General features: G+C 40.3%; 1 protein-coding gene across 2 annotated transcripts; it reads left to right on the forward strand.

Annotated features, from left to right (window-relative positions):
• The first annotated feature begins 12,020 nt into the window (after window positions 1–12,020).
• MAT2B (methionine adenosyltransferase 2B) lies at window positions 12,021–30,176 on the forward strand. 2 transcript variants are annotated; one of them, XM_005209700.5, is made up of 7 exons: window positions 12,021–12,186; window positions 19,569–19,763; window positions 22,361–22,475; window positions 22,676–22,828; window positions 25,674–25,867; window positions 26,724–26,837; window positions 29,018–30,144. In XM_005209700.5, exons 1-7 carry the CDS (start codon window positions 12,157–12,159, stop codon window positions 29,186–29,188), a joined length of 972 nt encoding a protein of 323 aa, XP_005209757.1. In that variant the 5' UTR covers window positions 12,021–12,156; the 3' UTR covers window positions 29,189–30,144. The 2 variants fall into 2 exon arrangements, with proteins under 2 accessions (XP_005209757.1, NP_001039991.1); NM_001046526.2 differs by lacking the exon at window positions 12,021–12,186 and adding an exon at window positions 14,679–14,798 and having other exon boundaries at window positions 29,018–30,176.
• The last annotated feature ends 41,913 nt before the right edge of the window (window positions 30,177–72,089 follow it).

Below are 72,089 nucleotides of genomic sequence, written 5' to 3' on the forward strand. Positions count from 1 at the left end.
TAGCCGCGATTTCTTGGTTGTGATTCCAAAGGTTAGTCAAGAAAAACAAAAATGGACAAGTAGGACTGCATCCAACTAAAAAAGTTTCTGCCTAACAAGTGTGGGCAAGGAAGTGTTACACACTGTTGGAAATTTAAAATGGTGCAACACTATGGAAAGTATGATGGAACTTTCTCAAAAAAAATTAAAAATGGAACTACCATGAAAGTCACTCAGTTGTGCCCGACTCTTTGTGACCCAATGGACAGTAGCCCACCAGGCTCCTCTGGAGCTGGATACTGCAGTGGGTTGTATCTTCCCGACCGAGGGATCAAACCCAAGTCTCCTGCATTGCAGGCAGACTTTACCGACTGAGCCACCAGGGAAGCCAATGTCCTGCAATCTCACTTATGTATATTTATCCCAAATAATTGAAATTGGAATCTCAAAGAGATACTTACACCTCCATGTTTATTGCATTGTTATTCACAATAGCTAAGATGTGGGAATGGATGAACAAAATGTGGTAATATACCTGTAGTGGAATATTATAAAGCCTTTAGAAAGAAGGAAATCCTGCCACGTGCAAAAAATGGATGAACCTTGAGAAGATTATGCCAAGTAAACGTAGCCAAACACCAGAGGACAGAAACTGCATGATTCCATTTAACATGAGGTATCTAAAATATCCAGAATCACTGAAGCAAAGAGTACAGTGGTGGTTGTCAGGGCCTGGGTGGCAGAGGAAATGTTGCTGTTCCGTCACTCAGTCGTGTCCGACTCTTTGCAGCCTCATGGACTGCAACATGCCAGGCTTCCCTGTCCTTCACCATCTCCCCAAGCTTGCTCACTCATGTCCATTGAGTCAATGATGCCATCCAACCATCCATCATGGAAATGAGGAAATGAGTTGCTAATTAACAGGCATAAAGTCTCAGTTGTGTAAGGTAAGTTCTAGAGACCTGCTCTACAACATCATACCTATAATTAAAATACTGTATTTTACACTTTAAAATTTTCTAGAGGGTAAATTTGTTAAATGTTCTTACCACACACACACACACACACAAGATGATGTGCCAAGATTATGCTAACAGATTGAAAACAGAAACTAGAGTGGCTGTATTAATATCAGACAAAATAGATTTCTTAGCAAAGAATATTACCAAGAATATGTTTCATGTGATAATGATAAATGAATCAGTTCATCAGGAGGCCAAAATAAACATTTATGTAGCCAATGATAGTCTGAAAATACATGAGTCAAAAAATTGATAGATTTACAACGAGAAATAGAAAAATCTAATTACATAGATATATCAATAGCCTCCCTCAAATTGTAGAACAAATAGAAAACTGGAAAGAATATAGAAGATTTAAAAAATATTCTGAACCAACTTGATCAAATTGGTGTTTACAGAAATCCCCTAACACGAGCAGAATATTTTGTAAGTGAGCACAAGAATTTGCCAAGATTGACTTTATACACTGGGTCATGAAAACAGTCTCTATAAATTTAAATGGATTCCAGTCATACCAAGGGTGTTGTCCATTGACAATGGAATTGAATTAGAAGTCAATAACATAAGTCTCTGGAAAATCCATAAATAGTTGGAAATCAATTATCACACTACTAAATGAGATATTGGTCAAAGAATAAATCTGAAAGGAAAATAGAAACTATTTTGAATAGATTGAAAATGAAGACACAATATATCAAAGCTTGTAGAATGCTGCTAAAGCAGATTTAGAGCAAAATTACCTCACTGGTGGCCTTTATTTCCAAAAAAGAAAGGTTTCAGATCAATGAACTCTTACTGTAGAAATAAGTAAAAGAGCAATTTAAAACCAAAATCAGTAGGGGGAAAAGAAGAATAAAGGTCAGAGGAGAAATCGGTAAGCTACAAAACAAAAGTAAAGATCAATGAAAAATATTTAATTGAAAACCAATAAAAGTGATAAACCTCTAGCTAATCAAGAATATAAAAATACATAAACTACCAGTATCAGCAGTAAGAAAGGTGACAATATTACTTTTGTGGGTGATGGATACATTCACTATCTTGATTATGGTGATGATTTTATCGGTATATATTGTACATATCCTTGTTGCTCTCGCCGTAACGAAGACCCAGCACAGCCAAAGTCAATAAATTAGTTTTTGAAAGTAGTTCATTTTGAAACAAGTTTTAATATTGAGATTATTTTCTCAATATTGGGCTACTGTTTTGTTTTGTTTTGTTTTCCTTTATCAAACTGGGCTACTGATTTTAAGTGGCTTTATTTATTTACCTGAAGACCTTTTTTGGAGGGTCTTTGGGGATTTTTTTTAGTTTTATCTTTTATTGATGTAAGACCTATTTATTTTTACATGCATTATTCTTAGTTTACATTTGTTCAAAGAAAACTAGTTTTCAACCTTTGAAAATCTGGAACTTTATTGGGGGGAATTGGGAGGTTCAGAATGTGTTTGTTTTTAATCATTAATGGAAGAAAATCCCTTAAGGGAAAAAAATATGCTAATGATTTCTTCCCTTTCAAAAATATGAGGACAATGGGACAGTTATTAGGAGGAATCTATGCTACCACTTTGGAGAAGGCAATGGCACCCCACTCCAATACTCTTGCCTGGAAAATCCCATGGACGGAGGAGCCTGGTGGACTATAGTCCATGGGGTTGCTAAGAGTTGGACACACTTTCACTTTTCACTTTCATGCACTGGAGAAGGAAATGGCAACCCACTCTGGTGTTCTTGCCTGGAGAATCCCCAGGCTGGGGGAGCCAGGTGGGCTGCCTTCTATGGGGTTGCACAGAGTCGGACATGACTGAAGTGACTTAGCAGTAGCAGCAGCATGCTACCACTTGTATGATGGTTTTAGACTGAGAACATCAAGTCCCAACACCTAACCCCATCCCAATTCCAGCATTATACAATCCTTCAAGTATGAAATAATTAACATCACCTTTATCTCACTGTATAAAATATAAAATTCCATTTATTAGCAGTTTTAACTGATATTTGGATCAGCTTCAAAGTGTATTCCGAAGGTGTTGCTAACACCACTGCAGAGGGCCTATAATTTCTGAGAGGTAACTTTTTTTTCTTTTGTCTTTTGGCTGTGCTGGATCTTTGTTGCTGAGGGGGTTTTCTCCAGTTGCAGTGCACAGGCTTCTGATTGCTGTGGCTTCTCTTGTGAAGCACGGTCTCAGGCGAGAGAGCTTCAGTAGCTGTGGCACACAGGCTCAGTAGTTGTGGTGCCTGGGCCCACTTGCCCTGAGGCATGTGGGATCTTCCCTGACCAGGCATCAAACCTCTGCCCTCACATTTCCAGGCTAGTTCTTAACCACTGGACCATCAGGGAAGTACTATCAGGGTTTCTTAAATCTGCTAGAGGCTATAGAAATAACCAAGACAATGCCTAACTTCAAAGTTACAGTATAGCAAGAAAGACAGTCAAGCATAAATGTAAAATTACAAACTGATTTAACTACTCTGAAGAAAAAGGAACACTGCTTAAATAGTATAAGGATAAACAGAGGTACAGAATATAGTAAAGAATAGCAGGAGTTACACCAACTACATGGGTGAGTGGCCAATGAGGTGTTCCATAAAGTTGTTAATAATAATAACAATAATAATAACAGTAGTAGCCGTAGTAGTGGAGAAGGCAATGGCAACCCACTGGAAAATCTCATGGGTGGAGGAGCCTGGTGGGCTGTAGGCCATGGCGTTACTAAGAGTCAGGCATGACTGACCAACTTCACTTTCACTTTTCACTTTTATGCATTGGAGAAGGAAATGGCAACCCACTCCAGTGTTCTTGCCTGGAGAATCCCAGGGACAGAGGAGCCTAGTGGGCTGCCATCTATGGGGTCATACAGAGTCGGACACGACTGAAGCGACTTAGCAGCAGCAGCAGCCGTAGTAGTAGTCCTGGCTTTCTGCAAACAAAGACTATCTAAGGGGAAATTTTTAGGCCTTTTAGAATTCAGCTGTGGTAAGAAGAGGTGGCAAGAATACGCAGAAGAACTATACAAAAAAGATCTTCACGACCCAGATAATCACGATGGTGTGATCACTCATCTAGAGCCAGACATCCTGGAATGTGAAGTTAACTGGGTCTTAGAAAGCATCACTACGAACAAAGCTAGTGGAGGTGATGGAATTCCAGTTGAGCTCTTTCAAATCCTGAAAGATGATGCTGTGAAAGTGCTGCACTCAATATGCCAGCACATTTGGAAAACTCAGCAGTGGCCACAAGACTGGAAAAGGTCAGTTTTCATTCCAATCCCAAAGAAAGGCAATGCCAAAGAATGCTCAAACTACCGCACAATGGCACTCATCTCACATGCTAGAAAAGTAATGCTCAAAATTCTCCAAGCCAGGCTTCAGTAATACGTGAACCGTGAACTTCCTGATGTTCAAGCTGGTTTTAGAAAAGGCAGAGGAACCAGAGATCAAATTGCCAACATCTGCTGGATCATGGAAAAAGCAAGAGAGTTCCAGAAAAACATCTATTTCTGCTTTATTGACTATGCCAAAGCCTTTGACTGTGGATCACAATAAACTGTGGAAAATTCTGAAAGAGATGGGAATTTTCAGACCACCTGACCTGCCTCTTGAGAAACCTATATGCAGGTCAGGAAGCAACAGTTACAACTGGACATGGAACAACAGACTGGTTCCAAATAGGAAAAGGAGTATGTCAAGGCTGTATATTGTCACCCTGCTTATTTAACTTCTATGCAGAGTACATCATGAGAAATGCTGGACTGGAAGAAACACAAGTGGAATCAAGATTGCCAGGAGAAATATCTATAGCCTCAGATACACAGATGACACCACCATTATGGCAGAAAGTGAAGAGGAACTCAAAAGCCTCTTCATGAAAGTCAAAGTGGAGAGTGAAAAAGTTGGCTTAAAGCTCAACATTCAGAAAACGAAGATCATGGCATCCGGTCTCATCACTTCAGGGCAAATAGATGGGGAAACAGTGGAAACAGTGTCAGACTTTATTTTGGGGGGCTCCAAAATCACTGCAGATGGTGACTGCAGCCATGAAATTAAAAGACACTCCTTGGAAGGAAAGTTATGACCAACCTAGACAGCATATTCAAAAGCAGACATTACTTTGCCAACAAAGGTCTGTCTAGTCAAGGCTATGGTTTTTCCTGTGGTCATGTATGGATGTGAGACTTGGACTGTGAAGAAGGCTGAGCGCCAACGAATTGATGCCTTTGAACTGTGGTGTTGGAGAAGACTCTTGAGAGGCCCTTGGACTGCAAGGAGATCCAACCAGTCCATTCTGAAGGAGATCAGCCCTGGGATTTCTTTGGAAGGAATGATGCTAAAGCTGAAACTCCAGTACTTTGGCCACCTCATGGGAAGAGTTGACTCATTGGAAAAGACTCTGATTCTGGGAGGGATTGGGGTCACGAGGAGAAGGGGACGACAGAGGATGAGATGGCTGGATGGCATCACTGACTCGATGGCTGTGAGTCTGAGTGAACTCTGGGAATTGGTGATGGACAGCGAGGCCTGGCGTGCTGCGATTCATGGGGTCGCAAAGAGTCTGACATGACTGAGCGACTGAACTGAACTGAACTGATGATTGGTTTGCATACCCAGGGAGTACCAGGCTAGAGTGTGTTGGAGGTGTGGATAAGGTCTCTTTAGAAGGAATGGCCTATCACTTCAGTTCAGTTCAGGCACTCAGTTGTGTCCGACTCTTTGCCACCCCATGAACTGCAACATGCCAGGCCTCCCTGTCCATCACCAACTCCCGGAGTTCACTCAAACTCATGTCCATCGAGTCAGTGATGCCATCCAGCCATCTCATCCTCTGTCGTCCCCTTCTCCTCCTGCCCCCAATCCCTCCCAGCATCAGAGTCTTTTCCAATGAGTCAACTCTTCGCATGAGGTGGCCAAAGTATTGGAGTTTGAGCTTTAGCATCATTCCTTCCAAAGAACACCCAGGGCTGATCTCCTTTAGAATGGACTATACTTTGGCCTATTCCTTAAGCCTCTAAGCTTTTGCCTCAAGGTTTTTACCAAGGTTTTACCAAGCTTTGGCCTCCCAGGGAACTTACAGGGCTGAGTCTGTGAGTGCTGAGGACTACAGGTAAAAATCCAAGTGCTGAGAAGCTTGGGCCCTGTCTCCTCCACTCAGGCCTTATATCTCTGTAACAGCCCTTAGGGCTTCCCTGGTGGCTTAGAGGGTAAAGCTTCTGCCTGCAATGTGGGAGACTTAGGTTCGATCCCTGAGTCGGGAAGATCTGGAGAAGGAAATGGTAACCCACTCTAGTACTCTTACCTGGAAAATCCCATGGACAGAGGAGCCTGGGAGGCTGCAGTCCATGGGGTCACTGAGTCAGACACAATTGAGTGACTTCACTCTTCCTTTAGTAGCCCACCATAATCACAGAAAACTAGCCAATCTGATCACATGGACCACAGCCTTGTCTAACTCAATGAAACTAAGCCATGCCATGTGGGGCCACCCAAGATGGGAGGGTCATGGTGGAGAGGTCTGACAGAATGTGGTCCACTGGAGAAGGGAATGGCAAACCACTTCAGTTTTCTTGCCTTGAGAACCCCATGTACAGTATGAAAAGGCAAAATCATAGGATACTGAAAGGGGAACTCCCCGGGTCAGTAGGTGCCCACTATGCTGCTGCAGATCAGTGGAGAAGTAACTCCAGAAAGAATGAAGGGATGCAGCTAAAGCAAAAACAATACCCAGCTGTGGATGTGACTGGTGATAGAAGCAAGGTCTGATGCTGTAAAGACCAGAATTGTATAGGAACCTGGAATGTCAGGTCCATGAATCAAGACAAATTGGAAGTGGTCAAACAAGAGATGGCAAGAGTGAATGTCGACATTCTAGGAATCAGCGACCTGAAATGGACTGGAATGGGTGAATTTAACTCAGATGACCATTATATCTACTACTGCGGGCAGGAATCCCTCAGAAGAAATGGAGTGGCCATCATGGTCAACAAAAGAGTCCGAAATGCAGTACTTGGATGCAATCTCAAAAATGACAGAATGATCTCTGTTCGTTTACAAGGCAAACCTTTCAATATCACGGTAATCCAAGCCTATGCCCCAACAAGTAATGCTGAAGAAGCTGAAGTTGAACGGTTCTATGAAGATCTACAAGACCTTTTAGAACTAACACCCAAAAAATATGTCCTTTTCATTATAGGGGACTGGAATGCAAAAGTAGAAAGTCAAGAAACACCTGGAGTAACAGGCAAATTTGGCCTTGGTATACTGAATGAAGCAGGGAAAAGGCTAAGGGTTTTGCCAAGAGAATGCACTGGTCATAACAAACACCCTCTTCCAACAACACAAGGGAAAACTCTACATATGGACATCACCAGATGGTCAACACCGAAATCAGATTGATTATATCCGTTGCAGCCAAGATGGAGAAGCTCTATACAGTCAGCAAGAACAAGACCAGGAGCTGACTGTGGCTCAGATCATGAACTCCTTATTGCCAAATTCAGACTTAAATTGAAGAAAGTGGGAAAATCACTAGACCATTCAGGTATGACCTAAATCAAATCCCTTATGATTATACAGTGGAAGTGAGAAATAGATTGAAGGGACTAGATCTGATAGACAGAGTGCCTGATGAACTATGAACGGAGGTTCGTGACATTGTACAGGAGACAGAGATCAAAACCATCGCGTGGAAAAGAAATGCAAAAAAAGCAAAATGGCTGTCTTGGGAGGCCTTACAAATAGCTGTGAAAAGAAGAGAAGCAAAAAGCAAAAGAGAAAAGGAAAGATATAAGCATCTGAATGCAGAGTTCCAAAGAATAGCAAGGAGAGATAAGAAAGCCTTCCTCAGTGATCAATGCAAAGAAATAAGAGGAAAACAACAGAATGGGAAGGACTAGAAATCTCGGCAAGAAAATTAGAGATACCAAGGGAACGTTTCATGCAAAAATGGGCTCAATAAAGGATAGAAATGGCATGGACCTAACAGAAGCAGAAGATGTTAAGAAGAGGTGGCAAGAATACACAGAAGAACTGTACAAAAAAGAGTTTCATGACCCAGATAATCACGATGGTGTGATCATTCACCTAGAGCCAGACATCCTGGAATGTGAAGTTAACTGGGTCTTAGAAAGCATCACTACGAACAAAGCTAGTGGAGGTGATGGAATTCCAGTTGAGCTCTTTCAAATCCTGAAAGATGATGCTGTGAAAGTGCTGCACTCAATATGCCAGCACATTTGGAAAACTCAGCAGTGGCCACAGGACTGGAAAAGGTCAGTTTTTACTCCAATCCCAAAGAAAGGCAATGCCAAAGAATGCTCAAACTACCACACAATTGCACTCATCTCACATGTTAGTAAAGTAATGCTCAAAATTCTCCAAGCCAGGCTTCAGCAATACGTGAACCGTGAACTTCCTGATGTTCAAGCTGGTTTTAGAAAAGGCAGAGGAACCAGAGATCAAATTGCCAACATCCGCTGGCTCATCCAAAAAGCCAGGGAGTTCCAGAAAAACATCCATTTCTGCTTTATTGACTATGCCAAAGCCTTTGACTGTGTGGCTCACAATAAACTGTGGAAAATTCTGAAAGAGATGGGAATACCAGACCACCTGACCTGCCTCTTGAGAAACCTATATGCAGGTCAGGAAGCAACAGTTAGAACTGGACATGGAACAACAGACTGGTTCCAAATAGGAAAAGGAGTACGTCAAGGCTGTATATTGTCACCCTGTTTATTTAACTTCTATGCAGAGTACATCATGAGAAACGCTGGGCTGGAAGAAGCACAATCTGGAATCAAGATTGCAGGGAGAAATATCAATAACCTCAGATATGCAGATGACACCACCCTTATGGCAAAAAGTGAAGAGGAACTAAAAAGCCTCTTGAGGAAAGTGAAAGAGGAAATTGAAAAAGTTGGCTTAAAGCTCAACATTCAGAAAACGAAGATCATGGCATCTGGTCCCATCGCTTCATGGCAAACAGATGGGGAAACAGTGGAAATAGTGTCAGACTTTATTTTGGGGGGCTCCAAAATCACTCTAGATGGTGACTGCAGCCATGAAATTAAAAGACGCTTACTCCTTGGAAGGAAAGGTATGACCATCCCAGATAGCATATTCAAAAGGAGAAACATTACTTTGCCAACAAAGGTCTGTCTAGTCAAAGCTATGGTTTTTCCTGTGGTCATGTATGGATGTGAGACTTGGACTGTGAAGAAAGCTGAGCGCGGAAGAATTGATGCTTTTGAACTGTGGTGTTGGAGAAGACTCTTGAGAGTCCCTTGGACTTCAAGGAGGTCCAACCAGTCCATTCTAAAGATGGGCCCCGGGTGTTTTCTGGAAGGAATGATGCTAAAGGTGAAACTCCAGTACTTTGGCCACCTCATGTGAAGAGTTGACTCATTGGAAAACACTCTGATGCTGGGAGGGATTGGGGGCAGGAGGAGAAGGGGATGACAGAGGATGAGATGGCTGGATGGCATCACTGACTCAATGGATGTGAGTTTGAGTGAACTCCGGGAGTTGGTGATGGACAGGGAGGCCTGGCATGCTCAATTCATTGGGTCCCAGAGTCGGACACGACTGAGCGACTGAACTGAACTGAACTGATATCCCACCAGGAATGAATGAAAGTTCTAATTGCTCAAAATGCTTGTTAAAGTATAATGTTAGGGAAATTAAAACGGAATTACTTTTGTTCAGGCTTCAGAAGTCAGGGAGCAGGCCTCTGACCAATTTCTGACCTTGCCTGACCTCTGTCTGGATTCCAGTTGGCCTGCGAGTACACCAATTGTTACCAGCTAGTCTAGGGGCAATTTAGATAAGAAAGGGAATAGATACTGAAATTTCTTAAGCCCCTGAGAGCTTGGCCAAAGGCCCCTCCCCACCCCCCACAAGAAGTCTTATGACTCACAAGGTGAAACAAATACCATTGTAAAAGTTAAAAAAAAGAGCTGCATTTTTGCATATAAACTGATGATAGTTTACAGCCTGGGATTATTAGGGAGAGCATGCAGAAGCTGCAATTTGAAGTCTCACCCACAGGGTGCACACACCACCCAGGACCCTTTTCCCAACTGGAACTCCAGATTGCTGTTATTTGGGGACTTCCTGGTGCTGTTCAAGTCTGAATATACGTTGTCTTCCCAATTTGGTGATATGTAAGCTGTTACTTCTATTGTTTCTATTTCTCTTCTTTTAATAACTATTTATTGAAATTATGTATATTGGATTGTATACTGACTGTATTATAGCTGAATACTGTGCTTCCCTGGTGGCGCAGAAAGTAAAGATTCTGCCTGCAATGAAGGAGACCCAGGTTCGATCCCTGGGTTCGGATGATCCCCCGGGAGAAAGGAATGGCTACTAATTGCAGTATTCTTACCTGGAAAATTCCATGGACAGAGAAGCTTGGTGGGCTACAGTCCAAAGAGTCAGATATGACTGAGCGCTTCTTTCACTTCTCATTGAAATTAAGTCAGATAATCTATTAAATAATAAGATTGTTTATTGTGTGTGTAATGAGTGGTTTCTTTTATTAGTGAATCCTTGGAACCTAAAAGGAAAGTAAAACTTTCTACAAATGTTATCTGTAGTTTGTAAAGCGTCTGTTCGAAACTTATGTCCATTTAAAAAATGATTTTTAAAATACTTTGAGTTGGAGTTTAAGTATTCTGAATGTAAGTACTTTTAGATAAATGTATCAAGATCATTTTCCCCAGTCTGTTTTACTTGTTTTCTTAATTTTGTCTTCTGATTAACAGAAGTTTTAAATTTTGATGAACTTTCAGTTCAGTTCAGTCGCTCAGTCATGTCCAACTCTTTGCAACCCCATGAACTGCAGCACACCAGGCCTCCCTGTCCACCACCAACTCCCGGAGCCTACCATTGAAAAGGTGATGCCATCCAACCATCTCATCCTCTGTTGTACCCTTCTCCTCCTGCCCTCAATCTTTCCCAGCATCAGGGTCTTTTCAAATGAGTCAGCTCTTTGCATCAGGTGGCCGAAGTATTGGATGAACTTTAATTCATCACTTTTTAAAAATTGTATATTCTTCATCACTTACAGACCGTCTACATGCCTCATACTGTTTACCAGGTGCTTTATAGGAGTGGAATATAAAAAGTCATGTTTTTCTAAAGCTCTACATGAATGGCAATTTTTAAAAAAGCTTTTAATGAATTTTTACAATATTGCTTCTGGTTTTTATGTTTTGGTCTTTTGACCAGAGAGGCATGTAGGATCTTAGCTACATGCTAAAGTGTAGCTAAGAACTCTCAACCCCTCCTTTGGAAATCGGAAGTCTTAACCACTGGTGGATCACCCAGGAAGTACCTGAATGGCAATTCTTTTTGTTGGTTGTTGTTAAATTGTTAAAAGGCCTTAATCCAGAATAGTGGTTCAAAATTTAACAGAGTATATTCAATACCCTTTAAACTTTAAAAATAGGATTGCCAGGCTTCACTTGATTTTGTTTCATAGATTTTTCGGTGCTGGTAGGTCTGGGAATCACGGAAACAGGAGTCCTTAAAGCTCAGCCAAATTTAAATTACTCCACCCACCATTTCCTCAAACGGGACAGGACATATTAATGGAAATAACCTGTTGGTTTTTAACATCTGCGTATTGTTACCACAAGTGCCTTTTACCGGTCCTTTGAAATAATTAATTAGAAACCACTGGAGAACTTTACCAAACGGATTCTGTTGTAATCAGACATAACTCAATAAACTATTTCAGAATAGGAATCAATTGCATGGCCTGCGTGCTTTCCAACTGCTGGCTCTTGCTTTTCTTTCACAAGAGAAAATTGCAACAAGTCTTCACAGGAAGCTTTTTGTGGTTGTATCTATATTTCTTTCTAAGTTGGTTCTCCTAATGGTTTTGATAATGGACCTTATTTGGCTGGCAGTACAACATGAAACTTCTCATTGGGTATTTTCAAGACTGCCACGGGGAATCAGCTGCCAGTTTACTGCAATGTGGAATGCTGCACGAGATTCTGGGATCCGACTCAAAATGCTAATTTCAAAGGTCGAGTGAAGCTGTGGCTCACGTTTTCGCGTGCCTACGCTCTCTGCAGGCAGAACAAAGACCCGGTCCGAGGAGGCAGAGGCTGAAACCCATCTCAAATCTTTTTCCTCAGATAATTTTGGAATCATGCCTGAAATGCCAGAGAACATGGAACAGGTAAGAGTGAGCTATTCAAGAAAAGCAGTCTGGAGTTTTATAGAGTTTCTTTACAAGAATCCCAGTGAACGTCTGGGAACGTAAAAGCCGAAAAGGGTGTGTTTTAAAAAAAAAGTCTTTCATTTAAGACTTATAACTTTGGGACTTGGAATAATTAAACAGCTTTAATTATTGACCCTGTATGGAGAGCTCAGCTAAGTCTCAATCGACAAAAATAACCCAAAACAGCAGTTTCACTTAACCAGATTAAAATGCATTCATGTAGGTGAAGGTTCTATAGAAATAACGCTTTTATCTATAGTTGGGTGCTCCAGGCTTTCTTTGTCTTGGCAAGAAATGAACCTGCTAACCTAACTTTTATCTCTAGATTGCTCTATTTAAATTTATAGACTTAGCCACCACACGAACTTGGATATTGTCTGTATAACAATGGCGTTTTTATTCATGTAGAAACTTCCATTTTTAAAAAGGATGATTAAAACCCATGTACGAAGATGTGCCCCTAGAACCATACCCAAGTTTTATCTGGCAAATATTAAACCAGATCCTCAAATGTAGGCAAGTAAACTCTTTTTGTTCCTCACTCCAGATAAGGCTGCTCTGAGAATCAAAATGCTAATTGCATATGCAAGTCCTTAAATCGTCTTCGAGTAGGACAGAATTTTTTTTTTTCTGGAAAGATTAGATTGCATTACCGTTGCAACTAGAAACTTCACAAAAATTACTTTTAAAAAACGATCAAGAGGATCTTGAATCTGCTCCCCCAACACCCACACCATTTCTTTGTTGTTTGCAAATTATGCATGGTTTCGCGTTGGAGCTTTTCTCTCAAGGACTCTAAATAATGCTAAATTGATTAACAGCCTGGAGTAAAACAAAAATAGAAAAGTGTGAAGGCTCAGTCTCTCTTGTTTCAGTTCAAAAGAAACTTTATTCTTACAGTAATTAGGAAATGAGTTCTTTTGGGGGGTTGAGTAGGAAAGAAAGTCACCGGACTCAGAAGTGGAAAAAAATTTTTTAAAGGCTGCTTAATGTTGAGCTCTAAGATTAAACCAAAAAAGGTGTATGAAAATATGTTTTAGAAAGACCCAAGCAGTAATCACGTTTGTGGGCGACTTTTAAGGTTTTGGTATCCTGCGTGTCTGGACAAGAACAGTACAGATTTACGTTCAAATTTGACAAAACCTATGAGATCCATGCTCGGGTTTTTTGCGAGTAAATTTCACAGGCATCCCGGCTTTTCGGGTTTGAACTGGAAATCAGTTGCAGTTGCCTAATAGGGCCGTTTTTGATCTGTCACTTGAAAAAAGCGTAATCCAGGTGGTAGACGGTTCAGCATGACTCTCTACTAGTTCTTTTACTTTTCTTGGTAGTGGAGGTTCGCCTCGCGTAGCTTGACGCTGCAACCTGTAAGGCGGTGCTTCTCAAAGGCTGATCTTGACTCCGGTTAAAGTTCACTAATGTAGGGTCCCAATCATTGTTTAGTCGCAAAGTTGTGTCTGACTCTGCGACCCCATGGACTGTAGCCCGCCAGGCTCCTACAATAACTCATTCAGCAATTACTGATAAAATCCGAGAATCCTTGCTTTGAAGGGGCAACCAAATAATTCGTCCCCCAGCCCCCTACGTGTTTTTATTTTTAACTAGTTAAGAGTTTGACACGTTCGGAATTTCACGCGTACAACTTTCTGGCATGCCAGAAAGACAAATGGGTTCTTTAAGTGTTAATGACGCAGATATCAATACTTATTATTTTTATTTCAGTCTTTCAATCTCTCAAGAAAAACTTAATGCTCTAGAGATACAGACGCGTTGTGCCGCCTCCTCTCCCCGCTTCACTCTTCCCACCAAGACTTTAAAGTGTTTCATCCCGTTTTATGGGGCTTCCCTTGTAGTTCAGTTGGTAAAGAATCCGCCCACAATGCAGGAGATCCGGGTTCGATCCCTGGGTTGGGAAGATCCCCTGGAGAAGGAAAGGGCAACCCACTCCAGTGTTCTTGCCTGGAGAATCCCATGGACTGTAGACTGCCAGGCTCTTCTGTCCGTGGAATCGCAAGAGTGGAACACGACTTAGCGACTACACCACCACCTCCATCCCGCTTTATGTATCACGTGCCCAGTTGATTCTTAGACACCGCACACAGTCTGAGCAATCCAATTCACTCCTTACCTAGTCGAGAAGGAAGAACACACAAAATATTCTTGACCCCCGCCCCCCGTGTCCCCCTCCCGTCCCCTGCCGGCCTCTAAACAAAACTCGTATTCCCAGTTTAAGACCAGGGCCTTTGTTTTGTGTATCCCTTTAAGAGTTGGCGCGTGGGCTGGGAGCGTCCCGAACGCGCCCGCCTCCTTTCAGGGGCGTCGGCGGAGCGTGGCCAATCAGGAAGCGCGGTCTTGGCGGCGGAAGCCGGAAGCGGTGAAAGGGGGCTGGCCCGGACCTAGGGTAGGCGGGCCGAAGGGGTTGGAGCTGCGGCCCGCCGCGATCCCGGGCTGAAGGAAGTGGCGGTCGCTGCGGCGGCGGCGGCGACGACAGCGCAAAGACGGCGGGCATGGTGGGCCGGGAGAAAGAGCTCTCTATCCACTTTGTTCCCGGGGACTGCCGGTTGGTGGAGGTGAGGGAGTCGCCCCGGGTCTTGCGGGGTGGGGAGACGTCTCGTGGTAACCAAGTGCGCTGAGCGGGAAGTCTGGTGGCGGGGGCTCGAGTGGTTTTCCAGACGCATCCTCCCAGAGTCGGAGGCCCCAGGAGACTAGGGCGGCGCCGCCGAGTTTGTTTACCTCGGTGCACACTCCTCTGTGTTTTGTTTCTCAGCCACTGCGACAGGAAATGATTAGGTCGGGTTTCACTTTCTAGCCTCCCGTCTCTCCTCTCAGGAATGAAGAGGGGTTTTCCGAGCTGTTTTGACTTTTTCTAAATTTCGTTTTTATCCTTTGTTCATATCTTTTGATCTTAACTGTTCGTATCTCTGAGGAAAAAAAGGAGCCATGTGGCTTTTCAGAAGTAGTAACAGGATTGGAGATAAGACCTGAACTCTTAGTTTATGCATGGCACTGTTGTGCACTTTATATGCATTATTTGTTTTGTTCCATTTTACAGATATTTGAGACTAAGAGAGCAGGTCTTTGGTCCAAGTTCATTCAGTAAGATTGCAGCTGGGATTCAAGTACAATCTCTTTGACTGTCTCAAGCTTTGAACCACTGCAGAGATTGCATAAATCTCCATAAACCCCAATCTCTATTTCATCCCAGGCCCCTCAGTATTCATCAGTCCATAGGATATTTAGCCCTGGGGATAAGAAGAATGTTCACGCCAAAATCAGTATATCTTAAGGATTTAAGAGAAGGTGTAAGTGATGGCTGTTGTTGAGAATGCAAAATTTTTACACCTTCAAAATATAGCATATTTAGTGTTTTCAAGTCATTTTGGGATTTGGGGAGTAAAGTTAGAATGGATGGGCTGTTTGATCTTCTGTTTCGCTCCTGTGTATCCCCTCACAATGCTGAGTCCCTAAAGTTGCATATTGCTTGTTTATGTATGTGTGTATGTGCACTGGGCATGCATGTGTGTGTATATAAAGGTTAATCAGTTTTAACAGTGAGTTCAGTAGACAAATGAAAATGCGTTTTCCTTCATTCAAATTACACAACCAAAGGCTTGACACGTATTTGCTTCTCTCAGAACCTGTAGTAGTGGGACTGTTCTATAGTTTATGTCACAGGAATAAACTGTGGTGGTTCCTGTTCATATTACTGGCTGTGGGGTACAATAGAGTGACAGTGGGAGTTTAGACCAGTGTCACCTAGGTATTTTAAAAAGCTTCTCAAAGTCCAGGAGTGTCTACTCAAAGATCTATCTCTAGGGGAATGTTGTGAGAATCAAATAAATCAATGTGAAACTTTGCCAAATTGAAGAGGTTCTGAAAATAGCAAAGTATAATTATCACTAAAACTTAAGAAGATCCTACTTTAGATATTTGTGATATTTCACTCTTGACTTTCTCTAGGACATTTTTAGTAGAAGTTAATCCAAGTGTGCTAAAGTAGAAACCACTGTCCCAGAGTACTGTTTTGGATCATTTTGGAAGAGCCTTTTATTGTCCTGTACCTTAGAATTGGCTGTTATTTGATTTGATGGCATAATAAGAGCTATGACTCTTCATTTATTTATATGTACTTACTTTTTCAAACATTTTGTTTTGTGTGTGTGTGTATGTATAAATCTGGTCACCTGGTGTTACTGAATTCTGTAAATCTGTGAGTTGGTGGGAGAAGAGGCAGATGCAAATTAAAGTCATGTTTAATATACTTGACTAATAAGAATAAAAACTGAAAAATAGACTTTTCAGGAAGACAGAATATCTTCAGGTCTTAATTATGCTTGTTAACTACGCAGCTTTTTGTTCCTCATTTAGAGTTCCTCAAGGTGTTGGACATTCCTGTGTTTGGCAGAAGTAAAGTAATTTATAGAGTAATGAGCCGAAATTATTTTCAGAGGAATATTTCCCTGGTTTTAAAAGAATCAAGACTGTGCTTTAAGATGCTTCAGGTGGAGTTCTGTTATAGAGACTCAAAAATAGAGATATTTTGTTTTGACTTCTGTTAATTTCAGAGTGATGTGTATTTTATTTGCCAACCACCAAAAAACTTGTAATCTGAATGAAAACTTCTTGTTTTGGCTTCTGTACTGTGACAGAACATGCTGATTGAGTCTCCAAAGAGAACTGTATGAAAAGAAGAAAAGTTACTTTAAACAAGACTTCTTTCAGTTTATTCGGATATCTTCTATGGGAAGGGTAATATGGAAAATGTTAGAATTATAGGATTGTAAAGCTGTAAGAGCCTTAATCATCTGTCCAAATGCATACTTTTACCAGCAAGTTACATTAGTAGAGTTGGAGTAACTTCTTAATGCCACAGTTTGTGGCAGAGAAGATAAAATTTAGTCATCAAGAAACCAAGTATAAGTTCAAAGGATTGAGACAAAACTCAGCATGCATTTGACTAGACGATAGATGGAAGCAAAAGGAGACCAGTTGTGTTTCCAACCTTTTTCCTTTTACTGTGGGCAAAACCTGTGACATCTTTAGATTTAAGGTTCCTCGCTTTGGAAAACTCTCACATGAGAATTTGCAAGAAGAGGATTGTGCAGAATCTCTTTGTTTCAGAAAATGCTTGCACTTCAGTTCTCTGCTCTTTTAATATAGAAAATTATTGCACACTGACATCTTACCACTAGGTAACTATTGAACTATTTTCTTCCAGGGAGCTTACAAATTATCCCAGGCTGTACAGAGTTTGTATCTTCTCCATGCAACCACCCATACTATTTTAAAGTGAAGAATCTTATATTCCTTAAAGACCCTCGCTGTGTTTGTAACTTAATACTATATATTTCATCAAATCTAAGATGCACTCAATTGTGAGATTATCTGGACTCTTAAGATGCACTGAAAAGGCAAAAAGACTGCCAAACACATTTGTAAGATGCATCTTTATTTCCTTCATTTAACAGATGATAAATGAAGAAAAAATGTGCTTCACTCACCAGTGAAGTACACAGAGATCTTATTTTACTGTTCAGTAATTTCGTGGTTACTACAAGCATGATGTTTGGTCTTTGACTTCTTTTTCTAGTTTTCCTTTTTAAGGGGAAAAGGGTAACGAGGTTGTTGCTTCTGGAAGGGTAAATGGCAGTTTGTTTTTATTTGTTTGAGTCAGAGCTATCTTTAGGAAGGTCTTGGATGTTCCTGGAATTCTCAAGTTCAGTTTCCAAATCACCAGCATCAGCACCACCTGGAAACTTGTTAGAAATGCCGATTATCAGGCCTCATTCCAAATCTACTGGATCTGAAAGCCTTCCAGTTGATTCCTGTCCTAGGCATTTGCCTGTGAACCACTGATCCAAGAACCACTGTCTATTCCTTTCCTTCTTTAGAGTGACATGAGAATCTCAGAAGAAACCAACTCATAGGACTTTATAATATTTTCCCAGGGATCTTTATGGTATTTATCCTGTGCAAATTGTTTTCTGATTGTGTCTCTACTAAACCTGGCCTGTTTTAACCTCTTTAACAATTGCAGTCTTTGCAGGGCTGTTTTCTTGCCAAAAATTCAAAGAAAATATTTTGCTGGCTTAAATCTTTGTTTGCATAGATTGTTTGACTTAGAGCCAAGTTTTGCAAGAGAGAGCCTAGATGAATTTTTCTTCAGCTTCTAAAACATCTTGAAATGTGGTGAACTAAGGAAGAAATATCTTTAAAAACTTAGCCTTCATTCTGTTTCTGATTTCTGTTTCAGCCCTTTCATTTCTGGTTTTTCCTTTGATAGACATACTTGATTTAGGTGGCCTTTTTTTTTTTTCTTCTTTTTCTTTTTCAAGTATAGTCTGTTAAATTAGCTGTCTTGAGGGCTGGGGAAAAAGATCTTTGGGTATTGTGTGTATACTTAAGGTTTTTGACAGCTCAGAATTAAGTGACTAAACCAACATTTCAAATTTAAAAGGCTTCAAGTTGATACGCTAATAAAAACTGTTTTTTGTTTTGAATAGTGTTTTCTTAATTCAAATGTCTGTGAGGATATTTGGCGTTAACCTGTCTTGGGAAGAAGGGAAATTTCTATGTATAGATAATTGGAATTGTTTCCTAAATAGTAGTTTTTTTTTTTATCTCAGTGTGTGAGGAATTTTTCCTTTTTCACAATAGTAACATAGATCAGTTTAAAATATTTATTTTTTTTTATCCTCTACTTATATTTTATTAGTTTTAACTGGTCTATATAGGTAAATTTAGAGTCAGTGTAGGAATATTTACAATTTTAGTTAGAATGTTAGTTCTATAAGGACCAAATTTATTTTTCTTCCACATAAATTTCTATGAAATATGAAATTCTCTAATTTGGACATATCCCAATAATGAGGTTTAAAAGAAAACTTGAGATTAAAAATTGAAGAGCAAAACTGTCGGTTTGGAAACATGTTCACAGAATAACCCTAATATTTAATCAGGGCAGAAATAAGTAAGCTTTAAACTGCATTTTTATAAATAGAAGAACATAAAGTTGATGGTTATTACTACTTTGGACATCATTGATCCTAAAAATTAAGTTTTTCCATTATTACTGTTAGGAAATCTAAATCTGTTTGACTAGGTGATTCCTTGCAGTATCATCTTAGGTTCCTTTTCTTGGGAAGGATTATTAAAACTTTCTCTTAAGTGACATACTTACTGATGCAGTTTGATCTTCGTTCTAACTTAAGAGTTATACATATGGGACGTGAAGCAGACAACTCAGACTTGAAATGTTTAGTTGAATGAAGATGGTGGCTAATTTTGTTGAGAGGCTATTTTCAAATTAATTACTTCTTTTCTCCTCTTTCACATTTTAGGAGGAAGTTAACATCCCCAACAGGCGGGTTCTCATTACTGGTGCCACTGGGCTTCTTGGCAGAGCTGTGTACAAAGAATTTCAGCAGAATAATTGGCATGCCGTTGGCTGTGGTTTTAGAAGAGCAAGACCAAAATTTGAGCAGGTCAATCTCTTGGATTCTAATGCAGTTCATCACATCATTTATGATTTTCAGGTATGGTTTATTTTAAAGCATAAGTAAACTATTAAGGGGCTTTCCTGGTAGCTCAGCTGGTAAGGAAGAAACTATTAAGAATTGTCTCAGTTCAGTCACTCAGTCATGTCCAACTCTTTGCGACCCCGTGGACTGCAGCATGCCAGGCTTCGCTGTCCATCAGCAACTCCCAGAGCCTACTCAGACTCACGTGCATTGAGTTGGTGATGCCATCCAAACATCTCATCCTCTGTCATCTCCTTCTCCTCCTGCCATCAATCTTTCCCAGCATCAGAGTCTTTTCCAGTGAGTTGGTTCTTCGCGTCAGGTGGCCAAAGTATTGGAGTTTCAGCTTCAGCATCAGTCCTTCCAATGAACGTTCAGGACTGATTTCCTTTAGAATTGACTGGTTTAATCTTATAGTCCAAGGGACTCTCAAGAGTCTTCTCCATCACCACAGTTCAGAAGCATTAATTCTTCGGTGCTCAGCTTTCTTGATAGTCCAACTCTCACATCCATACATGACCACTGGAAAAACCATAGCCTTGACTAGATGGACCTTTGTTGGCAAAGCAATGTCTGTACTCTTCAGTGTGCTGTCTAGGTTCTTCATAGCATTTCTTCCAAGGAGCAAGCGTCTTTTAATTTCATGGCTGCAGTCACTATCTGCAGTGATTCTGTCTGGGTGATATAAAAATTGTTGTTCTCAAGGAAGTTATAGTACTTAAGCTCTAACCTATTAAGCAACAATAGTATACAGTGCACATTTTTTCTTTTTTTGAGGGGGTGGAAAAGTATGTCATCCTTAGAAAAATTAGGTTGAGATATAGGTTAACAAAAGGCAGAAAATTAAGCATTTTGTAAAAAGCTTCTGTTTGAGAATTACTCTTCTAAGTACCACTTTCTGTGCAAATCCTTTTCTTGTTTTGAGGGTAAAAATATTTGCTTCTGTATTTTTTATTTTTAACTGGAGGATAATTGCTTTACAATGTTGTGTTGGTTTCTGCGGTAAAACTACACAGATGAGCCGTGTGTGTGTGTATGTGTGTGTATGTATGTGTTTATCCCCTCCCTCTTGAGCCACCCGCCCCATTTCTACTTCTTAAGGTTGTCACAGAGCGGTGCTCCCTATGTTAAATATAGCAGCTTCCCATTAGTTAGCTATTTTATACATGGTGGTATATCTGTCATTGCTACTCTCTCAATTTTGTCCCACCCTCTCCTTCCACTACAAATCCTTTTGAAAATAGTATCTGTTAACCTTACAACACTGCAAAATAGTTGTTCTCATATCTGTTTTTGTTGTTTAGTTGCCGACTTAGTGACCCCCATTGCCTGCAGCACATCTGAAGGACAGGCTTCCCTGTCCTTCACTATCTCCCAGAATTGGCTCAGACTCATGTCCATTGAGTCGGTGATGCTATCCAACCATCTCATGCTCTCTTGCCCCCTTTTCCTCCTGCCCTCAGTCTTTCCCAGAATCAGGGTCTTTTCCAGTGAGTCCGCTGTTTGCATTAGGTGGCCAGAATAGTGGAGCTTCAGCTTCAGCATCTACTCTATATTCAAGGTTGATTTCCTTTAGGATTGACTGGTTTGATCCCCTTGCAGTCCAAGGGACTCATTTCCATTTTAGAAATCACAAAGGCTCAGAGAAGTTAAACAACTCGTTGGCCATGGTCGCAGAAAAGTTATAGAAAGAATTAGGTTTTGTTACAGCTCTTGAGGTGAAATCGGAAATTCAAGTTCTTTCTAAAAATACGACCCAAAGAACATTGCATCAGAATCACTTGGAAAACTTGTTCTTATGTCTCACTCCCCAAAATTTTCATTCAGTAAGCCTATGGTAGAGCCTAGGACTGCACATTTTAAGAACCATCCTAGTTTATGCACATGTAAGTTTGAAAGCAACTTTCAGATCATGCTTCTTCAAGCAGTTTCTGAGGAGAAGGAAGTTTCGTGTTTGGGCACATGAGCCCTTTTGATTACTGGTCTTCCCAAAACTTAACTCTGACTCAGCTCCTCTGGGAAGTAGATGCCCGGTCTCTACCAAGGACCTTCATGTTATACAGTATTGAAACGGTCTCTTTACATACCCATTTTTTCCATTAGATTGTGAAATCCTTGATCCTCACACACTGCTTAGCATACTTAACTGGCAATATAAGTTTTTATGGATGCTTAATTTTCTTTAAATGATGAAGTTAAGAGATTAGAATTTATGAATTTAATTTGCAATTGCTATTCCTCTCCCTTTCCCACAGACTTAACTAAATATTTAGGTCATATGAATTACATAAATGATTGCCCTTTTCTCCCGCTCAGATGAGGGGATGAAGCTTATTTTGATTTAGAAGCCTGGTTGTTGCCCCAGAGTTTTGTCTGATTTTGCCTAGGGATTGCTCGATTGCTCTTTCCTTCTCAGGGCCTATGTATATTTTTAAGGAAGTTTGAACGTTGAAAAAGGGAAGTGTGACAAAACCACATTAAAAATTAGATTCTTTAGTTGAAGGAATGTTTTAATAAACATGTTTCTACGAATTAACTTACTGTTGGAAGGCTATAGTTCTTCTGTTTTTATTCCTTTTTGGGCTAAAAACACATCAATGCTTAACTTCTAGCCCCATGTCATCGTACACTGTGCAGCAGAGAGAAGGCCAGATGTTGTAGAAAATCACCCAGATGCTGCTTCTCAACTTAATGTGGATGCTTCTGGGAATTTAGCAAAGGAAGCAGGTAATGAAGACTTTATAAAATCTTCATAAAAATTAAGTGATCGCTGAGTGTGCAAATATTAAAATTTTGTAGATGGCTTATAAGAAATTTGTTATACTTTTGATGAATAAGCTGTTACAAATTCCAGTAAAGCATCAGGTTGTATAGTAATTTAATAGATTATTTTCTCTCTCTCTCTCTCTTTTTTTTTTTTTTGGTAGCTGCAATTGGAGCATTTCTAATCTACATTAGCTCTGATTATGTTTTTGATGGAACAAACCCACCTTATAGAGAGGAAGACATACCAAATCCCCTAAATCTATATGGCAAAACAAAATTAGAAGGAGAAAAGGCCGTCCTGGAGAACAATTTAGGTAAGACACATCTCTTTAGTTAGTTCCCTGACTCTTTTTGAGGATTCCTTTTTGTTTAAGATTTGTGTGTATGCGCGTCTGTATCTTAATTTTTTAAATACTTATTTAGTGGTTTTTCTTTACTTGGCTGTGCCGGGTCTTAGTTGTGATGTATGGACTTAGTTGCTCTGTGGCATGTGGGATCTTACTTCCTGGACCTGGGATTGAACCCACATCTCCTGCATTGGAAGGCGGATTCTTAACCACTGGACCACCAGGGAAGAAGTTCCTGTTGTTGTTTTTTTTTTGTTTTGTTTTAGTCAAGGAGCATAAATCCATTGGAGAAAAACTAGGGAATGTAGTTAACAAGAAAAACAAGAATTTTTGAAATCCTGGAGAGTTTATGAATCCTTTCAGACCATTTCCAGTATCAGTGTGTACGTGAATACCATTATAGATAGAAAGTAAATCAGATTTTTGTAATCTTCCAAAAAAAAAAAAAAAAAGATCAGTATCATTTTTCTTAGATTGCAGTATTCTGTCATTTGGATGGTTAATTTTTTTCCTGTGTTTGTATATCCACAGTCATTTGTATGGTTTTTCTTTTTTCCTGTGTGTTTGCCTGTTACCCCAGGTGTTTCTTGACTTCCTACTTTTGCATTCCAGTCCCCTATAATGAAAAGGTTTGTATATATACACACACACATTTATGTGTTAATTATAAAAGAAATAACCTCCTTAAATTTTTTTTTTTTTAATCTAAAACTGTAGAGTTCTCTTTGAGTGCTTCCTCAGAGAAGCACTAAATGTGGTTATGGAAGTGTTTTTTGTGGATTTCTAAACATCTGTGCATATTGTTTTATAAACTGATTTTTCTCCCCCCACATACATGCATTTCAGTTCTTATGGAGCCATCTCTAGGATATCTTTTTCATATCAGTGGCTGCATAATACCTGATTTAATGATCCTTTGCACTGAAACTATTGCCTTAGACTGTACTACATCCTTGAGAAACATCCCCTACTATACATACCATATACAGACTAGGTTTTTTATTATTATTAATATAAATTATCCTTTGGAAATCATCTTTGAATATATATTAGTATACAGCTGACCCTTGTACAGCTTGGGGATTAGTGTTGCCAACCCATGCGTATTTGGAAATCCATGTGTAACTTTAGATTCCAGAAACTTAATTGCTCACAGCCTACTCTTGACAGAGGGTCTTCCCTGGTGGCTCAGTGGTGAAGAACCCTCCTGCCAAAACAGGAGATGCAGGTTTGATCCCTGGGTCAGGAAGTTCCCTGGGAGTAGGAACTGTCAACCCATTCCAGTATTCTTGCCTGGGAAATCCTGTGGATGGAGGAACCTGGTGGGCTGCAGTCCATGGGGTCGCAAAAAAGTCAGACACAACTTAGCAGCTAAACAGCAGCTCTTGACCCAAGCCTTACTAAAACAGAGAGTCAATTTACACATATTTTGTGTGTTATATGTATTATATACTATTCCTAAAGTAATCTTGAGAGAATAAAACATTAAAAAATCATAAGAGAAAATACAGTATTGTATCAACACTGTAAGTTTACCTCATTTGTTTACAAGATGAATCGTCCGTCAGTAACTACACTAGTGTTGTTTTAGATGGTACAAAACACTATACGTGTCATGTATTATAAGACCACACATCAAAAATGCAGATAATCTAAGAAGAAATTCATATTTATTTACAGGTATGATTCAGGAATTAGTAAGGAAGAAGCAGTAAATGGTAGCTTAGTGTAATCAGTAACGATTGCTTCATGGTAGCCTTGGCCATACACTAGTGAATGAATCATTATAAAACTATTGGCATAGGTATTACAGGCATTCATCATACAGCTAAATACTGTTAATTTTTTTTTTTTTTTTAAACCACTTACCTGTGATGATAGACTGATACAGAGTTTTTCTAGTTACAAGAGAGATGAGGCATACTGTATGGTAATGTAACTCTTTGAAAATGAAGTTATGAAACATTAAGAGAACACATTAACCTTATGTTAGCCATCACTCACCTTATGCCTATGTAAGGATAGGGTATCCACTTCAGTACATCTTATCCATGATATTTTGCATGAAAAAAAGTTGCGTATAAATGGAACCACACTGTTCAAACCTGTGTTATTCATAAGTCATCTGCCCAGCTCTTTAGTAAGTTAATTTAAAATAGTTTTCATTGAATTTCAATTAGTGTAAATTTTCTAGTCTATTATAACTCCTTAGTATTGACCCACATAAAATACCTTATAATTCCTTAGTCAGTGATTTCAAGGACTATGTGGTGAACACTCATATACACTTTATACAGATTTCACCAGTTGTTAACGTTTTGCCATATGTTTTACACGTACACTGTTTTTTTTCCTGAACTCATAGAGAATTAGTTGAATTTCACCCCAAAGTACTTCACCATGTATCTTCAAGAAGGATGTTCTTCACATAATTACAATGCAGTTATTACACTTAGGAAATTTAGCATTAATGCAATACACAATCTATGTAGGAATTTTGTCCCCAAAATGTCCTTTATTGCATTTATTTTTTTAATTTAGGAATAATCAGGGATCACTTGTTGAAATTCTCATGATCAGTTTTATTTTTAATGGCCACAGTAATGAAATTATATAATTATAAAAATATCCTACATGACAGAGACATTTAAAAATATTCTAGATCACATTTGTTTAAATAGGTGAGCTGTGTCATTCTGGTATATTGCATGTGTTCTGTGATAATGTATTTTAAATCTACACACTCTGATCTTACAGCAAGATTTAAGAACCAGTGAGCTTTGAAATATTATCTGCTTTTATTACTCTCTAGGAGCTGCTGTTTTGAGAATTCCTGTTCTGTATGGAGAAGTTGAAAGGCTTGAGGAAAGTGCTGTGACTATTATGTTTGATAAAGTGCAGTTCAGCAACAAGTCCGCAAACATGGACCACTGGCAGCAACGGTTCCCCACGCACGTCAAAGATGTGGCCACCGTGTGTCGTCAGTTAGCAGAGAAGAGGATGCTGGTGAGAATCGCAGTGCTTTTTTAAACATTTAGAAGGACACCAAGCAAAAGTACTTGGATAGTAGCTGTATTTATGAATAATAAAAATTTTATGCTATTATATTTGATTTTTTTTCTCAAATACTATAGACTCCATTTGTCATTCTCTCACTGCAAGATAACTGAAAACTTGTATTTTTCTTTGCCTGATGTCTTGTAAGAAGCCTGTTTTAAGTACCGAGTAATGTCTATTTAAGATCTAGGTAGTGGCACAGAAGAACCTTAATTGTTTCAGCCACTGTAAGAATAACTTATAATTATTCTTTTAGATATTTGAAAAATAGCTCATTTTAAGTGTTTGTAAAAGTTAGAGCTAAATAGAATATCTACAGAAAGGAAAGTTAGAGACTGAGTTATTTTAGAATATTTATAGTAGCGTGACTTTTTTTTAATGCATCAAAATTTGTGTATTTTTAAAAAATATGTACCATGACAATAAGGATGTTATGACTAATTAACTCATCTTGAAAAATGGTTCTGTTAAGTATTGGTGTTAGCTTCTTAGGATCATTGAAAATGCTAGTTGAATTGGTCTGTGTTTCATAAAAATCTGTAATCATTTTAGGGTTTCCACTAAATCAGAGCCACTAACAATTTATTTTAAAACAATTCTTAAGGCTAAATTCTAAAATTGATTTCCATTTTTAACTGGGGAGATTTATAGGAATTTGATTTTAGATATCTTACGTAGAGCATTCCAGAAAGGTACGATACATTATATTTCCTGGACCTGTTTAAGTTAGTTGTCGTGTCACAGTTGCTATTCCACTCAACTCAGAAAGTTTGAAACCAGTTTGAACTATTTGTGTCCTTGTCAGGATCCATCAATTAAGGGAACCTTTCACTGGTCTGGCAACGAACAGATGACTAAGTATGAAATGGCGTGTGCAATTGCAGATGCCTTCAACCTCCCCAGCAGCCACTTAAGACCGGTAAGTACATGGCATTTAGAACCTTACTTGGGAATTCCCTGGCAGTCCAGTGGTTGAGACTTGGCACTTTCACCGCTGAGGCCCAGATTCAATCCTCGGCCAGGTAACTAAGATCCCTCAAGCTGTACTCAGCCGAAACAAACAAACAGGTAACCTTCTTACTTCTTGGAAGTCCAGGTCCATCACTGTTGTGTTCTATGGATAACATTTTTCTTGTTGTTTAAAAGTATTCAGTTCAGTTCAGTTCTCTGTTGTGTCCGACTCTTTGCGACCCCATGAATCGCAGCATGCCAGGCCTCCCTGTCCATCACCAACTTCTGCAGTTCAGTCAAACTCATGTCCATTGAGTCGGTGATGCCATCCAGCCATCTCATCCTCTTTCGTCCCCTTCTCCTCCTGCCCCCAATCCCTCCCAGCATCAAAGTCTTTTCCAATGAGTCAGCTCTTCACATGAGGTGGCCAAAGTACTGGAGTTTCAGCTTTAGCATCATTCCTTTCAAAGAAATCCCAGGGCTGATCTCCTTCAGAATGGACTGGTTGGATCTCCTTGCAGTCCAAGGAACTCTCAAGAGTCTTCTCCAACACCACAGTTCAAAAGCATCAATTTTTCGGCACTCAGCTTTCTTCACAGGCCAACTCTCACATCCATACATGACCACTGGAAAAACGATAGCCTTGACTAGACGGACCTTTCTTGGCAAAGTAATGTGTAAAGTAATGTGTAAAGTAAAGCTTTTGAATATGCTATCTAGGTTGGTCATAACTTTCCTTCCAAGGAGTAAGTGTCTTTTAATTTCATGGCTGCAGTCACCATCTGCAGTGGTTTTGGAGCCCCCCAAAATAAAGTCTGACACTGTTTCCACTGTTTCCCCATCTATTTGCCATGAAGTGATGGGACCAGATGCCATGATCTTCGTTTACTGAATGTTGAGCTTTAAGCCAACTTTTTCACTCTCCTCTTTCACTTTCATCAAGAGGCTTTTTAGTTCCTCTTCACTGTCTGCTGTGAGGGTGGTGTCATCTGCATATCTGAGGTTATTGATATTTCTCCTGGCAATCTTGATTCCAGCTTGTGCTTCTTCCAGCCCAGCGTTTCTCATGATGTACTCTGCATAGAAGTTAAATAAGCAGGGTGACAATATACAGCCTTGACATACTCCTTTTCCTATTTGGAACCAGTCTGTTGTTCCATTTCCCGTTCTAACTGTTGCTTCCTGACCTGCATATAGGTTTCTCAAGAGGCAGGTCAGATGGTCTGGTATTCCCATCTCTTGAAGAATTTTCCACAGTTTATTGTCACCCACACAGTCAAAGGCTTTGGCATAGTCAATAAAGCAGAAATAGATGTTTTTCTGGAACTCTCTTGCTTTTTGGATGAGCCAGCGGATGTTGGCAATTTGATCTCTGGTTCCTCTGCCTTTTCTAAAACCAGCTTGAACATCTGGAAGTTTACGGTTCACATACTGCTGAAGCCTGGCTTGGAGAATTTTGAGCATTACTTTACTAGCGTGTGAGATGAGTGCAATTGTGCGGTAGTTTGAGCATTCTTTGGCATTGCCTTTCTTTGGGATTGGAGTGAAAACTGACCTTTTCCAGTCCTGTGGCCACTGCTGAATTTTCCAAATGTGCTGGCATATTGAGTGCAGCACTTTCACAGCATCATCTTTCAGGATTTGAAAGAGCTCAACTGGAATTCCATCACCTCCACTAGCTTTGTTCGTAATGATGCTTTCTAAGGCCCACTTGACTTCACATTCCAGGATGTCTGGCTCTAAGTGAGTGATCACACCATCGTGAGTATCTGAGTCGTGAAGGTCTTTTTTGTACAGTTCTTCTGTGTATTCTTGCCACCTCTTCTTAATATCTTCTGCTTCTATTAGGTCCATACCATCTCTGTCCTTTATCGAGCCCATCTTTGCATGAAATCTAATCAAAGTGAACTTTGCTTGTATGTTGGCAGCTTCCATTGTTAAATTTCTCTAAATTGCCATGTGTAAAGGAGCCCATGTGTATTGGTGAAGTTTATAGAAAAAGTGCTTTCTTGATTGTGGCAGATGCTTTATTTATTTTTCTAGGGATCAAATCATATTCCTTGCACTGAGGGCAAAGGGAAATAGAGAATGTAAAACCTCATCAATGAGCTTCTCATTTATTTTTTATTTTGTGTGTTTGTTTTAAAGATAACTGACAGTCCTGTCGTAGGAGCACAACGTCCGAGAAATGCTCAGCTTGATTGCTCTAGATTGGAGACCTTGGGCATTGGCCAGCGAACACCATTTCGAATTGGAATCAAAGAGTCACTCTGGCCTTTCCTGATTGACAAGAGATGGAGACAGACGGTCTTTCATTAGTGTATGTGTGGTGGTGGGGGTGGTGGTAGTGTTTTTTAAAACGAGAAGTCAAGAAGTCATGGCACTTTTTAAAGAAAAAAGGAAATAGTTTTGTATGAGTGCTCTTCGATTGTGACTCATGATCTTTCAGGTAAATGATGCTCTTGCACAAGTGAAATTGTCTAGGGAAATTTAAGGGCAATAATGCCTCGTTTGAAGTAATGATTTTCTCATTTTGTTCTGCCTCAATTTGCTGTGTGAATATAGTAAATTATGATTTTCAAGTATTTGAGAGCCAGGATGAAACACATCTGCTGTAGACTTTTTTTGGGGGGGCAGGGGGAAGAAATGCATTGTTCATTCCTATAAATAACCTACATTTTCAGGACTTTTACAACTGTTGATCCTTTAATGTTTTAAATTGTGTTAAATGGCATACAAATCATTGGTGTTCATTGTTTGCTTTGCTTGAGTTCAGATCAAAATGTTTGAAGAAAGAAACTTTATTTTTGCAACCTAAGTGTAGTTTTTATGCTTGAGATATTTCAACATGTTATGTATATTGAAACTCCTGCAGCTTGATACCTCCTGCTTTTGTAGCAGTGAACAGTGAATGTTTGAGAGAGAGAGAATGTGTGTATGTGAATGTATTTTTTAAATATATATGAAACTGTCCTTTTCACTCCATGTCACTAAGTGATATTTCATATGTGCAGTTATACTAATAGTAATGGGCCTTGTAAGTCTTTTGACATTCATGAATAATAATAAATATGTACTGCTGGCATGGTAATGCTTAATTTTCTCGTATTTATTTCTCTTTTTTGAAATGTAAGGACCAGATATCTAAACTGTTTTGTTGCTGTAATTTTTAAAATTTCCTTCTTATCCTGTAAAATTACCTTATCTGATGCAGAATATAGTTAATGTACATTAAAATACAAAGCACAGTAATAAAATGAGCCCTGGTGAATCTACCACGTGAAATCTAAATGTTACAGACACTGTATTTACTTGTACCCACTGATTTTTCATAATGAAAAGTAAATAACTATACTCTTGTAATATATTTACAAAGAGTGTTCCTTTTGAAGAATGCAGAGTATGTGAATGTGTTTTCTGTACCAGGTAATAGTCAGGTTACTTTGACCTCAACAGTATTTTTGGTCCTTAATAAGGAAGCAGAAAGAAAGAATAACAAGTGAGCCTTGGCTTCTATTCAGAGTTCAGTACAAATCCAGTTTTCAGATTTTCTGGTTTCACTTGTGAAGTATTCTTTCCCTAGATTATAGTCTTATTTCATTGGACAAAAACTATTTATTTCTAATTTACTTAGAATTTGGGGTTTAGAGGGGATCAGGTCTGGGTGATTTGGTTAAAGCCTCAGTTCCCAAACGATGTTATGTTATATTAGGAACTAGGGAAATTTTACTGCAATGAGTGCTATGATGTACCCACTGAAATAGAGTTTCTGAAACTGATGACCTGCTGATGTAGTTATAAATGTTCTTCAGGTCCTTCTGAAGTAACCAGCCTGGGACTTGTATTTGGCAACCACTGAAGTACTCTGGGTTTGTTTTTTTTCCTTAGTTACACTTCACTTCACATAGTACTCAATTCAGATTTTCACATTAAAAAAAAGTTTTCTTCTCTAGCTGGACCTGATACCCTTTAAACCCCAAATTTTTTATCAGTGGAAGAAATCAATGTAGTTCAGATCTGGCATGTTACTCTCTATATATGTTCATACTCTCAGCATCCCTTTTTTATTTAGATAGCAAAATACATATTTTACTAAGTTTTTTTGTGTGTTGCTTTTTTCATTTAAAATGCCTTGGGATTTATATAGTTACAAAGAATCCTTTTTTTCCCCTATTCAGTTTGAAATTTCAGTCTCAGAAAAGTTGCCATAATGCCACACAGAATGCCTGCAGTTCCCTTCCTATATTCCCCAACTCTCAGCATTTAGCCATATTTTTCCTGTCATTTATTCTTTCTTTTTTTTTTTTTTTTAACACATGCACACATGATGTATGTGTTTTTTTCCTGGGCCATTTAAGAGTAAGTTGGAGTCATGGTGCCTAATCACCTACTTAGGATCTAAACTTAAGTGTGTTTTTTAAAGATAAGAATACATGTCCACATAACTATAATAGAAGCATCGAAGTCAAGAAGATAACATCAGTACGATGATCTCCTCTAATCCATAGACCCTATTCACATTTCATCAGTTGTCCTAGTGATGTCCTTTCTAAGTCTATCCAATCTAGGATTACGTGTGGCATTTCTTACTTGCTTTAGCTTTAGTCTGGAATAGTTCCTTAGTCTTTTTTCCTGTTCATAAAGACTTGACATTTTTGACATCTCTACATAAAGAAATCAATGACTCACATCAGTGCCTCCAGTTCTAGTGTTGCTCCACAGGGTTTATTTAGCTTCTGTCTTCTCATAGGTACTTTTTTGACAATGAGAAACATAGCTCCCATTAGTTTCAACATTTGCTCAAGTCATTTATAAGAGCCATTCTTGGATCACACCGAGTCCCCTCCTGTTCCCCTCACCACACAGATCTCCGTGAGCCGGTTGAGTATCCCTGACCCCTGGGCCATGACCTTGATGCCAGTGACCATGTGGGCCACTGCACCTGGTCAAGGACCTCATCCCAGCCCAAGAGGCACTATCAGCATCCCCCACAATTCAGTGTGTACCAGACTACCAAAGAAGGAGCCAGGTAGTCTTTTATGGCTGCATTTATTCCCTTTTATCAGTGACTGAATCAGTTTATTTAATCAGTTTCTTACTGATGTGCTTTTGAGTGTGTGGGGACTTTATAGTCTTCTGCCCTTTTTTTTTTTTTTTTATTGAAATGTGTTTGATTTACAGTGTTGTGTCAGTCTCTGCTGCACAGCAGGGTGACTTAGTTGTTTGTATGGAACGTTACAGCAGGCTTTCGTGAGCCCAGTGCCTACAATTCCAGTTCCCTAGTTTGTTACAGAACTCACAAAACATTACCTTTTGAAATGTAAACTGGACTTGGAGGCTTCAAATTTAATATGAGATGCTAAAACTTATCTAGGAAGATTTGGACTTGTTGAAGAGCAGGAAGTAGTTTCTTTTTCTTCTTATACTGTATCAGCCCCAGACTTTACGTGCTGAGTATGTAGTAAATTGTTGGATAGTTGGAACGAATAATGAGGGTTATTGACTGCAGAACTCATCTTCTGTAGTTATAATTTTCGTTGAAACCAGAGGATAGGATAGTGCAAGTCGCTCAGTTGTGTCCGACTCTTTGTGACCCCATGGACTATACAGTCCTTGGAATTCTCTGAGTCAGAATACTGGAATGGATAGCCTTTCCCTTCTCTAGGGGATCTTCCCAAGCCAGGGATCAAACCCAGGTCTTCCACATTGCAGGCAGATTCTTTACCCGCTGAGCCACAAGGGAAGCCCAAGAATACTGGAGTGGGTAGACTGTCCCTTCTCCAGCAGATCTTCCTGACCCAGGAATTGAACCGGGGCCTTTTGCATTGCAGGCAAATTCTTTACCAACTGAGCTATCAAGGAATCCCGTGGGCAAGGATGGATGATTGGAGAAAAAAAAAAAAAAAACTGCTGTATGAGCTAAGACCGCATGGGATGGCACCTTTGTCTATCTGATGTATTTACATGTCTCTCAGCAGCATGAGGGATAGTCATGTGCTCGATCTGTTTTCTTCTCTATTAGAGAAGCTTAGCTTTGTTAAGCTGTCTGATCATGATTGAGAGTGAGACACTGAAAGGACAATTGGAACTGCTGAATATCTGTGTAGGAGGACTGTCATGTGCATTGTAGGATGATTGATAGTACCTTTGACCTCTACTCACTAGACACCAGCCACACAGGTGTGATCAAAAATGCTTCCAGACATCACCGGGTATTCTTTGGGAGCAAGGTCATCCCAAAGGAGAACAACTATTCTAGGGCCATGTGAGTGCTTCCACTGGTAGATGGGGGTGGGGGTGTGGCTCCCATTGTCATTATTTTCAAGTTTTTTCTCTTGGGCAGGTCAGATTCCTCAGAAAAGGGTCTTTCAGTCCCCTACTTGGAGGGCAAAGGCCTGGCTGCCAGTGGTCTGGTGACTAGTAAGAGAGAAGCCTGAGATCTGTACTATTAAACCATTTCAGGGGGAGTGTATCAAAGTGAAAGTTTCATCACAAAACATATGTTGCCAGAAGGAGCAGAGCACTACACACACCTGTTGAGGTCCTTTAATGGACCGGAACCTGGTGGTCCAGAGTCGACCGATTAGAAAGTAAAGGAGAGAGAGAGGCTGTATTCCTTGGTTTACGAAGAAAGCCAGTAAAGCCCCTGGCACCGGGCTTGCTCTGTTCACGAAGGCCTCAGGCGCCCTCTCCATGGGGTGAAGGTGCAGAGCACCTTCTCGAGAGGGTCTTAGAAACCCGGGCAGGAAAGTGAACTCAGAGAGCCTCTGCACTCCAGGGGATCAGCCTGAAAAAGAGAGAGGGAGAGAGAAAGACACGGGGACCAGAGCTCTGATAGAGCAAAGGTGTTTTAATCAACATGGTGTGGGCATATATACTGTCTTACAAAGTAGTTATTTTCAGCAGAGGTAAAGATTAAAATTCCAGACTTACAAAACATAGGCGATCCATATTAGAGAGTTGTAAACAATCACTTTTACTGTATGGTTCACAAGAAGGAAGAGGGTACTTACCACCATATAGAAACACTAATGAAGGAAATGCCTGGATTCCTCAGCCCCCGGGAGAGGCTTGCCTCTCCTCTTAATTCCTGAGTATTCAGGAATTAATAAGGAACAGAGAATTCCTGACAGATCCAAAACAGCACACAGGATTTAACAGATTCTGTTAAATGCTTCCTTACATACATCACTGTGATGCCTTTAACCTCCCTTGAGATGCTGAAGATAGAAAGGGTCAGAAGGTGATCTGTCTGGGGCGGGTGGTACCCACCGCATCCAGGGATTCCCATACCATCCCCTTCCTGCTGGATTTAATACAGCTTAGAGATTCCATAATTAGTAGCATAGAGAACTGCTGTTAGAGCCAAGTTTGCCTTTTATGTAACAGTCTTTCTTAACAGTGTGCAGTTCATCCAGTAGAGACCTAGACCCAAGATGTTGAACTCCTTGCTAGATTATGTTAGAGTTTCCACACAGGTCAAAGTCCTGAAGTTAGCATTCCGCTTTCATTATATTCACTTTGGACTTAAGTTGGGTGCCTCCCTCTTCACCCCTCCCATCTCACCTCCAGTACTCCACTCCAGAAGTCACCTGTGTTAAGACTATCCAGAGGACAGACGTGCTGAAATCGAGGTGTTGGGAAGGGGATCTGGGAATCTAGTTTTGCATTTTTCTCTACCGTCTTCCGTGCCTTTCACCCAAGATTGGGAACTCCGGTTCTGAGTCTTTGGAGGGTTTTCAGAATAAATTGCTTTGGTTCTCAGCTCTTGCAACCATTGGCTACATTTCAGCTCTGGGGGGTGGTGGGGGTGGGAGTGGGGTTGGTTGAATCCTTTATCATAGTTTCCTTGGTTTCCAGCTTCCAAAATTTTGTTACTTTTGTTTCATTTTGGTTCTTCCTGTCCTTGTTATTTTGTGTCTTTATATATTGAACTAGGGTTTTGGGAGGAAACAAAATTTCATACCTGTATTCTATCTACCATTTTAAAATGGAACATCCTACTTTTGTTGATTTTGTAGACTTAGATGGTGAATCTCCTCCTGACCATCTTTATGAGCTGAAGGCTCCTGGTTTTCTTTAATTCTGTGCCTTCCATAACAGTTCTTGTGATCTTTTGGCTCATGTGAATTGCTGTTCTTTTATTTCTTTGGGAAAGTTAATACACTGGAACATACTATCTTAGAAAAGGACATCCATTGGTTAATACAAGTGAAAGCACCAAAGTAACCTTTTAATTTTGGCTATTAATATTGCCTGCACTCACCTGGAAAAAGTGATTTTTATTTTCCTATCATTTTGGAGTATCTTTTATTTTTTTGGAGTATCTTTTATTTGAAAAGATTTAAATATTCCTTGAGCTCCTGTGAACTTCTTATATTATAGACTGCCAAGGCTAAGCTTTAAAATTGAGAACAATCAATTCTGTGATTCCTGCCAAGTGCAGTTCTTGAGAGATGATAAAGGGTCAGCACGGTATATTAACATTGTTGATCTAAAACAAAGCTAATATTTTTATCCAATACCCTGATGTTCTTAAGTTAGTAATGTCAGCTTTCTTAAAGGACACTAGAGTCTTTTATATTTTCCATTTGTGAGATATAATTTAATTTTACCTAAGCCAGCGGTATTTCCATTGCACAGGGTGGTACTCACTAAATGATAATACGATAATACAAATCATATTAATCTTATGTTACAAAAATGATCTGGTTACCAAAATAGAGTACCGTGCTTTAGACAGCATATTGTTTTTCTGGGTGCTTTTAACAAATGACTACCAATATAGTGCCTTAAACAACTCAAATGTATTATTTCATAATTGTATAGTTAACTCTGACACAGGTCTTACTGGGTTGAAATCAAAATGTCTCCAGACTTCATTCCTTTCCAGAGGCTCTGTGAATAAGTTTTCCTGCTCATTTGGGTTGCTTGTAAATTCAGTTTCTGGCATCTGTGGGAATGAAGTCCCCATTTTGTTGCTAGTTATAAACTGAAGGCTGTTCCCAACTTACAGAGGCCACCACTTTCCTTGGCTCCTGCCCCCTCCTTCTGTCTTCAAAGCCAGCAGCAGTGGGTTGAGTCCTCAGGTCAAATCTTTCTAACCCTTCTGTCTCATCTCTTGAACCACAGTTGGGAAAAGTTCTCCAGTTTTAAGGATGCATCTGAGTAGATGAGGTATCTCTCAGTGATCCATATACAATCTCCCCATCTCAAGGTCAGTAGCCTTCATCACATCTACAAAGTCTATAATGCCTTATAAGGTTCCAGGTGTCAAGGTGTGGACATCTTTAGGAACCATAATCTGCCAACCATATATATTAGATAATAGTTCCGTAACTAAAAATGGAATTATTTAGAATTGGCAGCTTGAAAACTCAAGGTAAAACGGTTCTAAAAGAGTGTTCCATCATTTGCTTTAATTGTTAAGTGATGGTTTGCAGAAACACAACCAGCTTTTGACACAGTTTCTTCTCCTCCCCAAATTTGGTTATATTTTATTTAATCTTTACTTAGGATTCTTCAGAATTGGAGAAGGCAATGACACCCCACTCCAGTACACTTGCCTGGAAAATCCTATGGACAGAGGGGCCTGGTAGGCTGCAGTCCATGGAGTCGGTAGGAGTCGGACATGACTGAGCGACTTGTTTCACTTTTCACTTTCATGCTTTGGAGAAGGAAATGGCAACCCACTCCAGTATTCTTGCGTGGAGAATCCCAGGGACTGGGGAGCCTGGTGGGTTGCCGTCTATGGGGTTGCACAGAATCGGACATGACTGAAGCAACTTAGCAGCAGCAGCAGCTTTTGTTGGTGTCTTCATGTATTACTATAAGGAAGACAATTTTCCTATTGGGGTAAATTCTCAGATTTTCTTAAATTGTCTTGTTCTAAAACTTGTAAACTAATTTTATAAAACCAAGGAATGTTTCACTAATTTCCAAAAAATTATTTAAAATTTTGAGTTTTCAAAGTCATTAATAACCTTTATTTATATATATGTATACACCCACACATATATATGGTGACTTACGAGAAGAGTAAGATACAGAGTTGAAGCAAATATACTAAATTTCAGTGTATTTGTATTGTTTGGATCGTTTAATATTGGTTAATAAAGTTCTTTCAGAATCTCTAAAAAAAAAAAAAGACTATACTTTGGTCCATTTGTAAATAAGGACTACATCTACCCCACCCCCAAGGTGACAAGACATTGGAATGGAGCAGATAAAAATGGGGCATCTTCTTCCTACTATTCTTAGACATTGCTGTTTAAATGGAAACCAAGTTAAAATAGAGATACTGAATAGCGTAAGAGGCAATTGTTGCCTTTCTTTGCTATCTCTTACACATAAACTTCAGTGTGCAATCCTTAGGCAGACTGGCAATACTGCCTACTGTCTTTTATCATCCTCCAAAAAGCTGGTGATTATCTTGGAAGGGCTTCAAAAGCAATTAAGAAAATCCCTTATGTCAAGTTACATTTCAGACAGGACAAATTAGATGTATGGGGAAATGTCCTGATAAAGTACTCGAGAAATAATGAATCTTTGTACAGTTTGTAATTGCTCCTACAGAAAATTTACAACTTGAATGAGGCTGTTAACCTGAGACTGGAAGCTCAGAGATGTTTTGTTTTGTTTTGTTTTTCCTATTAAAAATGCAAATACCTCATGAAAATGAGCCCAGAGCATTTTTAAATGTCCAAACTGTAATTCAAAACATTATTTATTACATCTTTGTCCTGGCTTTTTACTCCATCAATAAGCTGCTTTATAAATGCTGATTTTTAAACCAGCAGCTCTGCGACAAAAAAATGGCCAATTGGACTCACTAATGTGGTGCGGGCCCTTGAGGCTCGGCTCCAGAATGAAGTGTGAGGGTCAGCATCGATGCCGCAAGAGAATGGGGGTGGATGTTGACTCAAGACATTGATTTGTTTGACTGTTCATGAGATTATTGTATTTGGTTTCAACTTTATGCATTAAAGATAGGTGATCTTCAATCTGCATAACCCCATCCCTGTGGCTACAGAATAGTACATGCTCCTGGGATGGCTCATCATGAGTTGGTGGGGACAGAGGTTGGTAGGTTGGGTGCTGGAGGCTGGGGATACTCTGTCAAAAATAGGAATCATCCAGATAGAGCACTTTATTATCACAATGCTGGGAAATTCAAATACAATTTCCTTCCCTCATGAACTGCTCTTCCCCACTGAGTAAAGTGCTTTTCTTCCAGACTACTTGGATTTTATCTCCCCTTCCCTAACTTTTGAAGTATGGGTGTACCCACTGCTAATTTTCCTTCTGTGATAAGCATTAGCAAGTGGGAAGTTATTAGAGGGTTGTTATACAATATTCATAGACCACTTTTATTTGCGAAAGCATTTGAAGATTTCTTAAATATGAGCCGTTTCCAAATAATCTTGGGCTCATTTTTCATCTTCTTGATCCAGATCCCATGGAAGCAAACCAATCATGAAGCTCTGCAAAAAGTCATTGGAAGCCCCAGGCTCAGAACCCAGCTGTGGAGCATGAACTATTAGGTTCTGTGCTGCTGGAAGCTTTGCGTAGCTGAACCATGGGGACTGAAGCTCATTTAGAAATCCAAGTTGGTGCTTTGTTTCCAGAAGGCTTTGCCTGAGCTGAGGAAGGTAGACTAAACCTCTCATAGAAGTGCAAATTATATAGAGTTGACTGTTTTACATGATTGCTTTTGAGATAGTTCAACAAAGTGATGCTTTTTCTGTTGAAAGACTAGAAAATAATAAGAGCAAAGCCGATGAAAAACTGCAGAATATTCCTATCCACAGGACAAGTCTGATTTCCCAGTTCGTCTTCATTAATGTTCGTTCTATCCGTTGTCATCCATCCATGTTCGCTCTTGGTGAGCTGCTCCCCACTCTTACCCTCAGATACAGTTGCAGGTCATAACTGAGATCTCTGCACTATTTGTCTTGCCTTGATCTACCCTCCTCTGATTTATAGCTTTGTCATACTCCTTTCTATTTCCCATTAAAGTATGTTTGTCCTGATTCTCTCAAGTCAGAAGCTAACATACTAAATACACAAAGTACATTTTCTAAGTGTTTTACTTACATAAATCCACCTACCCTCAAAATGACCCTCATGGGTAGTTACTATTCCTGTGCACATTTTACAAATGGAGGTAAGGGAGACAGTGAAGATAAGTGTTGTTCAGTCGCTCAGTCATGTCTGACTCTTTTGAGACCCCTTGGACTGCAACACTTCAGGCTTCCCTGTCCTCTACCATATCCAGGAGTTTGCAGAAACTCATGTCCATTGAGTGGATGATGCCATCCAACCATCTTGTCCTCTGTCATCACCTTCTCCTCCTGCCTTCAATCTTTCCCAGCATCAGGGTCTTTTCTAATGAGTCAGTTCTTCACATCAGGTGGCCAAAGTATTGGAGTTTCAGCTTCAGCATCAGTCCTTCCAATGAATATTCAGGACTGATTTCCTTTAGGATTGACTAATTTGATTTCCTTGTAGTCCAAGGGACTCTCAAGAGTCTTCTCCAGCACCACAGTTTGAAGGCATTAATTCTTTGGTGCTCATCTTTTTTTTTATTGTCCAGCTCTCACATCTTTATGTGACTACTGGAAAAACCATAGTTTTGACTATACAAACCTTTGTAGGCAAAGTAGTGTCTCTGCTTTTTAATATGCTGTCTAGGTTGGTCATCGCTTTTCTTCCAAGGAGCAAATGTCTTTTAATTTCATGGCTGCAGTTACCATCTTCAGTGATTTTGGAGCCCCCAAAATAAAGTCTGTCACTGTTTCTATTGTTTCCCCATCTATTTGCCATGAAGTGATGGGACTGGATGTCTTGATCTTCGTCTTTTGAATGTTGAGTTTTAAGCCAACTTTTTCACTCTTCTCTTTCATCAAGAGGCTAATAATTCCTTTTCACTTTCTCCCTTAAGTGTGATGTCTTCTGCATATGTGAAGATATTGATATTTCTCCCCACAGTCTTGATTCCAGCTTGTGATTCATCCAGCCTGGCATTTCATATGATGTACTCTGCATATAAGTTAAATAAGCAGGGTGACAATATACAACCTTGACATACTCCTTTCCCAATTTTGAATCAGTCCTTTGTTCCATGTCCAGTTCTCACTGTTGCTTCTTGACCTGCATAAAGGCTTCTCAGGAAGTGGGTAAGATGATCTGGTATTTCCATCTCTTTAAGAATTTTCCACAGTTTGTTGTGATCCACACAGTCAAAGTCTTTAGTGTAGTCAATGAACCAGATGTTTTTCTGGAATTCTCTAGCTTTTTCTGTGATCTAACAGATGTTGGCATTTTGATCTCTGGTTCCTCTGCCTTTTGTAAATCTAACTTGTATATCTGGAAATTCTTGGTTCACATACTGTTAAAGCCTAGCTTGAAGGATTTTGAGCATTACTTGGCTTGCGTGTGAAATGAGTGCAGTTGTGCGGTAGTTTGAACATTCTTTGGCATTGCCCCTCTTTAGGATTGGAATGAAAACTAAGTGATAGGCATGTTAAGTCTCACAGATGGTGAGTGACGGCATCAGGATTCATGTCCAAGTGATCTGGTCCCAGAGATCATGCTGTTCATCTTTACTTTTGATTGGCCATCAGATTTCGGGAAGCTAATTGTCACTTTAGGTCAGTTCCTGAATGTAGAGTCTGACATTGCAATGGCTGTTTCATTTGGGACAAGTTAACTAACTTCTCTGAGCTTTAGTTTCCACAGCAGTAAAATAGGGATATTTGTGTAAAGGAAACAGAAATAACTCCTATAAACGTTCATAGCTCTGGTAGGTCCTTGGAGAAATTTAAAGTGTTAGCTAACCCTTTTGTCTTCCTTAATGTTCTCTTCTTAATGCTGTAATTTGCAGATGAAATCAGCTGATTTCTGACGTTGATGGGTGAGAGGGTAACAGACAGGAAGGCCAGGGGTCTCCAAAGGGAGAAAATAGCCTGCAAGTGTCAGACATTTTTATCTCTCTTAAGTGGCAGGAAGAAAGAAACTGTCGATATTTTTTCCTTCTCTATACAAATTTAAAAGGAGGTTTCTCTTAAAATACTGTGTTGCCATAATGACACCTGGTTTCCCTGAAGTTAACTATTCTCAAACCTAGAGATAACCAATGCATTTCTCTTATGGAAATGTTTGTCTTAAGCCATGCTAATGTACTATGCATTTACTCCAAACTCTGTCTTCAAATTGGTTCTGCCTCTTGGCTCAGAACCTACTTGACAAACCAGTATGTTATATTCAGATATTGTTCCCCTAATCTTTGTAAACGAAACTATTTGTATGGTGATCTGCCCTTCTTCAAGATTCAAGTTAATCTTTTTATGGCCCAGGATGAGCCATTTGGTGCCAAGATTATCCCAAAATGCATCTTACGGGTGAGGGGCCTGGTGCCATTCTGAGTTTTAAGACATTCCTTTCTTTCATTAACAGACTGCTAATGACTGTATAACATCCAGCTGAAGACTAGCAGGGAGGTACTCTTTCTGCCTCCTTCTGATGCCTATGTCAGAAGCTTTCTCTATCTCCTTTATACTTTAATAAAACTTTATTACACAAAATTCTGAGTGATCAAGCCTCGTCTCTGGCCCCGGATTGAATTCTTCTCCTCCGGGGGCCAAGAATCCCAGCGTCTTTGCGTGATTCAACAACAGCCTTTCATCGGGAAAGTGGTTTATCACATTGCCTCTTGAAGTAGTGTCAAGCATTGTGACTTTTCAGATTGGCAGACTTTTCAACACTTCAATCCACGTAAGCATGGACTAAGTCTTCTCTGAACTTGTATCAAGTCACATAGTCTCAGATGTACTTGCTCTCAATGTGGAACTTTTATATTTCACTTTACATGTACTCATGGCTGTGATCTTCAGGAAATGTTTTGAATGAAGAAATGAAGTGGAGCAGCAACCACCTGCTTGTGTGTTTGTATCATTTCATGAAGAGCTGGTGGGCTGGTCCGGTGCTCCAAGAATGGCAATGACCCATGGAAAATGCTTCAGTGGCCATCAGCATATTCCCTGGCCACAGGGCCAGCTGTTTCTAACCACACACTGTGTGGTGGGAAGTTCCCTTTCCAAGTTCCTTTCCTGGGAACCACACGGGCTATTAATTTTATAATGACAAACAGAACTGCAGATGTCTGTGTGCAAGACTGGGTTGCAGGATAAGCAACCAGGATAAGCAGGATAAGCTTATCCCAGTTTCTGGGGATGAAATGGAAAGTTATCTTTTCTATTACATGGATAACTATAGTCAGTAGAATGCACAGCTCTTACCAAGTTTTAGTTATTTATACGAGATAAGAATATGAAAACTTGATTGTATTGTATTTGAGTACCTCCTCAAAGAAGCCCTCACATTACTTTCATCTTCCTTTTGATGAATCTTTGCCTCTGTCCTCCATCTTAACTTAGCTTCACCAGATGTAAATCTGAGCATGTTAACACACAGCCTTTTATTGAGTGTCTTGTAAGTGTAACTTCCTGTGCACATGGGAATATAAGGGAGAACAGAGCATGAGCCTTCTCCTAAGGGATCGTGAAACCTAGTAAGAGCTAAGAAACAAACGTGAAAATGCCACAAACATATTAAAATTTTTAGAACAGCTACTCGAAAATTACCAATTATTCAGATATCCTTCCAGAGATAGGCTGTGCCTAGATTGAGCATATAGTCATACATGTACTCCTTTCTTACAAGTAACAGTTAAAAGCATGCTATTTGTTGTTCAGTCCTCAGATCAGAAAAATCCCCTGGAGGAGAAAATGGCAACCCACTCCACTGTTGTTGCCTGTAAAATCAAATGGACAGAGGAACCTGGTGGGTTCCAGTCCATGGGATCCCAAAGAATTGGACACGACTGAGTGAGCACATACCTACTGGTACATTCCTTGCTTGTTTACACTGGATGGTGTGTTTTGTAGGTCATTTCATAGCGGTACATATATATGTACTCCATTATTTTTAAGAGCTTCATAGGGTTCCATTAAATGGAAACCAGTGATTTTCTATAATCACCTTACTGTTTTAATGCCAAATAGGTACATCAAACTTGATCACTCTCCTTAATCTTGAATTTAAATGAATTTTAATTGATTTTTGAAAATATTCTCTTGGGGGGAGTACTTTAGACTTAGCAGTTTGGAACATCGCTGAAACAAATGTCTTAGATTATTTCTCAAGACTCTTGAAGGGGATGACATACTTACTTGAATTTGTATTCTGGCTTGTTTAAAAAAGCAGCCTCTCATTAATCACCATCATATAAACATAACAAACAAATGCTAAGAAAGTATTAAAGGTCTTCTGAATACAGAGAGACTGTTACATTTAATAAAGTGGTACCCTCATTTGTCATGGCCCCAATAATGGATATAATCAATTCCCACCCCACTTCTCTTCCCACATTTGAAACTGAGGCTTTGGCTTTCTCATTTTAGGTTTTCTTGTTTGTGTGTGTGTGTGGTTTTTATTTTTTTATTTTTTTGGAAAGAATGCTTAGGATGGCAGCTACTCTCTTAGTAGATTTTGAACTATACAATATGGTCACATTAATTACTGTACAGCAGATCTCTGCAACTTACTCATCTTGTACAACTGAGACTTTGTGTGCATTGATTAACAGTTCCCCATTTCCCTCTCTCCTTAACCCCTGGCCACTACCATTCTATTAATACTCTCTGCTCGCATGAGCTCGACTATTTTAGTTAACTTCATTTAAGTGAAATTGTGCAGTAGTTGTCCTATGACTGGCATATTTTAACCTAGCTATTCTTAAGATTCTTCTGTATCATACTGCAGGATTTCCTTCTTTTTTTTAATGTGCACTATTTTTAAAGTTTATTGAATTTGTTACAATATTGCTTCTGTTTTATGTTTTGGTTTTTTGGCCACAAGGCATGTGGGATCTTAGTTCCCTGATCAGGGATAAACTCTGCACCCCCTGCATTGAAAGTCGAAATCTTAACCACTGGACCGCCAGGGAAGCCCCAGGATTCCCTTCTTTTTAAAGACCGAATAATATTCCATTGTATGATATACCTCATTTTCTTTATCCATTACCTGTTGATGGATATTTGGGTTGTTTCCATGTCTTGGCTGTTGTGAATAATGATTCAATGAACATAGGAGTGCAGATTTTTTTTGAGATTCTGATTTCTATTTTTTTTTTTTTTTTGCTAAATACCCCAAAGTGGGATTACGGGATCATACAATAATTATATTTTTAATTTTTTGAGAAACCTCCGTACTGTTTTCCATAGTAATTATACCCTTTAACATTCCTATCAACAGTGTTTTAATTTTTGCACATCCTCACCACTTGTTATCTTCTACTTTTCTGCTAATGGACATTGTAACAGGTGTGAGATGGTCTCATGGTGGTTTTGATTTGCATTTCCCTGATAATTAGTGACATTGAACATCTTTTCATATACCTGTTAGCCATTCGTATGTCTTCTTAACTCATCGAGCTTTTCTACCATTATTTTCTATGGTAGAAATATTTTCTACCATTCTATGGATTGCCTTTTCACTCTGGCTTTCCATTCTCGTTTCATTTTCCTCACTCTAGTTTCTGGTCTTGTTTTTTTGTTTGCTTGTTTTAAGGCAACAAAAAAAGAGATGCTCAGCAAATTTTGTTAACTGTAACTTTAATATTTTTAATACAACAGTAGCTGATGCTCAATGTTTTGGACATTCTGAAGTGCCTTGTATGACCTAAGTTGTGCTAATATGCCTTCTCCATGGGACTTGCACTGTGACTGTCAGAAGAAAGCAGATGTTAGTTTGTTTTGTTCTACAGAAACTCCCTGCCAGTGCAGGAGACACAAGAGATGCAGGTTCGATCCCTGGGTTGGGAAGATTCCCTGGAGAAGGAAATGGCAATGCATTCCAGTATTCTTGCTTGGAGAATCCCATGGACAGGAGCCTGATGGGGTTGCAAAGAGGCAGACTCAACTGAGCACACACATATATTGCCTTTATTTATACCTATATTTTATTTAAAATTTTTCTAGTGCACTTATTATTGTGCTGAACTCCTCCCTGCCTGTGGTCATATGATACATACCTGGCCAAAGAGATTGGATCAGAGATGGACATATGACCTAAGTTGTGTTAATATAACCTAAGAATGAAACTGAGAAAAACAGAGCCAAAAGTTTGAACAACAGATTTGAATACCTTATGAAATTCCTTGAACCCTTTGATTTGGCTGTGCTTGGAGCCAGTTTCATTGCCTTGAACTTTCCATTAAGTTTCTGTGGAGAAATGACTCATTCCAGGCCTGAAATAATGAGATGCACAGATATGTCAGAAAGCAAGGAAGGGCCCCCCAAAATAACAGAGGTATGTGAAAATGACACAGGAATCAACTTGAAGGATCACCCAATGGCCACGTCTGGGGCAAATTTAGCAATAAAACAAAATAAAAGCAGGCCTCTACATAATAATTGGTTAATATTCTTCAAGCTTGTCAAGGTTAAGAGAATAAAGTTGAGGAGTTTTCCCAGATGGTGGAGACCAAGAAGATTTGAAGCTTAAATACAATGAGAGATCCTGGACCAGAAGAGATGATTACCAAAATTTGAATCAGGTTTGTAAACTAAGGTATATTTTTGTCAATACTAATTTTCTGGTTTTGATAATTTTATGACAGCTAATTTTATATTTGGTGAAGCTGGCCGAAGAATATATGGAAACTAATATTTTTGTAATTTCATTTGGAAATATAAAATTATTCTAGATAAATGTTATTTAGAATTAGTCTCAATATGGACTTCCTCTGAAAATAATTAGCACTTAGCATTCTCCTCTTTGTTGTCATTTGAAGTTATTTTATGTCAGTTTTCTCTCATCTGAAACCAAAAATATCTTAATAAAATATATTTATTTTTGTCTGATTTTCACTTCAACCCTGTAATGCCAGGCTTATTATCTTCATTTGCAGATCATGAAACTAAGCCTTAGGAAGTTTAAATAATTTTCTGAAGATCACATAGTTAGTGACAGAGCCAGCATTTGAATCTGTGTCTGCTTGACCTCAAAATCTTATGCATATGAGAAAACTAATCAACCAACTGAATAAGTAATCCATCTTATTTTAAAACAGACTGTTTTCAAAACTCTGTCTTGTTCCAGAGGAGACTTGAGACAGAATGCTTGTGACTTGGGGGCAGATTAGAAGAAATATTGGAAAGATATTAGAAAATGTTTTGGTGTTTGTGTTTTGTAAGCACACAGCAGAACTCTGTAATTTATATGGTGCAGGAGGGCATGCAAATTAGTCTCAAAATGGACTTCCTCTGAAAATAATTTGCATTTGGCAGACAGTATGATCAAATAAATCAGATAACTGAGGCATTTGTCCATTGGGATAAATACTTGATTCAAACCTTTGATGAACTGTTTTTTTGTTATTTTTTTAAAATATGGGAGTAGTTTAAGGAAAAGCAAACAGTGGGGCATGTTAAAATATCCATTAACTAAACACTCTGAAAGGGTATAAAATGCCTCCAGCTGCCAAAAAACAATTAGGCTGCAAATATGCCTTTGGTTACCTAACCAGACAATCCCTAAACACTTAGTTCTAATTAATTTTCTTCATTACACAACAATGCCTCTCCTAATTACACTAGAGAAATTCCATAAACCTACTAGCTATTCAAAGTCTTTATTGAGCAAATTATTCTGGAAGGTCCCTATTAGAAGCAGATTCTCACTCTAATTTATATATACCTCATCTCAGAGGACGCGGGCTACTTGGTAAACCGCTGTCAGCTAGGCAAACTAATCTTGTATGTGACGATATTCCAGATTAGGAATTTGAGTGTGATGGAATGTCAAGGCTGAATAATTGAAAATGTACCAAGGTAAAGGTGAAAAGTACAAGCACAAGAAGTACAGAGCGTCTGAATCCTCCACGTGTTGCTCAAGTTTGTGATCCCTGAACCAGCAATAGAGGCTGACTCAGGGAAACCAAACTGCTTTCACTGAACTCAGGTGCAAAAGGGTAGGCAGTGGTAGTGTGCAGCTGCAGAAGCAATACAGCAAGTATAATAATTGGGCTGAAGGGGTCAGAGAATACAGACTTTCAAGGGTAGTGTGTGTGTGTGTGCTCAGTCGGTAAGTTATGTCTGACTCTGTGGCCCCATGGACTTCGACCTGCCAGGCTCCTCTGTCCAAGGGATTCTCCCTGCAAGAATACTAGTGTGGATTGCCATTTCCTCCTCCAAGGAATCTTTCTGATCCAGGGATTGAATCTGCATCTCCTGCATTGGCAGGAGAATTCTTTACTATTGAGCCACCTGGGAAACAAAGACCCTAAAACATCTCTCCATGTGTGAGGGCCCAGTAAAGTGACATGAGTGAGCACTAGGAGTCCCCACGCCCCTGACCGGAGCTGTTTACATGACACAGTGTCACCGTAGAGAGAACTGGGATAATTTGTCAGAGCTTATTAGCTGATTGATGACAATGTTTATAAATTGGGTCAGAGTCTGATCCTTGGAAAGCCATTTTTAGCTTCCTTTCCTAGCCACGTAAAAACCTGTGATCTTATTAACAGTTATCACAGTTTCAGAGGATGGCCTGTGGGACAGTCAGTGCAAATGCATCCCTAGTATCAGAGCTCAAAGCCAACTGATGGTATTTTAGCAGCATCACTTCTTTTTTGTTTTTAATTTTTCTTGGGGTATAGTTGATTTACAGTGTTCTGTTGGTTTGTGCATAGCAGTGAGCAGCTTTACTTTCTTTGCTTGGAATGTGCTGATTAACCAACCATTTCAACCTAGGCCTGGGGACCTGCTCTTTTTTTTTTTTTTTTAAACATGAATTTTCTCTTAACGCCATTAGATTAAAAAATAGCCTGGAGTTTTGCTACTCAGAGTCTATGAGCCAGCAGCATCAACATCACTTGGGAGATTTTTCACTCCCAAACCTACTGAAACAATCTGCGTTTTAACAAGATCTCCAGGTAATTCATACATGCACTGAAGGGTGAGCAGTATGGGTCTAGAGCAATGGTCCTCCAGTTTCAGCATACCCCAGACTCGTCCTGAGGGTACCTCATCCCCAGACTTTCTGATTCACAACTTCTGGGCTGAGGCTGAGAAAGTGTGTTTCTAACAGATGTCTCAGGAGGCTTCTGAGACATCCAAAACCTTCTTGTATTCTGACAATAGACTCTGATTGGTCAAGGACTTTGGGGATTTGGATATTCCGTTGCTATAGGTTTTGGTAGCCAAGGGCTCTACCAGAGTTATTTTTCCCAAAGTGTTGGTTGTGAAGTCTTTTTTAGGTGATTCTAGAATTCTACATGTTTGAGGATGTGCTGGGTCAGTGGTTCCCATCTTTAGAGGAAGATGGACCTCCCTGGTGGCTCAGATGGTAAAGAGCCTGCCTGCATTGCAGAAGACATGGGATCGATCCCTGGGTTGGGAACATCCCCTGGAGAAGGAAATGGCTACCTACTCCAGCATTGTTGCCTGGAGAATTCTATGGACAGAGGAGCCTGGCAGGCTACAGTCCATGGGATCGTAGAGTCAAATACGACTGTCAACTAACACTTTCACTTTTCCCCTTTTATTATCAATGCACTTTTCCCCTTTTATTATCGTGGTCCCTACCACGAACCCCCACCCCCTAAATTAGTGGGCCTTGGATGAGGTCAAGAAATCTGTATTTTTAATAAACATCCAGATGATTCTGAGATAGACGGTCGATAGACAAACTCTGAGAAACATTGATTTAAATGCTGAACATCTTAGGGAGAGAGCAGAATTTTGTGCCCTCTCAGCAGCAGAATTGCAGTGTTCTCCCAACGCGGCAGCAAGTGCCTCTCATAATTTAGCAACTGAAGCAGTTCCAGGAAATCAGTCCACTGAGCCCTTTCCTCACCAAAGCCCCAGTAGAACTTGCTCACTCCTCCTTTCTTAATTATGTCTGGCCAGCAGTGAGCACTCCAGCTGCTGTGCTCTTTAATCCACTTATCCATCTTACAACTCCAATTAACCAGGTGCAGCCATCCATCTGGCTAATACGAGGACAAGCTGTTAATTTGTGAATGAAGAAAAGGTCTGCAGACAACAAACAAACGAGCAAGGAGCTTCAGAAGATAACATTTACCTCAATCCTTGAGAAACAAGGTGAAAGACGGGAATTCATTTGTTATAATAAGGAAATGTAGTTTGGTGGAGGGAAGTGAATACAGAATTTAGGCGGCTTGGGGACCATGTGACTCGTCCCAGGTCATCTCTGAGCTTCGTACCTTTGCCTGTTAAATAGGGAAGTAATAGGACTTAATTTTCATCTCAGGGAAGTTAGGAGAGTCCACTGAGATCGAGTGAGACAAAGTAGTTTGTAAAATGCAACAGAAATATTCCCGTTTGTTTCTGTGCATTTATTTTATATGTGTATATGGAGGAATCTTTCCATGCACATCTAATACTTTATGAATAGTGTTTTCTATCAAGCAGATTGTACACTTTGATTACATGCTAGCTTTACTATTTTATTGACTTCAAGTTTTTTTGTTTGTTTTAAATAATAAAACAGATTCCACCATCCCTTTCAACCCCAGTCTTAAAATCTAAGTGTGCATTTGAACACGTTACAGATAAAATGTGTCCTCAGATCCACATGTTGAAACCCTAGCCCCTTAGTGTGATGATATTTGGAGGCAAGGCTTTGGGAGGTAATTCAATTTAAACTATGTCTTGAGGGTAGGGCCTTCAATAATGGAATCTAAGGCCATTTTAAGAGGAAGAGAGCGATCTAGGAAAGGCCATGTCAGTATACATCAGGAAGGCAGCTGGGACTTCCCTGGCGATCCGGTGGTTAAGCATCTGTCTTGCAATGCAGGGGCTGAAGGTTCTATCCCTGGTCTGGAACTAAGATCCCACTTGCCTCCCAGGCAATTAAGCCCAACTAGAGAAGCCTGCGGAGAAGGCAATGGCACCCCACTCCAGTACTCTTGCCTGGAAAATCCCATGGACGGAGGAGCCTGGTAGGCTGCAGTCCATGGGGTCGCTAAGAGTCGGACACAACTGAGCGACTTCCCTTTCACTTTTCACTTTCATGCATTGGAGAAGGAAATGGCAACCCACTCCAGTGTTCTTGCCTGGAGAATCCGAGAGACGGGGGAGCCTGGTAGGCTGCCGTCTGTGGGGTCACACAGAGTTGGACATGACTGAAGTGACTTAGCAGCAGCAGAGAAGCCTGAGCATGGCAGCTACTGAGTCTGTATGCTTGAGAGCTCGTGCTCCACAGGTAGAGAAGTTCTGTGCTTTGCAACTAGAGACCCCCCAGGCCCCAGGAGGAGGAGCCTGCACGCCCTAATGGAGATCCAAGGCGGCCATCTACAAACCAGGAAGAAGGCTCTCACTGAGGACTGAATTTCCCAGTACCTTGATCTTGGGACTTCCCAGCCTCCAAAACTGTGAGCAACGGAAGTTTGCTGTTTAGATCCTCCCTCCTGCCCCCACTAGTCTTGGTATTTTGTTGTAGCGGCCTGGGCTAAGACAGAAGCAGTCCCTGGAGAACTCATTGAAACCAGATATCTGGGTGCACTGCCTGAGTTCTGATTCAAGGGGTCTGGGAGGGGCCTGAGAACATGCATTTTTAATAAGGTCATTTTAATTTGGCTGGTTGTGGACTGCATTTTGAGGACTGTTGCATTAAAATGAAACTTGCCCTCATTACAAAATAAAAGCTTTCTTTAATTTAAAACGTTAGTATCTCCACCTAATATTTATCTCTAGTTTAAAAGGGATCTGACTCCAGACCTAGAGCTAAATGAGAGGCAGTATAAAATACACACCTCGTGACCTCTCATCACTTGCATCAACAGAGCTGAGCCAAGCACATTTTCTTTCTTAACATGTCATTTAAAAAGTTTTTTTTAAAGCCTTCAAACTACCCCAGGAGTTTATGGTCAATCTGGGGAGACCAAATATACCCTGCAAAACGTTTTGCAAATAATTACTGAGCAAAATAAACTATAAATGCAAAACAGTATTGCCTAAAGTTCCCAGGTAAGAATGCCATCACATTCCTAAAGGAAGGAATTGAGATATAAATGTCAAATGCTCTGAAAATCTTTTTTATTACTTCAGTTTTTTTTTTTTTTTTTTTTTTTATAGCTAGCTAGAGGCAAATCTTTTGACTTGCACTCAGAGTTGGGGTAAAATTTTGAGGCACTTCCATTCGCCTCACTGTCTTCCCTGTGTCATTAAAGTCTGGAAGCACTGTTTCTAGGTGTGATCTGTGGGTTATCTGCTGCAGAATTGCCTTAGAAATCTATTCAACATACACAATAAAAATGACCTATTAAAAGGGAATCTTGGAAGAGAGGTCATGGAAACATCTCATTTAGCTAGCTCCTCCGGTGAATCTCGTATATATTTGTTTACTTTGAGAGGACATGCTCCAGAAACTTCTCCCCAACCCCACCCTGGGAATCTAACTTTGGGATTACCACATGTTCTTGAAATGACCCTATGTGGTAGGCATTAAGTAAACCTGCAGCTGTAAGGAGATTTTGTTTCAGTTTGAGACAGTTTGTGGGTTAATATTACATCCTAGAGGGCACTTGATCCTGCCTGTAACAGGAGCCGCCTCCTTGCAAGAGATCTGTGATGGACAAAAGGCAAAGGAGGCAAGACTCTAATCTATACATTAAGAAAGATATCTAAAGGGAGAGGAAAGGATCAGGTTCTGAGGATAGTCAGAGAAGCCACGTTGATACTGGTTGGGTCCAGAGAGCTTGACAGACCAGGTTAAGAGGCAGATTTGTTTTTGTTTGTTTTCTTCAAGCTATTTCTTTTCCTTAAAGATTTTAAAAAAACTTTTTATTTTGAATTGGGGTAGAAGGCCCTGGCACCCCACTCCAGTACTGTTGCCTGGAAACTCCCATGGACGGAGGAGCCTGGTAGGCTGCAGTCCACGGGGTTTCGAAGAGTTGGAGACAACTGAGCGACTTCAATTTCACTTTTCACTTTCATGCATTGGAGAAGGAAATGGCAACCCACTCAAGTGTTCTTGCCTGGAGAATCCCAGGGACGGCGGAGCCTAGTGGGCTGCCGTCTGTGGGGTTGCACAGAGTTGGACACGACTGAAGCTACTTAGCAGCATAGCTGATTAACAATGTTGTGATAGTTTCAGGTGAGCAGCAAAGGGACTTAGCCATACATATATTAATACATGTATCCATTCTTACCCCAATTTTTAAGATCATTTTGATGTGGACCATTTTTCAAGTCTTTATTGAACTTGTTACAATACTGCTTTTGTTTTATGTTTTGGTTTTTTGGCCTTGAGGCATGTGGGATCTCAGCTTCCCGACCAGGAATCCAACCTCCACCCCCTGCATTGGAAGGCAAAGTCTGGACCACTGGACCACTAGGAAAAGTTCCAAGAGTCCTATTTCTTTAAAGATAATTGCTTTCATTCACCCATACTGTCTCCAAAGGGTAGATGATATGAATATGAGGGAAGTAATTGTAGTCCTATGATCCAGTTGTGAGCTTCAGGCTGAAGCAAAGTCTTTCTGAACTCCATGGAACCGTTTCTAATTATATATGAATACATGTCTATACAGACACCTCCAAAAAGCAGCAATAAATGCAAAGGAAATCTTACATTGAATTAATCTAATGATGATTACTGAGTATCTAGTGGTGTGGGATTAAATTATTAAGTAGATGCCTTTGCTACCTGCCATTTTCGCCTAATATACATGCAGTCACATTTTCCCCCTTGAAATATATTCTGTGATTTGATTTTTTTTAAATGACTGTATAGTTTTGCATTGTACTTATATTATGGTTTTTATATGTCATCATTGATGGTAGGATGTAGTATTCTTTGATAGTTCCCAATAAGATTTCTCTCTCTCTTTTTTTTTCTTAATTTGGCTGCACTGAGTCTTAGTTGCAGCATGCAGAATCTAGTGCCCTGAAAAGGGGTGGAACCTGAGCCCCCTGCACTGGGGATCTTAACCAATGGACCATGATTTCTCTATTTTATATCAGGTGACTTTTCCCAGTTTTTGCCTAACAATCAAGGGATAATGTTCTGGTTATAGTATTAATAGTTCCATTTCCCTCCCTCCAAATCACTTGAATTTCATCTTCAGGAGCATGCTGAAAGCAAATGCAACAATCTCAGTCCATTATGTTTCATCCATCAATTCATTTATTCATCGAATATTGAGGAAATGGAGGTGACTGCCTTTATGGGTTTGATTCTGGTGGTGCTCAAGGGCAATATACAAGTGAAAATAAATGTGTACTTTAATACCAGGTAGTGAGAAGAATCACTAAATAGGTCTGGATTTATTACTCTTCATTGGAAGGTCTTCTGTTGTATTACAGACACTATTGTCAGAAAAGTTAGGATGAAGTCGTGGTAGGCCTAGGACACCTCCTCTAACATAACAAGGATCCCTTCCTCTAACATAACACAATTCTTGCTCAATCACAGATGGTCTTCCTGGTTCCCCCTTTTGTCTACCATATAAAGAGCTACCATTTTTTAGCTTAATGCATGGTAATTTTTAAATTAGCTGGAGAACACCAGGCCTCTTTGCTAAAGCAGATCACTTTATTTATAATGGGCTTGCTGTGGCTTGGTGCCTGTTGTTTTTGTGGGTGTTTTTTCTTTTGTTGTTGCCTTTCCTTTTTCTTTTTTTTAAATCAATGAAGGGTTGAGATTGGTATGGGCAGTGTTGGGAGTCTAGTTTCTCTTTTCAATTTGACCAGAATGCTATTTACTGTGTATTTCTGAGGTCAAGCAAATCAATAAAAGAGGCCACCCAAACCCTGCCCTCCAGAAGTCACCAGCTCACCGAACGTATGTTGCGGCAATAACTGGACTTTTATATCTTAAGAAAAAGGTACAGGTCCCAATACTGACTGCTCTGTTAGACAACAGATGAAGAGAAACCTGTTCTAAAAGCGTGTTACAGTTCTTCATTGAACTTTTAGATGTCTGTTCATAGATGAGCTTCCAATTAACAAAATCCGGCTCCCATAAAGTCAATAGAAAGCTGACTCCTTTTCAGAAGTAAATTTTAGAGTGACTTGCTGGTCATTTTGGAGAGCATTGAAGCATAAGTGCATTTTGCTTTCCATGGAACTTCCTTTCAGTTAATGTCAAAGATAAAATCTCCATGATCCCTTCTGTGCTTCTCAGTAACTTAGCTGAACAACTCAAAAGAATTTTCCCATCAGTTTTCTATAATTCAAATCTCAGCAGCCTTAAAGGGAACAATCATGATATCTAGGATTGGCTTGTGTAGACCCAGATGGCTTTTGCATATTTTTCATTATTCATTTATTTGGTAATCAGAGGAAGCTATTTTGATTCTTATGTATCTAGTTCTTCAGACAAATAGTCAAGCCAGAATAAAGTGAACCATCAAGTAATAGGAATAGATCCATATAAGAGGCAAATACCCCTTTAGCCTGATCTTTATGAAAAGGGAATTAAAATGGAGGAGTTCAAAACTTGGTCAATCTAACCACTGTAGAATCTGTTTCCTTAGATTCTTGAATGTGGAGTGGTTAAATTTTTGTGTAAGCTGTGGATTAAAGATATTCAGATATACTACTAGCCTGGAAAGAAATAGAAATAATTACTAATGAAAAGGAAAAGGAAATAGTCACATTCATATTTATTAGTCCATGTAAATACTAAATAATAGTTTGAAATTATTTTAAGAATTTTTCCCTAAGTCATATTTTTCATTTTAAAACCTTACATTTTAAAATGTTTATACTCAAGATACTCTTATTAATTGGTTACACAGACATAGGTTATCATGTTGTGTGGTTGTAAACCTTCAACTCATGTCATATGGTGTTTGGTGCATACCTACTGCTTATTGGGCTTCCGTGATGGCTCAGCAGGTAAAGAGTCCACTTGCAATGCAGGTGACACAGGAGACACAGGATAGGTTTGATCCCTGGTTTGGGAAGATCCCCAGAAGAGAATGGCAACCCACTCCAGTATTCTTGCCTGAAAAATCCCATGGACAGAGGAGCCTGCCTGGCTATATTTCATGGGGTCACAAAGAGTTAGACACAGCTAAGCATGAGCAAAGGCAAAAAGATTACCACTTATTTGCAACCAAGAAAAAAAAAATTAATAATGGACACATGATTTACTTCATATGTGTAATAAAACTTTTTCCTGAAAAAAAAAGAATGATGAGTTAATTGACTCAGGCCACCATAACAAGATATCACAGACTCCGTGGCTTAAAGAAACTTCCGGATGCTGGGCAGGCCACATCAAGGTGCTGTTAGGGTGGATTTCTTTCTTTTTTTTTTAAATTTAGTTATTTTTAATTGAAGGATCATTGCTTTACAGTATTGTGTTGGTTTTTGCAAAACATCATCATGAATCAGCCTATGTCCCCTCCTCTTGAACCTCCCTCCCACCTCCCTCCCCATCTCACCCCTCTAGGTTGTCACAGAGCCTTGGTTTGAGTTCCCTGAGTCATACAGCAAATTCCTATTGGCTATCTATTTTCCATATGGTAGTGTTTCCGTGTTACTCTCTCCATACATTAGGGTGGGTTTTTGGTGAGATCTCTTCCTGGCTGGCAGACAGTGGGTGCTTTCTTAACTGTGTGCTTAAGTGGCCTTTCCTTTCTGTGCACAGAGATGGTGCTCTGATATCTCTTCCTCCTCTTAGAAAGACACCAGTCATAAAATTAGGGCCCCACACTTGTGACTTTGTTTAATTATCTTCTTAAAAGCCGTATCTTCTAAAATAGTCATATCATGGGTCAAAGCTTCAACAGATGAATTGGGGGGACTACAATTCAGTCCATACAGATGGATCCATTCCAAGGGACTTTGTGTGGGATCTTTCTGAAAGAAGTCTTCTCAAGAACTTACAAGAAAACCCTTGTAAGTTCTATCATTGAAAAGGGTAGGGAGGGGAATGATAATGTGAAATGAGACCTTTCAGAAGCGGTGACAGAACCTCAGACCTAGCCATCACGGGGCCCTTGTTAGGAACTTGTTGATGCTTTTCACCTTACATACGTAAGGCACCCACCCTCAAGCCTGGAGAATGTCCACAGGGTAGTGTAATGCTTTAGTTTCCCAAAGCATCCCTCAGCAGATGAAGTAAGAAATATGTTTATTAATAATCAAGCCTCCTTTTCTTTCAGTGTTAATACCAAGCTAAACACATACTTCAGGACTCTGGATTTAATGTGTATCTAATAATAACTTTTGTCAAGGAATATGTGGTCTCCCTTAGGCTTTTTGAGAAACTTGGGCCAGTGTGCACACTTTTTAAAAACCTGTTTCACTCTATGTATGTCAAGCTCTCAGCCTTCATAAGGGAACCACTGTGCTCTCTTTGGACATAAACACTCTTGCTGCCAGTGAAAGCAGGTCTGTTTGTTCAATTACAGGACTGTCTCTGGCTGCCTGCAATCGAACATTATGCCTGGTCAGTTATGGGTCCTTTAATTTCCAGGTGAAATTAGCATGGCTGGCAGAAGACAAGTTTTTTTTCCTGACTGAAAAAAACAGAGATATCATGGATGTTCATTATAGAAAACGGGGGAGGGGGGAGAGGTAAGCAAGCCACACATACAAATAAGATAGCTCACACTCTTACCACACAGAAATTGTCGTTGTCAATTGTTTTGGCTTGTTTTCATCCAGTTGTGTGTGTGTGTGTGTGTTTAATAATATTGACAGAACATTTGCCATATGCTAAATATTTTGCATTCTTTAACAGATAGATCTTATTATCCCAAATTCTTAGAAACTATTATGTCACATACAAGAGGGCTGCTCCCCCATCCACACACTCCTTTGCATGGATTTCTCTGTGTGTGTTTCTCCATACCTTGTCTTGTTCAATGTGCTATCATAAACATTTAACCATGACAACAAGCAATCTTTAAATATATCTATGTCATACTATTGTAAGCTGTGAATGTAACAGTATATTTAATCACTTCCCTGCTGTTGGCTTTTTATGCTATTGCTCCCCCTTTTTGATGTTATTTTCTGTACACTTGTGTGTTCTACCAAAATGTTTGTTTTCTGAGACTTGGGGATTCATAATGGGTTTGGGGCGATTTTGTTGTTGTTGTTGTTGTTTTTGCTATTTGGAAATTTTCTTATGTGGGGTAATAAGCAAAGCAAGCCAACTTTGAATATGAGTATTTCCAGAAAGGGGAAAGAGGCTTTCAAACAACTCTGGAAACTTGAAAGCACATCTCAGAATTTTCAGTCCTATTATTCCACCACACCTTCTATCTCCTGACCCCTTTCATCCATTTCATATACATCTTTTTTTGAGGGGGGCTATGAGATGGGTAACTTTTTATTTCGATGAAATTATAAACTTTCAAAATACTTGTAAGAATAATACCAAGATACCATAGAAGTAATGGTGTATGATTTCCAAGCCTATGTCAGAAGTTGACAAACTGTTTTCCTGCTAAGTTGCTTCAGTCGTGTCCGACTCTGTGTGACCCAATAGACGGCAGCCCACCAGGCTCCGCCATCCCTGGGATTCTCCAGGCAAGAACACTGGAGTGGGTTGCCATTTCCTTCTCCAATGCATGAAAGTGAAAAGTGAAAGTGAAGTCGCTCAGTCTTGTCCGACTCTTAGCGACCCCATGAACTGCGGCCTACCAGGCTCCTCCATCCATGGGATTTTCCAGGCAAGAGTACTGGAGTGGGGTGACTGTTTTCCTAAAAGGTAGTAAATACAGTAAGTATTTTAAGCTTTTCATGCTGAATGGTTTCTATTGTAAGTACTCAACTCTGTCACTGTAGCATGAAAACCACCAATAACTAACTGGTGACTGCAGCTGTGATCTAATAAAACTTTATTTACCAAAAATAAATTTTTTTTGAGATGTTTAAGGTTCACAGCAAAATTGAAGGGAAGATACGGAGTTCCCATATATCCCATCCCCTCACGTTACAGCTTCCTCTGTCAGCATCTCTCACCAGAGAGGTGCACTTGTTACAACTGATGAACCTACATAGTCACCCAATATCACGGCTTATTTGGAGTTCCCTCTTGGTGTTGTATATTCTATGGGTTTGAGCAGATGTATAGACTGTTATCATTGCAGTATCACAAGAGTACTTTCACTGCTCTAGAAATCCTCTGTGCTCTGCCTCTTCATTCCTCCCTGCTGTCCAACCCCTGGCAACCACAAATTCTTTTTTTCACTCTCTCTATGGTTTTTGTCTTCTCCAGAACATCATATAATTGAAATCATACAAGTCTGATCACTTTTAAGAATAGGGCTCCAATAGCTGCAGTGAGAATAGAGGTTGTCAACTGTGAGCTTCACTGTAAGGTGACTTCACTGGCTATTTCATTCAGTTCAGTTCAGTTTAGTCACTCAGTCGTGTCCAACTCTTGCGACCCCATGAATTGCAGCACGCCAGGCCTTCCTGTCCATCACCAACTCCTGGAGTCTACTCAAACTCATGTCCATTGGGTTGGTGATGCCATCCAGCCATCTCATCCTCTTTCGTCCCCTTCTCCTCCTGCCCCCAATCCCTCCCAGCATCAGGGTCTTTTCCAATGAGTCAACTCTTAGCATGAGGTGGCCAAAGTATTGGAGTTTCAGCCTCAGCATCAGTCCTTTGAGTGAACATCCAGGACTGATCTCCTTTAGCATGGACTGGTCGGACTTCCTTGCAGTCCAAGGAATTCTCAAGAGTCTTCTCCAGCACCACAGTTCAAAAGCATCAATTGTTCAGCACTCAGCTCTCTTCACAGTCCAACTCTCACATCCATACATGACCACTGGAAAAACCATAGCCTTGACTAGACGGACCTTTGTTGGCAAAGTAATGTCTCTGCTTTTGAATATGCTCTCTAGGTTGGTCATAACTTTCCTTCCAAGGAGTAAGCGTCTTTTAATTTCATGGCTGCAGTCACCATCTGCAGTGATTTTGGAGCCCCCAAAAATAAAGTCTGACACTGTTTCCACTGTTTCCCCATCTATTTCCCATGAAGTGATGGGACCGGATGCCATGATCTTCGTTTTCTGAATGTTGAGCTTTAAGCCAACTTTTTCACTCTCCACTTTCACTTTCATCAAGAGGCTTTTTAGTTCCTCTTTACTTTTTGCCATAAGGGTGGTGTCATCTGTATGTCTGAGATTATTGATATTTCTCCCAGCAATCTTGATTCCAGCTTGTGCTTCTTCCAGCCCAGCATTTCTCATGATGTACTCTGCATATAAGTTAAATAAGCAGGGTGACAGTATACAGCCTTGATGTACTCCTTTTCCTATTTGGAACCAGTCTGTTCCACGTCCAGTTCTCCAAATACCAGGATTGTTAGGTATTTCCTCTCTGGCTGGTCAAATTCCACAGCGAGGTCTTTTGTTATATCCAGCCCAGAGGGTATACTTTGCGGTTTCCACATTCTGAGCTAAAGGTTGGGGAGGAAGTTTGGAAGTCTGAAGTTTTGGTGTGTTAACTTTGTCTTGATCCTCCTGTCTCTGGTGGATGATCCCTACCGTAGCCTCTGAGGGGCCCTCACTGGACCTTTGTGCAGAATGAGGGAAGGACTCTGTGCATCTATCTAACTGCTTATGAAACAGGCTCCATCAGTTTTCAGGTTTTTACTCTCATTTTTACTGTACAATCCCAGGGGTACCTAATGTGACAAACTCCTGTGCATTTGGGGTTCTGATGTCAAATGGGTTGCTTCTCCAACCTTCCTCTGCCAGCTTAGGGTTCTGTTTGCCCAGGTCTGTTAAAACAATGAACACTGAGTCTGTTTTCCAGAGTTGGAAATTTTATTTTCATTTTTTCTTCTATTCTTTGTTCTTATAAGTTTATGCCTTTTTCTTTTAAGATCCAATTAGTCTTGATATAGTGAGGTCTTGGGAGGGAGAGGAGATAGTGTGGGTTGCATTTCCTAAATTTCATTGAAAACTCTCCTATGTAGGTGATGAAGACTGTTGATTGATAAGCCCTCCCAGTTGATCTTGCTGCACCATTCTTAGAATTCACAAGCCCTGGAGGGAGACAGATTTCAGTTCAAACAATGGCTATGTTGGTTCTTACCTCTGGAACCCTGGGAAAGTTGCTTCATCTTGCCACACCTCGATTTCCAGACTTGTAAAATGAAGATTAAAATGGTACTTGCCTCATGTGAATGTTCTAGGGATTAACTGAGACAATGGCCTTAATGTGTCTTCACAGTGCCTGTCACATGGTTGGTGCTCAGGAAATGGCAGTCCTTGCGCATCCTTAAGTCAGTTTATGATATGGGCAGAAAGTGATCCAAATGATCATGACATTTTCAGGAAATGAGCTTGTTTCTGAAATGCTGCTTTCTGTAAGAGGTAATCTTTAGGTCTCACCTGGATGAGCAACTCTTGACATTCTGAACAGAGTGTCCTACTCCACATGGGAAAGCCAGAGTAACCCTCATCTTCATCCCTCCCTCCATTTATTCACTCAATAGAAAGTGCCCACTGTGTGGAGCATTTCAAAATAAATACTACAGGGACTTTCCTGGTGGTCCAGTGATTATGAATCCACCTTTTCGGGGATGTGGGTTCCATCCCTGGTGGGGTAACTGGGATCCCACATCCCACAACTAGAGCGCAGCCCACATGCCACAATGAAGAGCCTGCATGTGGCAAATGATGTGGCCAAATAAATAAATTTTAAAAATAAAGGAAATATTATATATCCTGTCAGTGAATCACCAATTGCTACAAAATGCCTCTTGAAAAGGGACATCGTTTCACAATAGGATGATAGAATTAGGAAAATATTCTTAATATCATCTAATATCTAGTACATAGTAAAATTGCTTTATTATAAACTTTTTTTAACAATTGCCCTGTGTATTGATTTGGTTTCCTAATGTGGTCTGTTGTTTTTTCATTCTTAAAGCTCAATTTTCTCTTAACTGTACTTTTTCCCCTCTAGAACACTTCCCTTTCTTTCATTCTCCATGTCTGTAGAAGCAATATAATTGTCTCAGCTTCTGGGTTTGGCCAGTGCTTCCTAGCAACGTAGGTTAACATGTCCCTCTATCTTCAGTACCCTGTGGCGGGGGCGGGGGTGGAGGAAGAATGAAAGGCAAACTCATTTCCAAATCAGTGTATTTTTAATTTGTTTTGTAAGAATATGCTCCAGTGGTGCCAAGTTATATACATCTGATCATGTCATGTCATATGTAATGTTTGGTGGTTCAGCTTTCAGTGATTCCAGTGTTGATCCGTGGGTTCAGGGGTGACATTCTCACCCTTTCAGTGTAATGTTTCCCATCAACATTTTGTTTAATCTTTTTATGATCTATTGTTGACTATTATGTGTTAAAGTGTGTTCCCCTCTCCAAAAGAAAAGATCTGTTGAAGTCCTAAGCTCTGGTACTTGTGAGTGTCCTCTTGTTTGGGAATAAGGTCTTTGCAGACATAATCAAGTTAAGATGAGATCGTTGTGAAAGTGAAAGTCACTCAGTCATGGCCCGCTCTTGGCGACCCCATGGACTAGTCCATGTAATTCTCTAGGCCAGACTACTGGAGTGGGTAGATTTTCCCTTCTCCAGGGGATCTTCCCAACCCAGGGATTGAACCAGGTCTTCCACATTGCAGATGTATTCTTTACCAACTGACCTATCAGGGAAGCCATGAGGTCATTGGGATGGGCTTAAATCTAACATGACTGATGTCTTATAAGAAGAGGAAATGGTCATGTGAAGTCAGAGACATATGGGGAGCAAGGGAAGTGATGACAGAGGCAGAGATTGGAATTATCCAGCTGTCAGCTGAGGAATGCTGACATTTGATGGGGATATCACCAAATGAGAAAGAGGGAGCATAGCTCTGCTGACACCTTCATTTTATTCTACCAGCCTGCAGAATTGTGAGACAATAACTTTCTGTGTTTTTTTTTTTTGTTTTTCCCCCCTGGCCCTGTGGCTTGTGGGATCTTAGTTCCCCAACCAGGAATTGAACCCAGGCCCCAGCAGTGAGAGTGACAAGTCCTGGCCATTGGACCGCCAGGAAATTCCCAGATTTCTGTTGTTTTAAGCCACCCCAGCCTGTGGTACTTTATTGCAGCAGCTCTAGAAAGCTTAACACAATGACCATTGCCTAGATTTGATTATTTCATTAAAGGTTGTGAAATGGTGATTTTTGAATAGTATAATTTCTTCTGCGTATATTAACTGGGATTTTTTTTTTTTAGACAGATGAACTTTCTTCACTAAAGCTGTTTTTATTGTCTTAAGATATACTTACCCTAGAAAGTTGTAGTATATGCTGACTTTTTTTTGTCTCTTAATGATCAAATTTCAGAGTCATGTGTTGGTTCTCTAGCAACCCTTAGTGCTGTCCAGTAAGTTTATTTCATTCCTCTTTTTCCTTTTGAATATACTATGGACGTATAAAGAAAGCTTATTTAAAGAAAATGTCATTAATAGATTATTCTGGAGCTCTTACTTCTCCCAGTTGTAAATGAAATGTAGGATTGATATCTTGCCCTTATGCACACCGAGAGAAATGACCTTATTAGGATGTCTAAGAAAATATGTTTTGGTGACCCACTGGAAGTCTATTTAAGTTCTGGTAGGGTCAAAGTTGAGTTTGGTTCAGATATTGTAATATTAGGTATAATTATATTATTATTTTTCCCAGTTTGATAAATTTGACATCTCCTTGGAACTACTACCATTTCCTCTAAAAAAATTAGATACACTCTCAGAATTTCTGTCTAAAAGCCATTGCAAGGTATGAATGAGGCAGATGAGTATCAGGATAAAGAGTTGCATAGTAGCAACTGAATGGAAATTTGTATTTGACTGAAAATAAAAATCTGAGTAAGATAGCTAGTGTATTGAAGGAGAAGGATGGATTACTTAAAACTGAAAATGTCTTGAAAAATTCAATTTTATAGTCTTAGCTGTATCTCATATCTTCTCCAGTGCAAGACCATGTCTAATTTATCCTTATATTCTCAAACACTCAGTATAATGTCTTCACAGAGTAGATGCCTCATAAATAAGTGAATATAATTAGAATTCAGTGCAATCAAATTTCCCTGAAAGAACAATATACTTTAGACACATTTAGAGCAATGAACATCATGGGAGGAGATGAAATGGATCCAAGTACCATAAAAAGCATACATTAACTGTATACAAAATGATGTGGAAGTACATTGATAAAGATGCCTACAATATAAAACAACTTGTATAACATAGTATCCCATTATACAAAGAACAATGGTAAGTAATATTTCAATATGAATTAAAAGAAACTTAGAGGAGTATATAGGTATATAATGGGCTTTGTCAGTCGGGATGCAATTAAGCAAACAGAAACCATATAAAATATTTCAACATAAGGGATTTGACTTACAGAAAGACAAGGTTGGAGTGCTGAAAAAGTAAGAAGGGGAGATCCAGATATCACAAAGACAGTAACTGTGGGAAGCAGCTCCCACATCAAGGACTGAGAAATAAGATGAGGCTAAATGTTATCAGAACCTCAGAAGAGGGCTCAGCCCTGAGAAGGGAGCACTTCCTGGCTTTTGCTGGTAACTTTTGAAAAAAAGGGGGACACAGAGATTCTGTTAGGAAGGCTGAAAGACACTGGAGCCTGGAATGGAACTGACTGCGCTCCTGGGGTCAAGAGACATTGCTGCCTGCCAGTCTGCCTCTTGTGAGAAACATGACAGGGAGCATCATAAGGCAGAAACCTCCCTGGTGGTCCAATGGCTAAGGGTCTGTGCTCCCAACGCAGGGGGCCAGTGTTCTATCCCTACTCAGGGAACTAGATCTCATGAGCCCCCAGCTAAAGATCCTGCATGCTGCAACCTAGACCTGACCCTGCCAAATAAATAAATCTATTTTTTTAAAAGCATCACAAAGCAGATTATGGAAAAGTAGGCTCGGAGCCTAGAGACAGGACCTTGATGACAGTCATGTGGGGAAAAGGGAATGCAGACACTTCCTCTCACTTTATATATACTTCTGCTTTGTTTGAATTGGCTTCTGGTGATCTATTGAGATATATTTCATGTGCCCCTTTAAAGTACACAGTTCAGCATTTTTTAGTATATTCATAAAGTTGTCCAATGATCACCACTATCTAATTGCAGACTGTCCTCATCGGCCCAAAAGACATCTTGTACACTCACTGTCACTCTCATCCACTGCACCCCCAGCCCTAGGCAACAATTAGTCTACTTTCTGCCTCTCTGGATTTGCCTCTTCTGAACATTTCATATAAATGGAATCATACAATACGTGGCCTTCTTTTTTGACTGCTTTCACTTAGCAGAATGCTTTCAAGGTTAATCCATGTTGTAGTGCGTATCAGTACTTCATTGCTGCTTACAGCTGAATCATATTCCACTACATGGATACACATTTTTTTATCTTTCATCAGTTGATGGAGATTTATGTTGTTGCTATTTTTTTGGCTATAATGAATATTGCTGCTATGAACATTTGTGTACAAGTTTGTGAGGCCATGTGTTTTCAATTTTACTTGGTATATAGCAAGTAGCAGAGCTGCTGAGTCATATGGTAACTCTATATTTAACATTTTGAGGAACTATTTAACTGTTATTTGTAGCAGCTGCACCACTTTGCATTCCTACCAGCTATTTATGAAGATCACAATTCTGTACATCCTCTCTGAGACTTGTTTTTGTCTGTCTTTTTGACCAAAGTCATCTTAATGGATGAGAAATGATATATCATTGTGATTTTTTTCTGTAAAATGAAATTATACTTTATTAATAACCCTAGCTTCTTTTCATGTGCTTGTTAACCATTTGTATTAACATAAATTCTTTAGAGAATGTCTGTTCTCTAACTTTAACCCCTTACTTGTTTTTAATTGGATTATTTTGTTGTTGTTGAGTTTTAAGTGTTCTTTATATACTCTGAATATTAAACCCTTATCAGATATATGATTTGCAAATATTTTCTCCCATTCTATAGATTGTCTTTTTATTTATTTTTTGATAATGTGCTTTGCTGTGCAAAGTTTTCAATTTTTATGAAGTCTAATCTATTTTTTATTGTTGTTGTTCATATTTTTGTTATATCTCAGAATTCATTGCCTAATTCAAGATCACAAAGATTTACATATGTTTTCTTTTAAGAGTTTTATAGTTTAACTCTTGTATTTAGCTTTTTAAATCTGTTTTGAGGTTATTTTTGCATGTGAATACTCAGTTGTCTCAGAATCATTTGCTGAGATTCAGACTATACTTTTCTCTAATGAATTACCTTAGCGCCTTTGCCAAAAATCAATATACCATAAATGTCTGTTTCTTTTTTCTAGACTCTCGTTCTATTCTGTTTTTCTACATGCCTATCCTTATGCCAGTACCACATTGTATTAATTGCTGTAGCATCGTAGTAAGTTTTGAAATTAGGAACAACATTGGTCTTATTTTTCAAGATTGTTTCGGCTATTTGCAGTGCTTTGCATTTCCATATGAATTCCAAGATCAGTTTGTCGGTTTCCACAGAAAAGGCAGCTGGGATTTTGATAAGGATTGCATAGAATACCTATGCCTTACTTTTAGCAAAAAACAATTTCCATTTTGACCAGAAAGTCTATGTTTTTCAAGATGCTTGGTAGTAGACAGTTCTTGTAAATTGTATTCATTTAGCTCAGAATACAATCAAGATTTTGTCTCTCTTGTAGAACTTATCACATTGATAAGTTTAAATTTATTTGGGTGAAATAAATACTTGTGTAACTTTGTGAGGACAAGGATTGTGTCTAGTTTTGCTGACCACTGACTGTATCCTGAGGCTAAGCCCAGAGCCTAGTATATAGAGGATGCTCAGAGTTGTAGAGAAATGTGTGCATCTTAGCTAAGAGGCCCGGAGAAGGCAATGGCACACCACTCCAGTGCTCTTGCCTGGAAAATCCCATGGATGGAAGGGCCTGGTGGGCTGCAGTCCATGGGGTCACTAGGAGTCGGACACAACTGAGCGACTTCACTTTCACTTTTTCACTTTCATGCATTGAAGAAGGAAATGGCAACCCACTCCAGTGTTCTTGCCTGGAGAATCCCAGGGACGGCAGAGCCTGGTGAGCTGCCGTCAATGGGGTGGCACAGAGTTGGACACAACTAGAGCGACTTAGCAGCAGCAGCAGCAGTAGCTAAGAGGCTACGAGAAAAGCAGAAGGGTATATGGTCTTTGGGGGCCTGTCTAAAGTGATGGCCAAGGCATTAGATTATGTAATGCTTTGTATTACATAAATACACACAGAAATACATGCTTTGTATTATTGCATTTATATGAAATGTTCAAAAGTCTGGGGGTGGGAAATATGAAATCACTCTAAATGCACACAAGGTTTCTTTTTAGGTGGATGGGAATGTTCTAAAATTAGATTATGGTGATGGTACAATTGTAATGTTACTATCATTCATTAAATTGTATACTTAAATGATCCATTTTAAGATGTAATTTCTGTCACAATAAAACTAAAAAAGAAAAAAAAAACAAACTCCAGCTTGAGACTGGGGTGTCAATTTCAATTTTTCTCAGGGAAGATACTGCAGATGAGGCAGGTCATATGGGCTATTTTTCACCAGCAAAAAGGAAAAGTGGAAGGGGAGTGAATGAAAGGAAGAGTGGGTCTGGACAAAACAGCTGGGACTGAAGCTCCAGGAAAAGGTAATGACAGATCAAGAGCCAAGATTCCTGTCGGGAGTTGGTCTGAAAAAGGGCCTGGGATACAAAGTAGAGAACAGACACTGGGTTGAAAGGAGACCAGGGACTGGATGCTTAATCCATCTGCCCAGCTCTCGACAGCAAAGAAACAAAGAAGGTCGTGGCTTGCTTTTCAGCAGCACTAGGGGGACCACATTAGAAACACTCCAGGGCAAGGCTGATCACCCTGGTGTGAAAAGACTACAGCAGCAGCCAGAGCAATGTGGCATCACGGAAACCTCCTACTTAATAGCCATCACTTTGCCGTTCACCCTGTCAGCCCAGCTGCAGCGATGGCTCAGAAGGGATGGAAGATGATCGATAGTGGCCCCTGACAGATTACAAGGGAAGGAGTAAATGCTCTACAAATGGCTACAGGTCATGTTGGCTGGGCTGTCAGACTCCCCACCCTGCCCTTGATCGAGATGCTGGAGAGTTTGCATCCCTCATAGTCACTAAGTCTAAATCACACTCAGAGGCTTTCTGGCTTCGAAACTTTTGCTCACGCCAAGCTCAAATTCACCCGGCCTTCAAAACCTGCTTCAATTATTGACTGCCAGCTCTGCTATCATCAGCTGACCTGTCTCATGTGCCAAGCAGGCAAGCATTTTCACACCAACCCAGAGAGTCAGGTCAGGACAGGTATCCCCAGTTTATAGATTAGGATGTAAACCCAGAGACAGGGATTAACTCACTGAGACCACACAGCCAGTCGGTGCAGAGGTGGCGTGTATTGGGCTTGGGTATAACTCATGCTAAGGCTCATTTTCTCAGACACTGCTGTCCAGTCTTTTCAGTGTGAATCTTCAGTAGGCTGCCATCATCACTGGTCTGATGAAAGATTAATTTCCTACTTCTAAAGGTGGAATAAACATGCAGCAAATTATTTCCCTCCAATTGAGTGAGTACTCACACAGAACAGCAGACAGGCCTCATAGGAATAAAATAAAGACCAGCTCTGCTGCCCCCTGCTTTACTAGCTGGAGAGTAAGGGTCCCCCTCACTCTTGCAGCAGGATCTGGGGCAGTGGTGGGATTGGGAAGGGGTACAGCAGCCTGCGGCCATCAGAGGTGCTTGGCGTCTAGCTGGCATGTCCAGCCACTCAGCCAGCAACCTTAATGCTGACTGAGCAGCCTACACCTGGCAGTGCTTTGGGCTCCCCTGGGGAGGACCTCGGGGGCTTTCCCGTTTTGTAGTCAATTGGCCTGATTTCAACCCTTGCAGGAAGCAACCGAGCCTTCTGGGTCACAAAGCTCAAGAAATCCACTCAGCTTGCAGATTATCATCCAAACAATATCCTTCATGAAATTTAAATCTAACACTTGCACCTCAATTGAAACTAGAATGCTATGATGAAAGCCTACAGGCTGTGAGCAATCTTGGAAAGACTTTGATGCCCATCACCCCATAGGATGATGGAAAGGATTAAATAGAAGGCATTTCCCCTATTTTACCAGCAAGAAGGCTGGCTGAGAGGGCTGAGTGTTCCTGCCATCTTCTCGTATGTTCATACACATGCCATTTAAAAAATTTGTTCATTGAATAACTGAGTGACTCTGTAGTCAGTGGAAGAGGGAAGAAAATGGAAGTATTATTTGTTTCATTTTAGTTATAATGTTGTCTCTTTTCTGTCTAGTTCACTGTGCTGGGGAAGTTTTCCTTTCTGTTCCCTGTCTAGACTTGCCTGTCTGAATTCTTGCCACCCCTTCAAACAATGCCTTCTCAGGAATAACCTCTGGGATATGCAAGGCCATGGACTTGAATGATGTAGCCAGAGGTGGTGGTACAAATTAATGGTGCAGAAATAATAAATAAGAGTAGGAATTAAAAAGTGTCCCATCCCTCCCCCTCCTCTCCTCCCCTCATCCCTCTGCAAAACCATACAGGAAAGCATTGAGGCGGGAAGCCAGGTGCAGGCACCATGGCAGGAAAGTGACTGATGTTATCATTAGGTCTGAGAGTCCTGTGTCCTTGCTATCCAGCTGTTTCCTAATGACACTTGTTTCCCTTGATTTCTTCTCCCTTTCATAAGGAAGCTCAGTCCAGAGTCTGATTTGCATGGAGGGTTTTTTTTAAATTATAACTGATATTTGTGTTTTTTGAAATGAAACTTTCTTCATATAGTGTTATAACTGTCTTACATTTATGAGAAGTACTTAACATTTATGAGAAGTTTCTGTAGACAGAACCTTTCAAACCTTTTTGGAAAACAGTTGCATTATACCTTTAGACCACACGAGGGCAGTAGTGTCACATGTAAAAGATGCCTGCCTTCTTTCTGAACAGATGGCACATTTGTTAGATTTCATTGGATGTATTTTTCCTTTATTGAAGCACAGGGGAATTTCACATTTGCAGGTAGAACAGGGGGAAGATAGTTAAAATTTTATACCGTATTTTTATGTCTTTGTTTATGCTGATAAAGGTAGCAAAGGAGTTGATTTATCCCCCTTTTTGCTGTTTTGAGGGATTGTTGTGCTAACAAGCTGGGGTGAGCGCTCATTACCACTGTGACCCTGGCAGAAGATGTTCTGTTGATTTTGCATTTAATTGGAAATGTCACAAAGATAATACATAAACCCATCCTTCCTCCCAACCCTCAATACCTTTAGATAGGACTTAAATCCTGCTGTTGCTATCAGAAAATTTTTGCATTTAATCTTTCTCCACATCTATTAAGTAGGCAGAATCCAGCCAGCTTTCTCTGAAGATGGAACCGTGTGACCTTCCTTAACCCCCTGATCATAGAAACTCTGAAGTGTCACTTTCACAGATAGATCTAGTCCTGCTGGGTTCCAGTGTCCCCAGGCCCCTTTGTTTGCAGGAGGTCTTAACTCAGAGCTAATCAGCTGACTCTTCCTAAGGCAGGACAGTGCAGAGGCTGCAATGGCAGACAGTTCCAGACCTATTCTATGAGCATATTTGGTTCATCAGGCTGTATAGACCCATACTATGTTTAACATTTTTTGAAAAATTAGTTGCCAGCACTTTGATTCCTGGGTCGGGAAGATCCCCTGGAGGAGGAAATGGCAACCCCACTCCAGTGTACTTGCCTGAAGAATCCCATGGACAGAGGAGACTGGCAGGCTACAGTCCATGGGGCTGCAGAGAGTTGGACATGACTGAAGCGACTTAGCACGCACAGACCTTCTTTGCGGCTGTATGTAGTCACTACATACCCAGGTGTCCCCTTTTGCTTACTTGACACTGAGGGAGGTGCAAAATGAAATCACTTTGTACCGTTTTTGTTTCAATAAAAAGGAAAATGAGCATTTAATACCCGTGCCTGTCTCAAAGTAGAAAAGTGAAAGATGCAGTGAAGGTGCCACATGTCTCAAGAAAAATGAATCTGAACGTGGACCTCCCTGCTTCAGGCAGCACTTGGAGAAATTGCCAGCGCTTTGAATTTCATACGTGGGAGAGCTTCACACTGGACAGCTTGCCGCATCTTAGTTCCCCAACCAGGGATTATGCCCCAGTCAATGGAAGCATAATCCTAACCACTAGACCACCAGGGAATTCCCAGGAGAGCTGTTTTGGAAGGTGGGCAGACCTGAAGTTAACCTTGGGTAGAATACCTCACTCTGATTTTTTTTTTTTAGTCCCTTTGGTGAAAATGGAGAGAATCTCAGTTCTCTCTACAGCCCTGGGCAGGCACTAACCTTATCAGGGTGCGCTGCCTGGCACGCCCCAGGAAGCCACACCTCCTGGCTCCTGCTTGGTTTCCTCTTGGAAGCAGCGGGGTTTGCAGGCCAGTGATACTGGGAGCCTGCTAACTAGCACTCCAGCAAGTTGCAGATTGCCTGCCTCCTAACTAGCACTCTAGCAGGGCGCTTGATGGGGCACCTGACGACGCTGGGGGAAGAAAGGGTTAAAGGAGGCGCAGAGCGGGAGAGGAAAGCCTTCGGCTGGGGCTTGACCTGGACTGGCTCATGCCTGTTCCGGAGCCCGGAGGTGGCAGCTGAGCTCCGCGCGGCTCCGAGAGGCTAGAGGGACAGACAGAAAATCCATGCTCACTCTGCAGAGACATCGGCAAAACGCCCAAAGCAAACAGCAGAGGAAGTTTGCTTTAGTGGAGACAAACTCACAACTTTGCTCTTTCAAAGCCTCTGTTTACAAGTCGAAGCTGAGGCTCGGGCAGTTTCCGTGCACTCTGTGAGAGAGTGCACCTCCAGAGATGCCGCCCGAGGGCCTGTCGCCGCAAAGGGCTGGGATGAGCCTGCGGGGACAGCTCTCATGGAGAACCCTCTCGACCCCTTGGGGCCCCCCCGGGCTGCCCGCCCCAGACCAGCCAGGGTCTAAATTGAGAGGGGGTGGAGGGAAAGCCCTTAGAACTGGTGACTTCTAGAGTTGAGCATCACCTGTAGGAGGTAGTGTGAGGTGAGGCTACATCCAACAGGAAATGGACAGGTGTTGCTCTTAGGTAACTGCAGCCGGAACAAATGCTGGGCCACGCTGCGCAAAGAATAGAAACCACCCGAGACATACCTTGGCTCCACAGAGCCATGTGTTGGCTCTGTCACCTGAAAGGTGTCCAACGATATAACTGGATTGAGTGTATCTTTTAGCTTGAAATAAAATAGCTATAATAGTAGTCTGTCTGGAATAAAAATATGTTGGCTAAAGGTGGACTTTAGTGAATTTTTAAAAGCAGTAGCACAGATCTAATGTAACACTGTATTCCAATAAAACCTTTCCTGTGGGGGGAAGTGGGACACGGGTGATGCTCCCAGCTGACCAGCAGGGAAGTGGAGATGCAGAGGGTACCAGAGGGAACCATGGAGACTGGCTTCTTGTCCTTGAAGGGTTGAAGGGAAAAGATCTCAGCGATGGTTTAATACCATGGTCCAGCCCAGTGGTTCTGGAGGCAGCTACACTGGTTGTGAATCGTGGCTGAGATGCTTTTTGAGTGGAAGGTTGGGCAAGTCACCTTCCTTCTTCAGGCCTTTGTTTCCAGGGTGCTGGAAAGCGGATGGAGTCCCTAAGGCCAAGGTGACAGGGTGGTAAATGACAGTCTTGGCATTCAGAAGGAAATTTCTCATTTGAGAGCTCTGGCACTTCCAAGGTATACACTACCTTTGAGTTAAATACAAAGCCCACCTCCCCACCCCATTCTCCTCTCTAAATTCCCTCCCGATTTAGATGTTGAGCTCTGAGACCCAGCACATTTGATCTCTAATGTTATGATTTCTCAGTTCAGGAACCTCCCACTATCTGACCATTCAGGATTTCCAGCTCCTTTGTAATCTGATCTTCATTTTCTCAAATGGAATCTTCGACTGTTTCCAACATAATTCCTGGTCGATCTTGGCTCTTCTTCATGCCCATTTCTGTGGCCAGCCCACTTTCCTTTCTTCTTCTGAGATGGTTGGTGTGGGTGTGGGCCTCTGCCCCTGCATTTCTTTACAATATTTTCTTAGGGTGTGCCCTGCGGGCCTCTGTGGACAAATAAATTTGGGAAATGTTTGCTTGTTTA

This window comes from Bos taurus, chromosome 7 (genome assembly GCF_002263795.3).
Source record: "Bos taurus isolate L1 Dominette 01449 registration number 42190680 breed Hereford chromosome 7, ARS-UCD2.0, whole genome shotgun sequence".
In the NCBI taxonomy this organism is placed as follows: domain Eukaryota; kingdom Metazoa; phylum Chordata; class Mammalia; order Artiodactyla; family Bovidae; genus Bos; species Bos taurus.

What these genes read in the sequence shown, in the direction of transcription:
- MAT2B (NM_001046526.2), top strand. Translation starts at nt 14,736, where the DNA reads ATGGTGGGCCGGGAGAAAGAGCTCTCTATCCACTTTGTTCCCGGGGAC. An exon ending in GGGACTGCCGGTTGGTGGAG is followed by an intron (nt 14,799 to 19,568) that starts GTGAGGGAGTCG and finishes TTCACATTTTAG; the next exon opens with GAGGAAGTTAACATCCCCAA. An exon ending in CCAGCAGCCACTTAAGACCG is followed by an intron (nt 26,838 to 29,017) that starts GTAAGTACATGG and finishes TTTGTTTTAAAG; the next exon opens with ATAACTGACAGTCCTGTCGT.